At 43.3% G+C, this 51,348-nt stretch overlaps 1 protein-coding gene across 2 annotated transcripts; it reads left to right on the top strand.

Moving 5' to 3' along the window:
* Positions 1 to 706: 706 nt before the first annotated feature.
* Positions 707 to 51,047, top strand: LOC144592593 (copine-3-like). 2 transcript variants are annotated; one of them, XM_078397242.1, is made up of 16 exons: positions 707 to 963; positions 15,518 to 15,654; positions 16,673 to 16,852; positions 18,110 to 18,184; positions 21,755 to 21,826; positions 21,966 to 22,049; positions 23,859 to 23,948; positions 28,801 to 28,899; positions 32,029 to 32,115; positions 32,392 to 32,451; positions 34,153 to 34,286; positions 39,615 to 39,669; positions 39,761 to 39,812; positions 44,641 to 44,774; positions 46,750 to 46,986; positions 48,640 to 51,047. In XM_078397242.1, the coding sequence occupies exons 2-16, from the start codon at positions 15,526 to 15,528 to the stop codon at positions 48,754 to 48,756; spliced, it is 1,605 nt and encodes a 534-aa protein (XP_078253368.1). In that variant the 5' UTR covers positions 707 to 963; positions 15,518 to 15,525; the 3' UTR covers positions 48,757 to 51,047. The 2 variants fall into 2 exon arrangements, with proteins under 2 accessions (XP_078253368.1, XP_078253367.1); XM_078397241.1 differs by lacking the exon at positions 707 to 963 and having other exon boundaries at positions 15,505 to 15,654.
* Positions 51,048 to 51,348: the final 301 nt, after the last annotated feature.

Raw genomic sequence — 51,348 nt, 5'->3', positions numbered from 1 at the left:
TCCATGGTTGCTGCCTGTCCCGCTGAGTTACTCCAGTTTTTGTGTCTATCTATCTTCGGTTTAAACCAGCATCTGCAGTTCCTTCTTACACAAAAGCTTGTCACTGTACCTCGGTACACATGACAATCAACTAAACTAAACTGGCAATGATGAGGAAGGATGAGAGGGGATCTTATCGAAACGTATAAGATTATTAAGGGGTTGGACACGTTAGAGGCAGGAAACATGTTCCCAATGTTGGGGGAGTCCAGAACAAGGGGCCAATAAGGGGTAGGCCATTTAGAACTGAGACGAGGAAAAACTTTTTCAGTCAGAGAGTTGTGAATCTGTGGAATTCTCTGCCTCAGAGGGCAGTGGAGGCCAATTCTCTGAATGCATTCAAGAGAGAGCTTGATAGAGCTCTTAAGGATAGTGGAGTCAGGGGGTATGGGGAGAAGGCAGGAACGGGGTACTGATTGAGAATGATCAGCCATGATCACATTGAATGGCGGTGCTGGCTCGAAGGGCTGAATGTCCTCCTCCTGCACCTATTGCCTGTTGTCTATAACGTCCTGCAGAGATGCTGCCGGGCCGTGAGGCTGAGTTACTCCAGCAACTTTGAATGTTATACTTTCACAAGTAGCTAGACGGTGCCGCCCTGTCTAGGCAGCCACATGCGCAGAGTGTGCAGCGGGCTGGACTCTGGAGTACGAGTGTGGCCGGCCCCTGGAACTCACTTCCAGTCGATCTCCTTCCAGTCTCTGCTTGACAGTCGCTTGGGATTAGCAGTAACCCCTTTCAGCGGAGACACCCTCCTGCCTTGTGGAGCCTTAATCGGCGCTGCGAGTCATTATTGTCCACACACACACACACCATTGTTTTGTTCTTCTCTCTACTCTGTGTGTGGCGTTTGCCAGAAAAGAAGCCCTTGCCCGGACCGAGAAGGAGGGAGTTATTTCGGGGTCTCTGTGAGCGACTCGTCAGGTAATTTACAACAAGGGCTTGTGGGGGGAGCGCAGCGTGGTTCGTTAGTTAGTTAATGAGTGAGTGAGTGAGTGTGGAGCCTGCGCTGTGGAGTTGAGTTTGCACTGTCAGTGTGGAAACTTTCTGGGCGTTGGCTGGGTGATGGTCCCGGGACAGTGAGTCTGGGGGGGGGGGGGGGGGTTGGGACTGGGGGCTGGTACTGGGGGCTGGTACTGGGGGTTGGTACTGGGGGCTGGTGTTGGGGGCTGGTGTTGGGGTTGGTGTGGGGGCTGGTGCTGGGCTGAGCTTGGGCTGGTGCGAGGCGAGGGTTAGAACTGGGGCTTGGCTGAGCTGGGCTAGCCTGGTGTTGGGCTGATACTTGGCTTGGCTTGGCTCGGCTGAGCTGGGCTAGCCTGGTGTTGGGTTGATACTTGGCTCGGCTGAGCTGGGCTAGCCTGGTGTTGGGCTGATACTTGGCTGGTGTTTCCGGGCTTGGCTTGGCTGGGCTGGTGGTGCTGGGCTGGTGGTGCTGGGCTGGTGTTGGGTGGGCTGTGATAGAGAGTGAGGGTATCTCGGACGGCTCGGGGAGTTCAACACACAACAGGCGATCATTGTGGCCACGTCAACACGGGTGGAGATGCCCCGGGGGGTTTCAGTGGCCGTGTATCTGACCCCCCCCCCCCCCCCCCCAACCTCTCTTTCCACCCCCCCAACCTCTCTTTCCACCCCCCCAACCTCTCTTTCCACCCCCCCAACCTCTCTTTCCACCCCCCCAACTTCTCTTTCCACCCCCCCCCAACTTCTCTTTCCACCCCCCAACCTCTCTTTCCACCCCCCCCAACCTCTCTTTCCACCCCCCCCAACCTCTCTTTCCACCCCCCCAACCTCTCTTTCCACACCCCCCCCCAACCTCTCTTCCCAGCTTTCTTTCCCCCCTCCTCCTTACTGCAATCAGTCTGAAGAACGGTCCTTCCCACCTATCTTTTCCAACTTCTCTCTCCCTCCCTCCACTACCTCCCTCTACTACAATCAGTATTAAGAATCCCCCCCCCACACCTTTCTTTTCCAGCTTAATTTCCCCCCTCCCTCTCTTCCACTACTACAATATGAAGGTACCTCTCTTTTCCAGTATTCTCTCCCCCCCCAACTACTACAATCAGTATGAAGGACCCCAACCTTCCTAACTTTCTCCCTCCCTCCACCACCACAATCAGTTTGAAGAAGGTTCCCCCATATCTATTTTCCAGCTTTCTCCCCACACTAGGACAAACAGTCCGAAGAAGAGTCCCCCATCTCTCTTGTCCAGCGTGCTCCCCCCTCCTTCCCACTATTACAATCAGTCTGAAAAAGGGGTCCCGTCCGCATTCCTTCCACACATGCTGTCCAACCTGCCGAGTTACTCCAGCACTTAGTGTTTTACTGCATATGTTGTTCTTTGTGTCCCCATTACATCCCCCTCGTAACCTGTTGCTCACGTCTCAAAAGTAGTCCAGGGTTTTGACGTTAGACATAAACGGAAACTTCACAGTAACTGAACGGTAATAGCACTTTGCTCCCCCCTCCTCTCCCCCCCCCCTCCTCTCCCCCCCCCTCCCTCCTCTCCCCCCCCTCCCTCCTCTCCCCCCCCTCCTCTCCCCCCCCCTCCTCTCCCCCCCCTCCTCTCCCCCCCCTCCTCTCCCCCCCCTCCTCTTCCCCCCCCCTCCTCTTCCCCCCCCCTCCTCTTCCCCCCCCCTCCTCTTCCCCCCCCCCTCCTCTTCCCCCCCCTCCTCTCCCCCCCCCCTCTCCCCCCCCTCCTCTCCCCCTCCTCTCCCCCCCCCTCCTCTCCCCCCCCTCCTCTCCCCCCCCTCCTCTCCCCCCCCCTCCTCTCCCCCCCCCTCCTCTCCCCCCCCTCCTCTCCCCCCCCCCTCCTCTCCCCCCCCCTCCTCTCCCCCCCCCTCCTCTCCCCCCCCTCCTCTCCCCCCCCCTCCTCTCCCCCCCCCTCCTCTCCCCCCCCCTCCTCTCCCCCCCCCTCTCCCCCCCCTCCTCTCTCCCCCCCCTCCTCTCTCCCCCCCCTCCTCTCTCCCCCCCCTCCTCTCTCCCCCCCCTCCTCTCCCCCCCCTCCTCTCCCCCCCTCCTCTCCCCCCCCCTCCTCTCCCCCCCCCTCCTCTCCCCCCCCTCCTCTCCCCCCCCCTCCTCTCCCCCCCTCCTCTCCCCCCCCTCCTCTCCCCCCCCCCTCCTCTCCCCCCCCTCCTCTCCCCCCCCCCCTCCTCTCCCCCCCCCCTCCTCTCCCCCCCCCTCCTCTCCCCCCCCCTCCTCTCCCCCCCCCTCCTCTCCCCCCCCCTCCTCTCCCCCCCCCTCCTCTCCCCTCCCCCCCCCCTCCCCCTCCCTCTCCTCCCCTCCCCCCCCCCTCCTCTCCCCTCCCCCCCCCTCCCCCTCCTCTCCCTCCTCTCCCCTCCCCAAAAGAAAACAGAGGAGGCACAATGAACACATGTTTTGGTGATGTGAGTAAATGGGGCAGTGTGCCACTGGAAATGCCTCAATTTATTCCAGACTATGCTGACTGCAAACATTATACCGGACTGGGTGGGGATGAGAAATGTATGAGAAATCCAATAATCCACTTAGCGACCACTTTGTCATGTCACTTGAGAATTGAATGCATCTTTTATTAATGCACTTGCCAACTGAGTGTGCATTAAAATGTAGTATTCATGAATGTATTTAGTATTTGAGTGTTCTTACCATCAGGATGTTTGTAGCTGCTGATTTGTAGAGCCTATTCAAGCCTAATTTATAGTAATATAAGGTAGCGATGGTGAAAAACGACTATTGGAGGTTACTTGTTAGTTCCGTGTGACTGAATATTTTTTGGTCCTATATTTATTTCTCTCTCTATTTAATTTTAATGCGTTATTTCCATTGTTATTGTGGTCCAAACCTGTTTGTGAAGTTTCCATTATTTGCCATCTTGATTTCGTTTTTACTTTGTTTCATTTTTTATTTAAGTTGTAGACTGCATTGATTTTTTTTGTTTTTGTCCATCCAGTTTATATTTTCCCAGTCTAGGCCCAGAACTTCTTTCAGAAATGAAAGATGTATTGAGGTAAACAAGATTGGCCATTCAGTGTGTGTGTGTATAAGACATTAAATGCTTGGATAGGTACATGGATAGGAAGGAACATAGAACAATATACAATCTGAAGAAAGGTCTCGACCCGTAACATCACCCATTCCTTCTCTCCAGAGAAGCTGCCTATCCCACTGAGTTATTCCAGCATTTCGTGTCTACCGTAGAACAGTACAGCACAGGAACAAGCCCTTCGGCCCACCATGTCTGTGCTGAACAAGATGCCAGATTCACCTGTTCAGTACCACCCCGAGTATACTCGGGTCATAGCCACTGGTGAAAAAAAACTTGGCAGTGAACAGGTTTGACTAATCTCCTCTGCCTGCACTAAGTCCATATCCCTCAATTCCCTCTGCATTCTACAAGTAAGCTAGTTCTGAATAATTGTGGATTCCTTGCATCTTAATATAAATTTTGATAGTGCATCTTAAACGTTTACAGAACTTTCCGAGGGATATAGGTTCAATGTGACCAAATGGCACTAGCTTAGATGGGGCATCTTGGTCAGCAAGGAAGAGCTGGGTCGAAGGGTCTGTTTCCATGCCCTATGACGCTGCACGTTCCCTCGTAACTCCCTGGTCCACTCGTCCCTTCCTACCCAAACCATCCCCTCCCCAGGCACTTTCCCCTGCAAACGCAGGAGATGCAACACCTGTCCCTTTACCTTCCCCCTCGACTCCATCCAAGGACCCAAACAGTCCTTCTAGGTGAGACAGAGGTTCACCTGCACCTCCTCCAACCTCATCTATTGTATCTGCTGTTCCAGATGTCAACTTCTCTACATCGGCGAGACCAAACGCAGGCTCGGCGATCGTTTCACTCAACACCTTCGTTCAGTCCGCCTTAACCAACCTGATCTACCGGTGGCTGAGCACTTCAACTCCCCCTCCCACTCCCAGTCTGACCTTTCTGTCATGGGCCTCCTCCAGTGTCATAGTGAGGCCCAGATTGGAGGAACAGCACCTCATATTTCGCTTGAGCAGCCTTACAGCCTAGCGGTATGAACATTGACTTCTCTAACTTTAGATAGTTCCTCTGTCCCTCCCTTCCCCTCCCCTTCCCAGTTCTCCCACTGTCTTCCTGTCTCCACCTACATCCTATCTTTTTCCCGCCCCCCCCCCGACATCAGTCTGAAGAAGAGTCTCGACCCGAAACGTCACCTGTTCCTTCTCTCCAGAGATGCTGCCTGACCTGCTGAGTTACTCCAGCATTTTGTGATACCTTTGATTTGTACCAGCATCTGCAGTTATTTTCCTACACGACTATGACTCTGTATGTTGTCCTGACTACTACAGTGGAGCTATGTGGAAGATGTATGTCTCCTTTTGATTAGTGTTTGAAGCATGTTGTTGCTTTATCAACAAAAGTGTTTCAAATGTATAACGTGGTAGACAGAGGATCTGTCCATCAATGCATTCCTCCCTACCCTAACCCTTTTTCTTGAGGGTAGTGGTGATCTTCACTTACTTATCAATGGAAATAGTCGTGCAATTTAGTTGCCAGATGCTACATAATAACAATTAAAAAATCCGGATATGGCCAATCGCATTACTGACGAGTAAGTTAGTCAACCTGCATGTGATTTTCATAATCGTACACGTGTACTTTAGGTAAAGTAGTTAGATGAAAGGACAAAACTTTTGATTATTGTGAGTGTTTGACTTTGGCCGCTGAATGGTGGTGAACACATGATGAGCAAAACCTAAAGAAGTGATGTAGTTATACTTGTGTTAACCAGCATTGCAATGTGGCTGAAACTGTCTCAACACTTGTCGTTTTTTCCACAGGCATTGAGTGGTTTTATTGTCCCTCCTTTGGCCAACTTACATCTCATAAGTTCATAAGTGATGGGAGCAGAATTAGGCCATTCGGCCCATTAAGTCTAATCTGCCATTCAATCATGGCTGATCTACCTTTCCCTCTCATCCCCATTCTACTGCCTTCTGCCCATAACCCGACACCCATATTAATCAAGAATCTATCAATTTCCATCTTAAAAATATCCATTGACTCTGGTTTGGCCTCTGCCAGATTGTTGCCCTAGGAAGGAACAAGGTTCTGTATGGGACTCGATGGCTGGGGTTGACCAGCAAAGGAAAGGGAGCTAAAGGTGTAATCAAAATGAATTACCTGAGCATAGTGCATATCTAATTATTTGTCCCAAATACAGGCCTATATGGTTTATGGCAGAAACGCAAACTGGCCCAGTTTTTTAAATCACATGGTTTTTCTCCGGGTGCTCTGGTTTCCTCCCACATTCCAAAGATGTGCAGGTTTGTAGGTTAATTGGTTTCCATAAATTGTCCCTAGTGCGTAGGATGAAACTAGTGTATGGGTGATTGTGGTTGGCGTGGACTTGATGAGCCTGTTTCCATGCTGTATCTCTAGGCTAAAGCATTTACTGTTTCCTGGTTACTCTTACTGTAGCATCTAATTCAAGGAATATTCATAAGATGCAGTAACAAATTCAAAGTTTACTTCTGGACTATTTTCTAAATTTTAACGTTGTCATCAGCATTGTTCCTTTCTCCTGGGTATTTTCAAAAATCTTGTCTTTGACTGGATTTTTTACTTAAGGCTTTAAGGACTTCTGTGCCATCCAACAGTATAAAACTCCCAACAAACAATCTAAATACTAAAACTCTCGTTTGTTTGTTTGTTTGTTTGTTCCTGAGCTACAGCCAAAATGGTGCACGATAGCGCAACAATTTTAGGCCCACTTTACTCACCGTCGTCCCTTTAGTGCTAATGGAAGAAGTTTCATTGACATCGGTGTTATATTTTAAAAGTTATTCACATTTTAAAGTTTAAATCTATCTCCGAGGGAGGGAGGGGGGGAGGAGGAAGGGAGGGAGGGGGGGGGGAGGAGGGAAGATAAGGGGGTGGGGTAGAGGGGAAGGAGGGAGGGGGAGGGGAGGGGGGACAGGAGAGGGTGCTGCACTAATGCAGGAGAGTTTTGGGCCCATCGGGTCCACTTGGTCTAGTTTTAATTAGAAAGTGAAAAGCAAAAATTTTATAGATAAAAAAATTGAAAGCAAATGTAGAAATGAAAGTGGAGGTAAAACATTTGGTACTTCAGATCAAAAATCCTTTCTCATATAATGATGTTTTCAGTTTTTATTAGCACTTGCCAATGGGGATTCGGCACAAGTAAATGCAGTGGTTTTGTTTTGGGACAATGCAAGAAGTGTTATTCTGAATTTTAATTAGATTGGGCGGTAAAGGCCTGATAATATTTATATCTTAGGTCTTTAGTGAATCAGAGAGGATTAAATATTTTAGCTGCCTATATCCATTTCTGTTATCTGGTGCAGCACTGCCAATAGAAATTGATTGGTTTTTGTACAGTAAAATGATGCCTGGTACTGTGAGACATGTTTGAGTTTCTTCTGCTCATATATATCCCATGGATATTATGTCAGATCTTTAGGTTGTGGACGACTTTCCAATGCAGATGGCTCCCACTGGCAAGGTGGTGCAGCAGTAGAGTTGATACCTTTCAGCGCCAGAGACCCAGGTTCGATCCTGACAACGGGTGCTGTCTGTACGGAGTTTGTACCTTCTCCCCGTGACCACGTGGGTTTTCCCCGGTGCTCTGGTTTCCTCCCACACTCCAATAGAGCACAGGTTTGTAAGTTAATTGGCTTTGGTAAAGATTGTAAATTTTCCCTAGTGTGTAGGATGGTGCTAATGTAGACAATAGACAATAGGTGCAGGAGTAGGCCATTCGGCCCTTCGAGCCAGCACCACCATTCAATGTGATCATGGCTGATCATTCTCAATCAGTACCCCGTCAATCAGTATGCCTTCTCCCCATATCCCCTGACGATCCCCTGAGTGTAAGGCGATCGTTGGTTGGCGTGGACTCGGTGGGCTGAAGGGCCTTTATCCGCCTTGTAAGCCAGTCAGGTGATGCAATTATGAAAGGTATTATGGCAGAAAAATTCAAGCTAATCAGAATCATCTCAATGTGTAGAGGTGAATAATGATTGGCCACTTTATGAAACGTTTTTGAGGAAGTGACCTGTGCTGCGGAAAATAGAAGATGAACAGTTTACTAGTCTGAGACCATGTTCTCCAGAGATGCTGCCTGACCTACTGAGTTACTCCAGCACTTTGCATTTTCTTTTGTGAACCAGCATCTGCAGTTCCTTGTTTCTACGTAGACATTTCACTGATCTGTTGTAGCTGGCAGCTGTGGGTTGTACAGATTAGGCCATTGTTTTGAATGGGTTTACTCTGTCCTTAAAATGAAAGATGATGAATACATGAAACAGAACAGAGCCAGTGAATGGTTACTTTTGTTTACTTCACTCATTTGGAACCTTAGAAATCTCATGATGCACGATGATTAATTTTCATTATTTCTATTCTATGTAGAGCCTACTCTAAATCCATTAGGGCGGCACAGTGGCGCAGCGGTGGAGTTACTGCGTTACAGTCCTTACAGCGTCAGAGCCATGGGTTCAATCCCGACTATGGGTGCTGTCTGCACGGAGTTTAGATTTAGATTTAGAGATACAGCGCAGAAACAGGCCCTTCGGCCAACCGGGTCCGCGCCGCCCAGCGATACCCACACACTAACTATCCTACACCCACTAGGGACAATTTTTAAATTTATTTTTTAACATTTGCCCAGCCAATTAACCTACAAACCTGCACATCTTTGGAGTGTGGGAGGAAACCGAAGATCTCGGAGAAAACCCACGCAGGTTACGGGGAGAATGTACAAACTCCGTACAGACGGCGCCCGTAGACAGGATCGAACCCGAGTCTCCGGCGCTGCATTCGCTCTAAGGCAGCAACTCTACCGCTGCGCCACCGTGCCGCCCGGTGTATGTTCTTCCCGTGACCTGCGTGGGTTTTCTCCGAGATCTTCGGTTTCCTCCCACATTCCAAAGACGTACAGATTTAGAGGTAAATTGGCTTGGTAAAATGTGAAGAAAAATTGTCCCTAGTGTGTGTAGGCTAGTGTTAATATATGGGGATCGCTGCTCTTGTGAATTTGCACCCGTGAAAGAGAGGTCAAATTCTCACTATCCTCAACATTTTAACCCATTAGATTGACAAAATGCTGGCATAACTCAGCAGGCCAGGCAGCGTCTGAGGAGAAAAATTGCCCATTCTTTCTCTCCAGAGATGCTGCCTGACCCGCTGAGTTACTCTAGCATTTTGTGTCTCTCTTTGTTGTAAATCAGCATCTGCAGTTGCTTCCCACGCATTTGAAATCATTAACTTTGAAAGATTTCCCCAGATTCTAATACTCACCTACACAATTTCCCTGCTACTATCCATACCTGAAGACGCAATCTACTTGCTACTGTCCATCCCTATAGTTTTGTTTTTAAATGAATCCATTTGCCATTCTCTCCATGACATGTTCACCATTTGCAATGGGTTGCTTATTCATAACGACACAGAAGGAGTCCCTTTGACCTGTTGTGTCCATGCCATCTTGTCTCACGTGAGAGTTATCTATAGGTTCCCAGAACAGCAGCGGCAATGTAGAGCAAAATATAAATAAGATATTTGGAATTTCATTTATCAAGGTAATACGATAGTCATTGGGTCCCGACCTGAAATGTCACCCAGAGATGCTGCCTGACCTGCTGAGTTACTCCAGCACTTTGCGTCTTTTTGTCTGTCTTTTTTTATGCCAGCATCTGCAGTTTCTTTCTACACAGAAACAGCCCTGTTACGCTGATTCCACACCAACCATCAAGTACTTATTTAATTCTCAAGTTAACATGTTTTGTTACAGACTGAGATGAGAAGTTGTCTTAGAGAATAAGGAAATGACAGAGAAATTAAACATATTGTCTGTTTTCATGAAGACAAAGATCTTGTGGACATGGATCTAGAGTCAATGAGGTGAAAAGCAATTAATGGTAAATTCAATATATTTTTGATTAATGAATTGACAAGGCACACTGATCTGCAACCCAAGGTATTGAAAGAGGTGGCTTTGGAGAGTGGAGTCAATGGTTGTCATCTTCCAAATTTCCATAGGTCATTGGATGGTTCCTGTACATTGGAAGGTGGTAAATGTAACCCCACCATTTAAGAATGGACAGAAAGAGAAACACGGAAACTGAAGGCCAGTTAATCTCGTGTCAGTAGGAGGAACAGTTCCTGAATCTATTATTAAGCGAGTGTTTACACAGAACATGGGAAAGAATAGTAGTATTGGGAACTGCCATTATTTATCAAAGGAAAATAATGTTTGATAATTCTGTTGTTTTTAGTTTATAACTATCAAGATAAAAGGGAACCAGTGGAAAAGGTACCGTTTTTTCAGAACGTGGTTATGCTTGTATTATTTCCTGTATTGTTATCTAATTGTGCATCCTTCAAGCACTTCTGAAGTGCAACCATCTATCTGATTGACTAAAATGATTGTCCAATATTAAGTGAGGATAAGCCAAGGCTTCCTTATTTTTAATACTTTCAGGGTCAGAATTATCTTTGGCTTCAAGTTCCATAATCAATCACTGGCTGATCAGTTGCATCTAATATTGTCAATTAATATCTGAAGAAGGGTCTCGACCTGAAACGTCACCCATTCCTTCTCTCCAGAGATGCTGCCTGTCTGCTGACTTACTCCAGCATTTTGTCATAGTTATAGAGTGATACAGCGTGGAAACAGGCCCTTTGGCCTACACCAGCCAACATGTCCCAGCTACACAGGACGGCACGGTAGCGCAGCGGTAAAGTTGCTGCCTTACAGTGCTTGCAGCGCCAGAGACCCGGGTTCGATCCTGACTACAGGTGCTGTCTGTACAGAGTTTGTACGTTCTCCCCGTGACCGCGTAAGATCTTTGGTTTCCTCCCACACTCCAAAGACGTAGAGGTATGTAGGTTAATTGGCTTGGTGTATGTGAAAATTATCCCTAGTCTGTGTAGATAGCATTAATACGCGGGCTGATCGCTGGTATGCGCTGACTGGGTGGGCCAAAGGGCCTGTTTCTGTGCTGTATCTTTAAACTAATCTACACTAGTCCCACCTGCCTGCGTTTGGCCCATATCCCTCCAAACCTGTCCTTTCTGTGTACCTGTCTAACTGCTTCTTAAACGTCCCTGCCTCAACCTCCTCCTCCGGCAGCTTGTTCCATACATCCACCACCCTTTGTGCAAAAAAAGTTACCCCTCAGATTCCTATTAAATCTTTTCCCCTTCACCTTAAACCTATGTTCTGTTTTGTGTCTATCTTCGGTGTAAACTGGCATCTGCAGTTCCTTCCTGTACCTAATATTGTGCCGACTTTGTTCAAATCTACCTTCACCATCACTTAAGATCCTTTACTGCTTAAAAGTTCAATCATGTGTATATTATCCAATTAATATTTTGTGGTTTGAGAGGCAGCATTTTTAATTAAATATTCATAAAAAGCAAAAATGGCAGAGTAAAAATTGTTTGTTCATTAACCTGTTTCTCTTCGCTAGAAAAACGAAATAATTATTTGTGAAGGAAATTTACTTGGTGTGGAAATTTGCTTGCAATCATTTGTCACTGATTAAAAGGTACAACATTAGGTTAGTCTGATCTTGAAGGTCTGTGATTTCAGATAAAAAACAAAGAATTGTAATTGTTCCCCAGTCACTATATTAGAAAAAGCAGTGCTATTTTTACTTTGCTGGTTACATTGCACCACATGTTAGCAAATGTGTAGTTATTTGAGACGGAGGGTTCAGATCTTGATGTTATCGCGTGACACATTTTATCACACTGGAATGTGGCGCGCAGTAATGTTATCTGATCACCTCTTGTGTAAATTAACATCATCCTATTGTAACATGGATTGTATTGTAAACAAACAGAAGGTCCACCTGTGTAAAACGAGAAAGCATTCTAGACGTGAGAACCAAAGATGAAAATGCAGTGTCGGTGTTAATCCATTGGGTGGCTAAGCACAATACAATTATATGAAATTATATAATGAATTAAGATTTAAAAAAAAAAATCAATTGAGATAGATGTGAGAAAGAAATGCTGGCTGCACAGAAATAGTTCATTATGCAATTTAATACCATTATTCTTGGAATGAACAGTACAGGTCTCCACAGCCTTTAACAAGTTCCAGTGTCAGATTTGAAGTGTGTTAAAATCTGATGTATCCAGTTTACTGTTTTTTTAAAAAGTGTACAGATATACACAGTAGGTGACTCAAATGAGTTGAAACTGGTTGTTTCCTGTGCTGGTGAGGAGGATGAAGGTAACTAAGGGTCACTCACAAAATATCTATGATTGTCTTGCTCTTCTAAAGATAGGCAGACCAGTTCACGGTCTGGGTCATCATCCAACAGTACTTGTAGATCAAGAAACATCCAGCACAAGAACTGGCCCTTCGGCCCACCATGTCTGTGCCGAACATGATGCCAAGCGAAACCAGCCTCATCTACCTGCAAATGATCCATACCCCTCCATTCCCTGCATATTCATGCATCTATCTAAAAGCCTCATATTGCCAATATTGTATCTGCCTCCACCACCACTCCTTGCAGCACATTCTAGGCACCCAACCTCCCTCTGCATTAAAAAAAAAACTTGTCCTCTACATCTCCTTTAAACTTTGCGCTTTCATCTTGTAGCTATGCCCTCTAGTCTTTGGCATTTACATCCTGGTAACTAACCATCCAGCTTATCTATGCATCTCATAATTTTATACACTTCTATCAGGTCTCCCCTCAGTGTCCGAAGCTCCAGAGCAAACAGTCCCAGTCTGAGCAACCTCTCCTTGTAGCTCGTTATAACCCGCGGGGTTACTCCAGCATTTTGTGTCTCTCCGTATAGTTGATATCCTCTAATCCAGGAAGCATTCTGGGAAAGCTCTTCTGCCCCCTCTCCAAAGCATCCATACACTTCCTGTAAGGAGAAACCGTTGTGGAGGGGACCACCGTGTGTGTGTGTGTGGGGCGGAGGGGGGGTGTAGAACAATGGACACTGGGGACCTGGCGTGGGGGGACCACCGTGTGGGGGGGGGGGGAGAGAACAAAGCAGGAACTTTCGCGGGGGGGATTTGTAACCTTGTAAGCGCCCTTTATAGGTGACTATTTGCATACCTCGGTATGGTATGTCGGTATGGTATGCAAGCAAAGAATTTCACTGTGACTTCTCACATGTGACAATAAAGTATTATATTTGCTTCTAATGGGCAACCAGAATTTCACGCAGTATTCCAAGTAAGGCCTAACCAAAGTCCTATAAAGCTGCAACATGACTTCCTGACCCTTATACTCAGTGCCTTCTCAATGTAGGCGAGCATAGCGCATGCCATCTTTAATGCTTAAAAGTTCTTGTATTGCCTCTTTCAGGGAGCTATGGACTTGGAACCCAAAATTCCCCTCTATGTGGTAATTTTATAGATAATTAATTTGCTGAACCGAAAGAGGGGATGATATTCTTGTTTGTTGATGACATTGGCGTGTGTCTGATGACATAAATTTCTCCCTCACTGTTTGATGTACAAATGATTGAAAATAAACAGTACGGGAAAGGACTCCCCGCCACCTTATCCATCCCCAGAAAACATGATTGTACAGCAAACAGTCTACATGCAGTCACAACATGTTGCTGCTTATTTGACCAGAATTTTCTAATGGAAAAAAAATCATTCTGGAGGGTTTTTCTTTTTAAAAAAAAAACAACTGGCATTTTAGATTTGTGAGACACTCTTTTGCTTCTACTTATTTCTGTCACTTTCTCACTAAGTTTTTTTTTAAATGAGAATATTTGTGTCATTGCTGGAGTTATTTAATCAGCTGCACCTTTCTGGTGACTTAACTACACATTTCAGATGAGAGTATAATCATTTTTTCACCTGGCATCCGTTTATTTGATGTCAAATCCGTGGCTGATAATTGCTTTTTCTTCTTTCTCCCTAATCCTGTTCCAGTGTGGTTGGCGGTAGGTAAATGGAGCGAACTGCCATCGGAGGTACTTGAGACGGGCACTTTAATGTCATTTAAAAGACACTTGGGCAGGTACAAGGATAGGAAAGGTTTAGAGGGATATGGGCCGAACCCAGGCAGGTGGGACTAGTGTAGATGGGACTAGTGTAGATGGGACATGTTGGCCGGTGTGGGCATGTTGGGTCAAAGAAAAGGGTATTTAAAGATCAAGTTTGTAAATCGGATGCAAAACCAACCCTAACCCTGATCATTGAGCAACAGAGGGCATTTTGCCCACTGCCTAATAAATAGTAACCTAACCATTCATTACCCTGAATGGCACCTTGATTCTCTCTTATGCAGTCTGTTGGCATTGGGGATAATTTCCACTATGTTTTTGAAGGTTCTGAAGTGACTGATGAGTCTGGTGTGGGAACAGCAGACTTCACTGTAAGTGGGTGTGTAGTCAGTAAGTTGATGTGCTCCACCTGCTGTTTATACTGGGCTTCTTTAAACCCCTGATGTGTGCACTCTGGGACTCTCAGTGCCAACCTGAAAGCTCTTTCTCTCTACCTCGAGCACCTGTGTGCCATGGACACATAGGAGTCCGTCAGAGTCAGAGAGCCATACGGAAACAGGCCTTTCGGGCCTACTTGCCCAGGCCGACCAAGATCCCCCATCCACGCTAATCTCACCTTGCCGAGTTTGGCCCACATCAGTCTAAACCTTTCCTATGCATATACCTGTCCAATGGATGGACTGGTACATTTTCTGTTCGCAAGGTGGTTTTCTCTCTGTTCACCTGTAATATTTTCCTGTGACAGAACTCAGAACAGAGCATCTACTTTTGAAGTGTGGTGGCTGGCATGTGAATAATGTTGCCCAACCAATGGACCTGGCAGAGTGAAATTAGAATCGCAATGCTGGGGAATTGTGACATTAGTTTAATTATCCTAAAACTGAATTCGGAGGATGTTTCGGAGACTGTGTAAACATCATTTTTCTGGGCCTTGAATCCGTAGCTGTAGGTAGTCCACACCTCAGAAGCATGTAGAAGGACAGAGGTCGCTGCTACCTGATGGAGCATTGGTTTTGCATCTGGCTTACAGACTTGATCTTGAAACACACTTTTCTTCAGATGGGAAAATTTGGTGAAGATGAACTGAAAATAGCTGCCTACCTTCATTGAAAGATAGCTTCTTGGATATAAGAAGTGGTCTCTTTCTCATAGAAATGAACATTTTATTGTTCTGAGACTCTGGCTGTTAATCTTGATCCAAAAAAGTGTTGGAAGTTCTCAAAGTCAAAGTCTCAAAGTTGTTTTAATGACAACCTTCAGTTCCCTTTCGATCGACACAAAATGCTGGAGTAACTCAGCGGATCAAGGCAGCATCTCTGGAGAAAAGGTGTAGGTGATGTTTCAGGTGGGAACCCTTGTTCCGACAGAATTCCCTTTAGGTTTAGTTCCCTTTAGGTTTGATGGAAATTATCATGTTCTATATGTGGCCATTTACCTTTTAATGAATTTTAATAAAGCTTATAATATGTATTTGTAGTCTACCATCACGTATGTTTTTTGCAGGTTTGCAGATGGCAGACTGTGTGAGCAAGGTTGAACTAAGTATCTCCTGTGAAAATCTACTGGATAAAGATGTCTTCTCTAAATCAGATCCACTCTGTGCACTCCTTCTAAATACTGGTGGAAACCAATGGGTTGAGGTAAGGAATATGGCTGAACATCTTTCTCGGTGAAAGGGAACTATTAGCATTCATCCCAATAAAAAAAGATGTTTATATGGATTGCTAACTGCATAAAAATGACGTGGTCTTAGCTTTAAACTGCTGCCAATTCATTTTGTAGTACAATGGAATAAAATGGTAGATCTCATGGAGATTGATTATTTGCTTCAGGTTGGAAATGAAAATATATTGAAATGTGCATGAAATATGAAAACTACTGCTGTATCTCGAGATTTAGTCGAGTTACTTCCTGCTTATCTCTGGAGGTTAATAGTTTTAAACAGCTGCATTCTATAACTGAGGCTGACATAGATTCAAGATCCTGCTGTAATATCTCACCTTTGAACCTGGCTGAGATTTGACACATTTACTTGACTGTCGTACAGAACATAGAACAGCATAAGACAATAGACAATAGGTGCAGGAGGAGGCCATTCGGCCCTTCGAGCTAGCACTGCCATTCAATGTGATCATGGCTGATCATTCTCAATCAGTACCCCGTTCCTGCCTTCTCCCCAACAGGCCATTTGGCACACAATGTCCGGGCCGAACCTAATGCCGTTAAACTAATCTCCTCTGCCTGCACTTGATCCATGTCCTTCCATTCCCTGCATATCCACATGCCTATCTGAAAGCCTCTTCAATACCATTATCGTATCTGCCCCTACTGCCACCCGTGGCAGTGCGTTACAGGCACCCACCCACCCACCCACCCCTCTCTGTGTGTGAAAAAAAATTATCCAGCACATCTTTAATCATTGTCCCTCCTTAAAAATTTACCCTCTGGTCTTTGACATTTCCACTGTGGGGGAAGAAAGTTTTGAGTTACTTAGGGTTGCTTTGGTGTATTTTTGTTTTAAATAAGTCTAAAGTCGTTTAGAATTTCTGCTTTTTTTTCACTCTGTTGGATTTCAGACCCTTTGTTCTGAATGTGTACGGTAAGTAGTGATCAAATACTTTGTTGCATTGGAAGTTCGTTGACTTTATTCTTTCTTAGATTGGCCGCACAGAAATGGTTAAGAACTGCCTTGATCCAAAATTTTCGAAGAAATTTCTGTTAGATTATTACTTTGAACAAGTCCAGAAGCTGAAATTTGGAGTCTATGATATTGATAATGAAACGTTTGATCTGGGTGATGATGACTTCCTCGGGGAAATTGAATGTACTCTGGGCCAGGTAAATACAATTATTATTATTATTTTTTTCCATAAACTACTGACTAACCAAGTGGATTAAATTACGTTGGACCAGAAACCAAAATTCTGGTTCTCCCTCCTCAGATGCAGCCTGACCTGCTAAGTGTTTCTGGCATTCTCTCTTTTTATTTCAGGTTTCCAGCATCTGAAGTTTGCTTTTATTAATTTTCATTTGTAGCCATGCTACAATTATGTACGAGCTTTACATGAGAACATGAAAATTGCTTTTGTAATGAAGTTTCAAGATGTGCTAATGTTTTGGGGATTTTTACTGCTTATTGAAAGTGGCAGAGCTGCTATTGTGTTATTGTTCCAATGTGCTCTTCATGAAGAGTTTCGTTCTATTTATCCTCGCATGTTAATGTAATCAAGTTAGAGCCTCAAAAGACTTTGAAAATAACATAAGTCAGAAGTTTGAACATATGGTGTGGAATATGTGACATTTTTAGAGGAATGATTATAAAGTATTTGGTAACCTGAACTGATGCCCCAAAAATAATATGATTCTGCTTTTGACATCTTCAAGGTCAATGACCTTTGAAATTATCATGAAATTTGAATTTCAAAATATTCATTTGCAGTCGGTAGCACTAAATACACTGTTCTGGGACCATGTATCTGCCTCTTATGTTGAAACTGAATTTTTTAGATTATATATGATGCGTTGAAACTACTACAGAGGAGCATCTAGAGTCTTGCTTTGGCTGAATTTCAAGTAAATCCATGCGCAGGTAGAAACAAGGAACTGTTGATGCTGGTTTACAAGAAAAGATACAAAGTGCTGGAGTAACTCGGTGGGTCAGGCCAGCATCCCAGCAATACATGTGCATATCTGAGGAAAATCCACTTTTGAGGAATATTGGATCATATGTTAGTTTAGTTTAGAGATACAGCGCCGAAACAGGCCCTTCAGACCACTGAGTCCGTACCTACCAGCGATTCCTGCACATTAACACTGTCCTACACACCTTAGGGGCAATTTTATAAATTTACTGAAGAAAATTAACCTACAAACTTGTACATCTTTAGAGTGTGGGGGGAAACCCGAACTCTCGGAGAAAACCTACGCAGGTCATGGGGAGAACGTACAAACTCTGTATAGGCAGCTTCCGTAGTGGGGGTCGAACCAGGCTCCCTGGCGCTGTAAGGCAGTAACTCTACCGCTGCGCCACCGTTGATTTGCTTGGATTATATGCTTTAATCAATGCATTAATACAAATTTGAAATCTTTTGACAGATTGTTTCCGGCAAGAAATTGACCAAACCCCTTGTGTTGCACAATGGAAAGCCGGCAGGGAAAGGTACAATCACGGTAAGTCCAAAGTCTTTTAGATGCTGGAGACTGGTGGGCAAATGAACCCCAAAATTAATGATGCTCTGCTGTACTGCTGGTGTTCTTCATTCAAATCGGCCTGAATGCAGGTTCCTTGGAAAGTTTCAGGGTCAGGTTGCTTATTATATTTGAGAAGATATCCACGTTGTTTCACGACACTTGAACAGTGTGCAATCTTATTAATTTAGTTTTTATTTGTTAACAAAATTTGTATGTTAATGAAAAATGCAGGTAGTTCTGCCATAACATGATTGTTATGTTCGTAAGAAACCTCACTTTCTTGAAAGTCAAGTTATAAAACAATTGCATCGATGGGGAAAAGAGGGTTAGCGGCTAAAGAGTTTTAGACTCGCAGTAACAAGCTTTTTTGTTCCCTGCAGGATTTTCAAAGATAAAGGTCTTTTAATGGCTATATGTTTATTTGTATTTCTGCAAGCTAAAAATGCTGAAGGCTGCCTGTTATATAGATTATTTTTGCTCAAGTGTGAAGAGAAGCAATTGCCAATCTTAATGGCCACCTGCGGTGAAATTGACAGACTGTTCTTAAGAGGCAATGGCGTCTGATTACTGTAGGGAGGTTACATGCAAACTGTTTTTTCATCCTCAAGACTGTTCTTTTTTCCCCCCATGGCTTTTTTGTTTTGCATGTCAATTTCAAAGTAATTTTTAAATTGTTCCCTGGCACCTTGGCCACTCCCTCTTCACCCCTCTCCCATCAGACAAATGGTATAGAAGTGTGGAAACGCACACCTCCAGATTCATGGACTGTTTCTTCCCAGTTTTATTGGGCAACTGAATCACCATACCACAACCAGAGAGCAGTGCTGAACTATTATCTACCTCTTTGGTGACCCTTGGATTATCCTTGATCGGAATTGCTGGTGTTACCTTGCACTAAACGTTATTTCCTTATGCATCTATACACTGCAAATGGCTTGATTGTTATCATGTGTTGGCTTTCTGCTGACTGGTTAGCACGCAACGAAGCTTTTCACTGCGCCTCGGTACATGTGACAATAAATGAAACTGACTGATTGTAATTGTGTTTTAACCGATTCGGCCCACATAATACAAATAGTGTTCCCTAATTCATCAATCGTGTTATATCATATCATATCATATCATATATATACAGCCGGAAACAGGCCTTTTCGGCCCTCCAAGTCCGTGCCGCCCAGCGATCCCCGTACATTAACACTATCCTACACCCACTAGGGACAATTTTTACATTTACCCGGCCAATTAACCTACATACCTGTACGTCTTTGGAGTGTGGGAGGAAACCGAAGATCTCGGAGAAAACCCACGCAGGTCACGGGGAGAACGTACAAACTCCTTACAGTGCAGCACCCGTAGTCAGGATCGAACCTGAGTCTCCGGCGCTGCATTCGCTGTAAAGCAGCAACTCTACCGCTGCGCTACCGTGCCGCCCAATTCATGTTATGGAAACACGCATTCTGGCAGAGCAACCTATAAAAGGTAATTCAAGTGAGGAGAACTCAAGATTTTGGACAGCGTTGTGCTTACAATATTAAATCTGAGGAAGAGTGTAATGTCCTGCAGAAGGATCAGCATTATTAATTATATGATTTTCAGAACTATTTGTCTCTGAAGTCCACAATATATTTTTACCACATGTCACGTCCAGGAAATGTGGAGGGAACAGCAATCACCACCGTAGAGTCATAGAATGATACATTGTGTAAACAGGCCCTTCGACCCAACTTGCCCACACCGGCCAACATGTCCCAGCTACATTAGTCCCATTAGCCTGTATTTGGTCCATCGTCCTCCAAACCTGCCCTATCCATGGCCTTTGAACCGGGCATCATTAATTTTGGGGTTCATTTGCCCACCAGTCTCCATGACTGTAGCTGGCCTTTTTTTAATCTTGCTCAAGCCATCAATGTCTTCAAATGTGAGGTTCCATGAAGCACTTCAGTGTGGCTGCTTAAAGAAATGCATCATCCTCGTGTACAATCTGTGATCGTAACCTATAAGTTCACAGCAGACTCGTTCTCCATGCAGGCTGTGGCCAAGCCCATTATTGGACCAATGTTTAGAGATGCAGCGCAGAAACAGGCCCTTCGACCCACCGAGTCCGTGCCGACCAGCGATCCCCACACACTAACACTATCCCACACATGCTAGGGACAATTTTCCCAAGCCAATTAGGCTGTACGTCTTTGGAATGTGGAAGCTCCCGGAGAAAACTCATGCAGGTCACGAGGAGAGCGTACAAACCCTGTGCAGACAGCACCCATAGTCCGGGTCTCTGGCGCTGTAAGGCAGCAACTCTATCGTTGTGTCACCGTGCTGCTCAAGCTCTTCTTAATCTTTTTCTTCTTTTATTGAAGAGCTTTTAATTTCCTTCAGGTTTCCTGCTGATCTGTGGCTAATCTATTGGACACTTATAAACTAACTTAAGTCATCAAGTATAAACACATCTCGTTCATGTGTGCTTTTGAAAGCGGAGCAAGTTATTGTCTACTTGTTCGCTGAAGCACTTAACAGAAAATGGACCGCGTGCTTAACATACTAAAAAACTAATGACCTCCACCAATCTGCTCCAGTCAATAAAGGTCCATGGCAAAACACTTTAAAATGTGGAACACTTTACATATCTCAAGAGACATCACTCAACAAAGGCAGGCATCAGTAATTAAATTCACCATGTGCATCTTGCCCGAGATCCATCAAGGCAAGAGAATATCAGGTGGATAGGAAATCATTCAATGATGTGTCGGAAGGAATTGCAGATGCTGGTTTACACTGAAGATGGACCCAAAATGTTGGAGTCAAGTCAAGTCAATTTTATTTGTATATAGCACATTTAAAAACAACCCACATTGACCAAAGTGCTGTACATCAGTTCACGTACTAAGAATGAACATACAATGGCACACAAACATAACAGCACATACATAAACAGTTCACAAGTGTACTCAGTGGGTCAGGCAGCATCTCTGGAGATAAGGAGCAGGTGATGCTTCGGGTCGAGACCCTTATTATGATAACACAGTGTGGAAATAGGCCCTTGAGCCCACCTAGTTTTTACCCTACACCCTTGGGACAATTTTGAGAAACCAATTGACCTACGACCCCGCATGTCTTTGGGTTGTGGGAGAAAACTGGAGCAACCCACGTGGTCACAGGGAGAAGGTACAATCTCTGTACAGACAGCACCCATTGTCAGGATCAAACATGGGTCTCTGGTGCTGTAAGGCAGCAACTCTACCGCTGCGCCACCATGCCACTCATAAGAGGGACATTACGCAGACAGAAATGTATACACGTATTTAGGAAGAGCTGAATAGACGTGATTTTGTTTGGGAGCTCGGAGAGCAATATGAGGGTCATACCTGTATTTGTCTCCTATGTAATCAATTAAAGGGCAGCATAGATGATTGCCTACTAGTAGATTTCCCAAATTCACTCGTATGCGGTCCCCCTGGCGCCAAAGGGTGAATAATGGATTTTTTCTGAAGCAGGTAGATTGAAAGATAAACGTAACGTTTTAGTAAATGTTCTTGTCTTTGCCCACTGTAGATTTTTGCAGAAGAAGTAAACGATAATCGAGTGGTTAACTTTGAAGTTCAAGCTCGCAAGCTAGATAAAAAGGTAATATTCACCCTTTAAATTATATTAGATCATTTTAAATGTTAGGTAATGTTGGACTATTCAAAGTATATAATTTACAGTGTTAATTTTTAAATCCGGAAATAAAATGCTACATTTTGCTTTTATTTTGTGGTTCTAGGATTTTTGGGGGAAATCTGATCCTTATCTGGAGTTTTGTAAGCAGTCTCCCGATGGGAAATGGCAAATGGTACATAGGACTGAGGTGAGAGCTGTTTCCTGAAGGACTTCATGACTGTAGATATTCCATGGCAATATTTATGCTCCCTCCACTTTACGGAATGATTCTATATAAATCTATTGTAGGTGGGTGTGTTTTCTTAAAACACTTCTTCCTGATCAATTTATTAGTGTTGAAAGTTGAGGTTTATATCAAAGTACGGTTTTCTAATGTCTGGACTAAATTGGGTCATTGTTATATCAGGTAAACATAAACACCAAATATTTGGAAACAAAAAACTGCAGATGCTGGCTAAAAGGACACAAAGTGCTAGAATAACATCGGCAATATCCCTGGAGAACACCTCCTCTGAAGAACCGAAAAGTCATCTATAGTGCGTTCAGAAAGTATTAAGGCCCCTTCACTTTTTCCACATTTTGTTACGTTACAGCCTTATTTTAAAGTGGATTAAATTCTTTTTTTTATCATCAATCTACACACAATACCCCATAATAAAAAAGCGAAAACAGGTGTTTAGAAATTTTTGCAAAGTAATTAAAAAGAAATAACTGAAATTTCACATTTACATAAGTATTCGGACCCTTTACTCAGTACTTTGTTGAGGCACCTTTGGAAGCGATTACAGCCTCAAGTCTTCTTGGGTGTGACGCTACAAGCTTGGCACACCTGTATTTGGGTAATTTCTCCCATTCTTCTCTGCAGATCCTCTCAAGCTCTGTCAGGTGGGATGGGGAGTGTCGATGCACAGTTATTTTCAGGTCTCTCCAGAGATGTTCAATCGGGTTCAAGTCTGGGCCTTGGCTGGGCCACTCAAGGACATTCACAGACTTGTCACGAAGCCACTCCTGCGTTGTCTTGGCTGTGTGCTTAGGGTCGTTGTCCTGTTGGAAGGTGAACCCATGCCCCAGTCTGAGGTTAGGGTTCTGAGATTCTGGACTACCTCACCAACCGACCACAGTATGTGAGGACAAAGGACCTGGTCTCGGAAAGGGTGGTCTGCAGCACAGGGGTTCCGCAGGAGTGCTAGCTCCATTTTTGTTCACCCTGGACACTGGATATTCATACCCACAGATGGGTAGCATCAGTCATAGACATCTCTGCCTGGAGATGCATCCAGTGGAGCCTTATAGTGGTATCATGAGACTAAGGGAGATATTGAGTCAATGATGATGTTAGGAGGAGTAACCAATGGCTTGTATATCGATTTTTAACGACTGCTTTGAGGGGAAATCATGCAAGTGGAACCTAATCTTCTGAAGAGATTGATGTTGATGTGGAATGAACGGAGTGTGGAGAAACGGGATCCATGATTCAGAGAACATAAATCCTTCAAAGAATGTTAAGCTTGAAGTGGTTATACAGATAGGATGTATGGGTGTAGGTGGATGAACATTTGAACAAGAGGCAATGGGGCCTGTGACTAAAGATGGATGAATGTTTGAAATAGAAAATGGCAGTAAAGCTTTGGAAAATATGTAATTTATGGAGGTAAGCAGACGGACCAAGAGAGCATCATAGGGTATTTTTGTCTACCTAGTAAATATAGAGTTTGTAAACTAAAACATTTTATTATTTGAATTGGCCATTTGTAAAACCGTCCTTTTGAGTAAAGAAATAAAATAATCCTTCAATGTTTATTCTGTAAATTTAATGGAGTATAAATATTGCTATCAATCCCCATTGAGAATTTTCTGGGGCTAAACGAAAACTGTATAACCATAAAGTTATCCCTCATGCTTTCTAGTTGGGTAATTAAATATTGGAGAAAAGATACAATACAAATATTTTTTTGTGATCTACAGTGGAATTAACTTTTGTTTTTGTAATTTGCAGGTGGTGAAAAAAAATTTAAATCCCACTTGGAAACCGTATAAAATTCCCTTGCAGACACTGTGTAACAGTGATTTGAGGAAGCCAATCAAGGTATTTTTCACTTTTACCTACCAATGCAAGTATGCTTTTGAAAGATTAACTTGAACTTTATTCGCTTCACTGAACAGTATAACGGTACTTTAGACTTTAGGAATACAGCGCAGAAACAGGCCCTTCGGCCTACCGAGTCCACGCCGAACAGCGATCACTTCTTACACTAGCGATATCCTACATACTTGGGACAATTTACTCTTTTTTTTTACCGCAGTCAATTAACCTACAAACCGGCACGTCTTTGGAGTGTGGGAGGAAACCGGAGCACTCAGATAAAATCTACACAGTCACAGGGAGAACGGACAAACTCTGTACAGACAGCACCCGTTGTCAGGATTGAACCCAGGTTCTCTAAGGCACTGTAAGGCAGCAACTCTGCCGCTGCACCACTGCACCGCCCCTGATACTTTGCATCTTAGTTTAACATTTATTCTTTTGTTTTGTGATCCATGATTAGTACGGGTGTCCGGGGTTATGGGGAGAAGGCAGGAGAATGGGGTTAAGAGGGAAATATAGACCAGACATGATTGAATGGCGTAGATGAAGGGCCGAATGGCCTAATTCTGCTCTTATCACTGATGAACTTATGCTTTGCTAACAAGGTTAGCATTTATTGTCTGAACTGAATGGTTTGCTAGATGATGTTAGATGGCACATAAGAGTCAACCACTTTGGGCCAGACCAGATTAAGCATTCATTCTGCAAGGCATGAGTGAACGAAATAGGTTTTTATAGTATTCGAGGTTGTTAAAAGTCATATAGTACAGAAGCAGGCCCTTCGGCCCAACTCGTCCATGCTGACCAAGTTGCCCCACCTAAGATAGTCCCACCTGCCTGCATTTGGCCCATATCCCTCTAAACATTTCCTAACAATGTACCTGTCTCTGCTTTTTAAATGCTGTTATAGTACCTGTTACTTATTGAAACATTGGATCGGCATCAGTGGCCAATAATTGACTGGACTTGAGCAAATGTGTACAAGCATACAAGTGTGACGTGTAAGATCTACGACCGTTTTAACTCTTTCTTTCACAGGTTCTTATTCCCTTCCTGTTACACAAGTGACTTGATAGCCTAAGAAATATAAACTTTTTTATTTTTGCTCTTTAAAGGTAAACAGCCATACCTGAAATGTCACCCTTCCTTTTCTCCAGAGATGTTGCCTGCCCTGTTGAGTTCCTTCTGCATTTTGTGTCTATCTTCGGTGTAAACCAGCATCTACAGTTCCTTCCGACACATAGCATGTGCATGTTGGCAATTAACTTGATAAGTCTTGAAACCTTTTGGCAACAAACCTTTCGGCACAGTGGCACAGCTGGTACAGCTGCTGCCTCATAACACCAGTGACCTGGGTTCAATCCTGACCTCGGGTGCTGTCTGCAGGGAATTTGCATGTACTCTCTGTGACCTCGTGGGTTTTCTCCAGGTGCTCCGGTTTCCTCCCACATCCCAAAGATGTGCGGGTTTGCAGGTTAATTGGGCATTATAAATTCCCGCTACTGTGTAGGGAGTGGACGTGAAAGTGGGATAAGTTAGAACTGGTGTGAACAGGTGATCGATTATTCGGGTGGACACGGTGGACCAAAGAGCCTGATTCCGTGCTGTATCTTTCAATCAATCATTCTCAACGTCACCCATTCTCTCCCTGTGATGCTGCCTGACCCGCTGAGGTACTCCAGCATTTTGTGTCTACCATTCTCATCTGGGGGTTGGGGTTCGCACCTGTCCATCTGTGAGAGATGATGGTGCAGGAAGGAACATAGACACAAATGCTGGAGCAACTCAGCAGGACAGGCAGCATCTCTGGAGCGAAGGAATGAGTGACGTTTCGAGTTGAACCCCTCCTTCAGACTGCAGATGCTGGTTTAAACCGTATACTCAAAGCTGGAGTTACTCAACGGGTCAGACAGCAACTCTGGAGGAAAGGAAGAGCTGTCGCATTGAGACCCTTCGCGAGAGATGTTGGTGCGGCTTAGACGTTGCCCTCGAAGACAGACACAAAATGCTGGAGTAACTCAGCGGGTCAGGCAGCATCTCTGGAGAAACGGAATGGGTGACGTTTCGGGTCGAGGGGAGACCCTTCTTCAGACTGATTTTGACGTTGTCCTGCTTGGAGAGGGGAATGTTTCATCTGTGGTTGCAATTCTTGCCGTAGCTGTCTAGATCTGTCCTTGACAGACGGACCCACAGTTTCCACAGGTGACGTTGCCTTTGGCCATTGAATTGGGGAGCGTGCTGCTGTTGCCATTGACCATTGTGTGGCATTGTCACTTGGCTACCAGGGTCTTGCACCACATACTGTTATGGTGCTTCATACCCCAGGAGGCCCTTTATCCACCTCCCCCGGTCCTCAGCAGCCACTACCCAGTTCCCATTCTCATTTAATGCTGCCTTTATTAATCAACGTGTTACTTGTGTTCACAAGTACCATATAATATTGAATTTATTTACTCCAGCTAACTGGTTGAAAATATCATCCATTGGAATATAATCTCTGCAGTGAGACTTGAGCTGTGTTGTTTGTGACAAGCGTCTATTCCTGACGGTTGGTTTAGTCAATGCACACACATCTTGCATAGCAGATTGTAGGAATACATTGCGCAGCATCTTTTTAAGCTTACATTGAAATTTTGTCCAAATCCCAGCCGGCAGAGAGCTTTTTAAAGTGCTCTTTAAAGCAATCTTCTCTTGATCTGAAGTAAAAGCCTAAAGTATTGAAGTGCCAGCAAATAAGGTAGCAATCTTGGAGGGAGATGCAGTTAATCTTTCAAGTCAGTGATCTCTAAATCATCAGGAAGCTTCCACTAAAGTGTTATTAACCGGAAATATCTTAACTCTGTATCTCTTTCCAAGAACCGCCAAACTTGCTATGTGTATCATAATTTAGTGTTTTTGGATTTGAGTTAACCAGAAACAAAGGCATTATTGTCACGAGAGAGCAAAGTGCCATGCCAACATAAGCCCTTTGTTAAATTGGCAGTTACATTGGCCAGTACTTTCTCCGAGATCTGTTTCCTCCCACACTCCAAAGACGTACAGTGCCCTTCATAATGTTTGGGATTAAGACCCATCATTTATTTATTTGCTTCTGTACTCCGCAATTTGCGATTTTCAACCCACTGAAAACAATCACGTGTAGTTAAAGTGCACATTGTCAGATTTTATTAAAGGCCATTTTTATACATTTTGGTTTCACCATGTGGAAATTACAGCTGTGTTTATACATAGTCCCCCCCCATTTCAGGCCACCATAATGTTTGGGACACACGGCTTCACAGGCATTTGTAATTGCTCAGGTGTGTTTAATTGCCTCTTTTAATGCAGGTATAAGAGAGCTCTCAGTATCTAGTCTTTCCATCACCTTTGGAAACTTTTATTCCTGTTTATCAACATGAGGACCAAAGTTGTGCCAATGAAAGTCAAAGAAGCCATTATGAGACTGAGAAACAAGAATAAAACTGTTAGAGACATCAGCTAAACAGGCTTCCAAAATCAACTGTTTGGAACATCATTAAGAAGAAAGAGAGCACTGGTGAGCTTACTAATCGCAAAGGGACTGGCAGGCCAAGGAAGACCTCCAAGGCTGATGACAGAATAATTCTCTCTAATAAAGAAAAATCCCCAAACATCTGGCCGACAGATCAGAAACACTCTTCAGGAGTCAGGTGTGGATTTGTCAATGACCTCTGTCCGCTGAAGACTTCATGAACAGAAATACAGAGGCTACACTGCAAGATGCAAACCACTGGTTAGCCGCAAAAATAGGATGGCCAGGTTACAGTGTGAAAAGAAGTACTTAAAAGGGCAACCACAATTCTGGAAAAAGATCCTGTGAATAGATGAGATGAAGATTAACTTATATCAGAGTGATGGCAAGAGCAAAGTATGGAGGAGCGAAGAAACTGCCCAAGATCCAAAGCATGCCACCTCATCTGTGAAACACGGTGGTGGGGGTGTTATGGCCTGGGCATGTATGGCTGCTGAAGGTACTGGCTCACTTATTTTCATTGATGATACAACTGCTGATGGTAGTAGCATAATGAATTCTGAAGCGTATAGACACATCCTATCTGCTCGTTCAAATAAATGCCTCAAAACCCGTTGTCCGACGGTTCATTCTACAGCAAGACAATGATCCCAAACATACTGCTAAAGCACCAAAGGAGTTTTTCAAAGCTAAAAAAATGGTCAATTCTTGAGTGGCCAAATCGATCACCCGATCTGAACCCAATTGATCATGCTTGTTTTGTATGCTGAAGAGAAAACTGAAGGGGACTAGCCCCCAAAACAAGCATAAGCTAAAGATGGCTGCAATTCAGGCCTGGCAGAGCATCACCAGAGAAGACACCCAGCAACTGGTGATGTCCATGAATCGCAGACTTCAAGCAGCCATTGCACGCAAAGGATACGCAACAAAATACTAAACATGACTACTTTCATTTACATGACATTGCTGTGTCCCAAACATTATGGTGCCCTGAAATGGGGGGACTATGTATAAACACTGCTGTAATTTCTACATGGTGAAACCAAAATGTATAAAAATGGCCTTTATTAACATCTGACAATGTACACTTTAACCACATGTGATTTTTTATCGATAGCATATCTCAAATTGTGGAGTAGAGAGGCAAATAAATAAATGACAGGTCTTTGTCCCAAACATCATGGAGGGCACTGTACAAGTCCGTAGGTTAATGAGCTTGGTATAAATGTAAAATTGTCACTAGTGTGTGTAGGGTAGTGTTAATGTGTGGGGATCGGTGTGCCGAAGGGCCTGTTTCTGCGCTGAAACTAAACTAAGCTGAACTTATGCACTTCAATTTACTCATCAAAGATTTCCTTTCAGGTAACCTGCTACGACTATGACAACGATGGATCACACGATCTGATAGGGACGTTCGAGACCAATATGGAGACGTTGCAAGTAGCATCACATATTTCACCAGTGAGTTATTATCTAATAATACAGAAGAATTATGCTGTTTTACTTTACTCTTTGTAAAAAGAGGAAAATAAATCTATAATGTTTTCTTTTGGAATACCCAAGTTTTTAAGTTCATATGTTTTAGGAGCAGAATTCGGCCATTCGGACCATCAAGTCTACTACGCCATTCAATCATGCCTGTTCTATGATTCTCTCTCAACCTTTTCCCCACAACATCTGACAACCTTACTGATGTATTGTACACTTTCATTGATCTCCGTCCCCTTTGATCTCTCGTTGTCACACCTTACCCTTCCATATCTCTGTCTCCCTCTCCCTTGACACAGTCTGAAGAAGGGTCTCGACCCGAAATGTCACCCATTCCCTCAATCCAGAGATCCGGCCTGTCCCGCCGAGTTACTCCAGCATTTTGTGTCTATCCTTACTAAATACAGTTTCTCTTTATTTCTTAAATGCTCCACTTTGCATGCCTATGTATTTAGGCTGCAACCAATGCGATTTCACAATAACATACTAATAGCAACACCGTTATTTAAAAATGATCAGCAATTGGTCCTGCATGTGCATTCATTTGATAGATATTCTTATGGCTTAAATAAAGATAAATAAACTTTCCAGGGAGTATTGGTATAAATTCCCATGAATGAATAGATGGGGTTATTGATGCATCTTCTGATGAAACTATGATATAAATAAGATACAAACAAAGAGCAGCCCTGAACTATTATCAGACTATCTTTGATCGGACTTTCCTGGCTTTACCTTGCACCAAACGTTATTCTCTTCTATATGTGTACGCTGTGAGTAGCTCGATTGTAATCATGTATTGTCTTTCTGCTGACTGGTTAGCACGCGACAAAAGCTTTTCACTGTACCTCTGTACATGTGACAATAAACTAAACTGACTTGCTGGAAACTCTAGACTCCAGTGTGATCCACAGTTTATCAATGTCATTTTTAATGTTTTGATAATTTTTTTTCAATGTTATTCCAGAATGAATTTGATTTTTTTTTTAAATCCTTAAATTATTTTGCCTGTCACAAAAATAATTTTAAAGTAAGATACTTGGGGTTTAGAATTGCTGAAATTGGCTGTGCACAATTGTGCTTTGTTTAGTTTTGAGATACAGCGTGAAAACAGGCCCTTCCCCGTACACTAGCACACACAGTAGGGACAATTTTGAACTTTTACCGAAACCAATTAACCTACAAACCTGCTTGTCTTTGGACTGTAGGAGGAAACCGGAGCTCCCGGGCAAAACCCACGCAGGTAACAGGGAGAACGTACAAACTCCATACAGCCAGCATCCGTAGTCAGGATCGAACCTGATCTCTAGCGCTGTAAGGCAGCAACTCTACTGCTGCGCCACTGTGCCGCACATTCTGTTGGAAGGAGAATATTGCACAGAAACAAAGCCCAATCCTGCTCTAAGAATTTTTACACATTTATTTAATCAAAATGTAAAATTTCCTGGCACTTTTTTCCCCTCAGTATTTGTTCCCTTGTAAATAGCCAAGAGAGAGAGAGTCAGTCTGATTAAAGCACTCTGTAACAGGCTACAGCTGTGACTGGACTTTACCCTCAGTAACAACTGAGAATGAACTTCTGCCTGATTTACTTTCGACCACGGCAATCTGCACGTGATCATGTCCTGCTGTTCCTCAGGACCTTTGAAGCACTTAAAAGTGGAATAACTCCAAATAATCTGCAGGGAAAAAACACTCTCAATGCTAATTAGATTCCTTTCATTTTTAGTTGTAGAATAGGTTTCGAAGTTCATATTAAATTAGTCTAGTGTAAGTGACGTGGGATTTAAAAAAATTCATTGATCTTTTATTTTGTTTGCTTATTATGTTAGTGGGCAAAATTAGAGCACATGGTATTGGGGGTAGGGTACTGACATGGATAGAAAATTGGTTGACAGACAGAAAGCAAAGAGTGGGGATAAATGGGTCCCTTTCGGAATGGCAGGCAGTGACCAGTGGGATACCGCAAGGTTCGGTGCTGGGACCCCAGCTATTTACGATATACATTAATGACTTGGATGAAGGGATTAAAAGTACCATTAGCAAATTTGCAGATGATAGTAAGCTGGGGGGTAGTGTGCATTGTGAGGAAGATGCAATAAGGCTGCAGGGTGACTTGGACAGGTTGTGTGAGTGGGTGGATACATGGCAGATGCAGTTTAATGTAGATAAGTGTGAGGTTATTCACTTTGGAAGTAAGAATAGAAAGGCAGATTATTATCTGAATGGTGTCAAGTTAGGAAGAGGGGATGTTCAACGAGATCTGGGTGTCCTAGTGCATCAGTCACTGAAAGGAAGCATGCAGGTACAGCAGGCAGTGAAGAAAGCCAATGGAATGTTGGCCTTCATAACAAGAGGAATTGAGTATAGGAGCAAAGAGGTCCTTCTACAGTTGTACCGGGCCCTGGTGAGACCGCACCTGGAGTACTGTGTGCAGTTTTGGTCTCCAAATTTGAGGAAGGATATTCTTGCTATTGAGGGCGTGCAGCGTAGGTTCACTAGGTTAATTCCCGGAATGGCGGGACTGTCGTATGTTGAAAGGCTGGAGCAATTAGGCTTGTATACACTGGAATTTAGAAGGATGAGGGGGGATCTTATTGAAACATATAAGATAATTAGGGGATTGGACACATTAGAGGCAGGAAACATGTTCCCAATGTTGGGGGAGTCCAGAACAAGGGGCCACAGTTTAAGAATAAGGGGTAGGCCATTTAGAACGGAGATGAGGAAGAACTTTTTCAGTCAGAGTGGTGAAGGTGTGGAATTCTCTGCCTCAGAAGGCAGTGGAGGCCAGTTCGTTGGATGCTTTCAAGAGAGAGCTGGATAGAGCTCTTAAGGATAGCGGAGTGAGGGGGTATGGGGAGAAGGCAGGAACGGGGTACTGATTGAGAGTGATCAGCCATGATCGCATTGAATGGCGGTGCTGGCTCGAAGGGCTGAATGGCCTACTCCTGCACCTATTGTCTATTGTCTATGTTATCTATTAAGTGCTGTGTTTACAAATCTTGTGCGAGTAAGAATTTCATTGTTCCGTTTCGGTGCATATGACAATTAAACACATGACGATGTATACATTTCTCTTGGTGTTTTTTATTCACACAGGCTGAATTTGAGTGTATTAATCCAAAGAAAAAACAGAAAAAGAGGAATTACAAAAACTCAGGAATAGTAAGCTTCAAATTGTGTCAGGTGGGTGTCATTGTAGGGCCGTTACTCCAGGACTCTAAATTAGTGTTTTTCATTTTACTGCATTTTTGCGATAATACCCAATTTGTCAAAGGGAGCACTTAATAATTTCCATTATTATTTTTTAAAATTATGATAGTTAATTGCATAAAACAGTTAAATGCCTTGAATTATATTACTCACAAGATAAGAAACTAATTGATGCTTTGTTATAAATCAATGAATTACAGGCATTTTTGACATGTGCAAACGTTAACATTTTAATTATTAAATTTGCAGATTGTGAAAGAATATTCTTTCCTGGATTACATCATGGGTGGCTGTCAGATGAACTTCATTGTAAGTTTGACCACTGGGTGGCGCCGCAGTGGCTGCTTCGCCACAGTCTGTCTTGTCCTTTTCTTCTTTGTTCTTGGTATATGTTAAATGTATGTTTTAGTGTTCTTTACTTTGTTATATATGTGGGGGGGGGGGGGGGAAACTTTTTTTAATCTCTTACTTCAACGGAGATGCAAAGTTTTTTTGTTTTTTTCTCTCCCCCCCCCCCTCCCCCCTCCCCCCTCCCCCCAATATCGTATCCATGTCTGCACTGCGGCCTAACATCATGGAGTTGGCAGTCCCTTTTCCAGGGATTGACCTCGGAGCTCCAACCGCGGGAGCCTGCGGGCTTAACATCGTGGAGCTGGCGGTCCCTTGATTAGGGACCGACTTCGGGAGCTGCAGGCCGCTCCTAATCCTTGATTAGAATGGGTGTCAAGGGTTATGGGGAGAAGGCAGAAAAATGGGATTAGGAGGCAGAGATCAGCCACGATTGAATGGCGGAGTAGACTCGATGGGCCGAATGGCCTAATTCTACTCCTAGAACTTGTGAACGTACTGAGGTACAGTGAAAAGCTTTTGTAAATGTGAGTTTTGCACTTGATCTTTTTGCACTACATTGGTCTCACTCCCCAGAGGTCGCATTCATCCTGCGATCCAATCAAATTATACTATACATGAGGAAAAAGCAGACAGAAGCCAAAGAATAATCGGACAGCTCCATGTTTTTTTTGCATTGGCTGGGAATTGAACCCGGGTCTCCTACGTAGTAGGCTAGAATTCTACACCAGAACCACCAATGCTGCAATATTATCTCGGTAACTTCTGAAATCTGCCCTATTGCACTTCTGGCCTTCATCCCTGATTGAGTCATAGAGTAATACAGCATAGAAACAGGCCCTTTGGCCCAAATTGCCCACCCCGACCAACATGTGCCATCCACACTAGTCCCACCTGCCTGCGTTTGGCCCTCTAAACCTATCCTATCCATGTGCCTGTCTAAATACTTCCATCCTTTGTGTGAAAAAGTTACCTCTCCGGTTCCTTTTAAATCTTTCCCCTCTCAACTTGAAGCTATGTCCTCTGGTTCTCGATTCCCCTACTCTGGGCAAAAGACTCTGCACGTTTACCCGATCTATTTCTCTCATGATTTTGTACACCTCTATAAGATAACCCCTCATCCTGCGCTCCAAGGAATAATGTCTTAAATAGATGACAAAGAGTTCTACCCTTGATGGATGTACTGCAGATGAGAAGTCCTTAAAATCGGAATTTCCTTAAGTGTCACTACCCCCCTCTTTGAAACGTGTCCGTGTCCTGAGATATCTTTATCATCCTCGATATTTTCTTTTGGTTATTCTCCTTTGAAGACCTTGGGATGCTTTACTGTTAAAGAAGCCACATTACCAAGAGCTGCTGTTTTGTGTTTGCCCTGTGCTTTGCTGCCCCTCCTATGCCAAGCTTTAAAAACAGCGATGATATGAAAAGTTAGCTGTTGATCACATAACCAAAATGTTTTTATTAACTCAACTACTTGCAGAGTCAGGGAGTGATTCGGCATGGAAACGGGCCCTTCCAAAATCGGTATTTGGCAGAGATCAGCCACGATTGAATGGCGGAGTAGATTTGATGGGTCGAATGACCAACTTGTGAATTTGAATGATATTTGTGTTGCCCTTTTTGCTTTTTAATTTCGAGCATATGCTTTCTTCTTCTTTGCAGGTCGGCATTGATTTCACAGGCTCAAACGGAGACCCTCGTAAACCTGACTCCCTACATTACATTAGTCCGAATGGATTTAATGAATACCTGATGGCAATCTGGTCTGTTGGAATGATCATTCAAGACTATGATACGTAATACATTCCTGTTTGTTTATTTTATCAGTCAGGCTTGGTTGTGTTATGTGATGCCATTCTTTGCTTGTTTGGATTATACACATACCTTTGCCTAGAAGGGGAAGAAATGACCTGACTTGCAGACTACTTTTTTTAATGCAACCACAGGGTTAGAAAGTGTAGGATCAGACTGAGACTGTTTAGTCTCCCTCTGGAAAGGAACTTCCATGCTGCTCCACAGCATTTCAGAGCTGCATTTGAATACAATTACTTGCTTCGATGTTGATGCGCTGAATTGGAAGTCAATTGTAAATGATGCGAAAATAGTTTTGTTCATTTTATTTATTGTCATAGATTTAAGAAGTATTTTACACACTGGACATTATGTCTGGTGTTTGCTTCTATTAATGTAAGTGCAGCTAGCTGTTATCATATCATATCATATATATACAGCCGGAAACAGGCCTTTTCGGCCCACCAAGTCCGTGCCGCCCAGCGATCCCCGTACATTAACACCATCCTACACCCACTAGGGACAATTTTTACATTTACCCAGCCAATTAACCTACATACCTGTACGTCTTTGGAGTGTGGGAGGAAACCGAAGATCTCGGAGAAAACCCACGCAGGTCACGGGGAGAACGTTACAAACTCCTTACAGTGCAGCACCCGTAGTCAGGATCGAACCTGAGTCTCCGGCGCTGCATTCGCTGTAAAGCAGCAACTCTACCGCTGCGCTACCGTGCCGCCCAGCTGTTCTTTCAGGTGAAAATGTTTGTGGCACAACCCATTTGGATGGCACAGTGGCGCAGCGGTAGAGTTGCTGCCTTACAGCGCCAGAGACCCGGGTTCGATCCTGACTACGGATGCTGTCTGTACAGAGTTTGTACATTCTCCATGTGAGCACGTGGATTTCCTCCGGGTGCTCCGGTTTCTTCCCACACTCTAAAAACGTACAAGTTTGTAGGTTAATTGGCTTTGGCTGGTTGTAAAATTGGCCCTCGTGTGTAGGATAGTGCTAGTGTACGGGGATCGCGGATCGGCACGGACTTTAAAGTCCAAAGTAAGTGCAAGAAAAGTTAAAAAAAAAAAAAAAATTCTGAGCAGAAATCCTTCTCTAATTATACTCGACTGTAGTTAGAATAACGTTGAGGCTTGGGGCAGATTTGGCACGATCGTAGTGAATGGTGAGGCAGACTTGAAAGGTTGAGTTATGTACTCCAGCTTTTGTTTCTTGTACTTTTGTGTGTTGCTGATTTGTTTCCCTACTAAAATGCCCAGATGCTAGCACACAATAAACCACTGGGTGCAGTTAACAGGAATACAAACAGAAAGTTAGATACAACGTGCTGGAGTAACTCAGTGTCTCACACACCACCTCTGGAGGAAAAGGATGGGTGATGTTTCAGGTCGGGAACCTTCTTCAGACCAGAAACGTCACCTCACCTTTTCCTCCAGAGATGCTACCTGACCCGCTGAGTTACTCTAGCATTTTGTGTCTATCTTTGGTTTAAACCAGCATCTGCAGTTCGACAGGAATTCAAACAGGCTTCTTCCAGTGAAACAACAGGAAATCATGGTAGTGCATTATTATGGAACAGAGGGCTAAGGTTCCAAATAGGGCTGATATTGCAACAAACAGTTTTATTTTAAAGAGTTATTACATATATACTTTTGAGTAAGAGTAACTCTCAACACTTTTTACTCCTTTTGATATTTTTACTTCCTGGTATTATTTTTCCTCTCAAAGATTTAATAGGAACCTGAGGGGTAACTTTCTTACGCAAAGGGTGGTAGGTGTATGGAACGAGCTGCCAGAGGAGGTAGTTGAGGCTGGTACTATCGCAACGTTTAAGAAACATTTAGATAGGTACATGGATAGGACTGGTTGAGAGCGATATGGGCCAAAGGCATGCAGGTGGGACGAGTGTAGAAGAGACATGTTGGTCGGTGTGGCCAAGTTGGGCTGAAGGGCCTGTTTCCACGCTGTAAGACTGAAGGGCCTGTTTCCACGCTGTAACAGTTAAGATAATTACAGAGCATAATCTCTATTTGCAGCTTTTCTAAACTTGTGGAGAGCATAGTGATTGAGAGGCTATTGCACAAGACTTGGTCACCAATTTGTCTTCAGTGAAAAGGAATTGGATTTCTGTGCTCCATATTTCATGAAGCTCTGATACATCTCAGAGAAATTGTCATAAATAAGTTATTTTATTGTATACTTTGAAGCCTAAAGTGACAAGTGTGAATATGTTGTTTATTCTTTTTATCTTAAGTGCTTTTTGCTTTCCTTTTAAATCTCTATTAATTATCCATTGTATCTTCAGTGACGATGATTTAATAAGACATTTAAATGTGGCATGAAAAGTAATTAGGAACCTGCATGAAGAAAATGTGATGATATTTATGTATCTCTTAATTTTGAGGCATTTTGCTGCACGTTTCTATAAAATATCCATGATTCACTTGTTAAATGTTGACATTTGGGATGGGATGTTTAAAAGGATTTGTTAAAGTTATGTAAGAGTTTAAAATCCTATCAATTGAATGCAGTCCTTGTCAATGCATAATTTTCCCTGCTTAAGCACATGGACGAAGAAGGGCGGCACAGTGGCGCAGCGATAGAGTTGCTGCCTTGCAGCGCCGAAGACCCTGGTTCAATCCCGACTACGGGTGATGTCTGTACGGAGTTTGTACGTCCTCCCCGTGGGTTTTCTCCGAGATCTTCGGATTCCTCCCACACTCCAAAGACGTACAGGTTTGTAGGTTAATTGGCTTGGTAAATGTAAAAATTGTCCCTAGTGGGTGTAGGATAGTGTTAATATGTAGAGATCGCTGGTCGGCGTGGACCCGGTGGGCCTGTTTCCACGCTGTATCTCTGAACCAAACTAAAACGAAACTTATATTTAGTAGATGAGATGATCCATCCTTGTTCAAAAAATCTCCTTAACAATGTAGGAATAGTCCAACTTCTCCTGCATCCAAAGTGAAATCAGTGCAGATGCCAAATCAGGAGTCTAATAGACTGCCCTCTGGTGGTGTATCTGCGTTTATTTGCCTTCCTACTATGTGCCTGGTTGCTGTTGTTCTCTGCAGCTTGATCACATACCAAAAATTAAATTCCTAAAAACAAAGAGAATAAACAAATATTTAAACTGTGTTAAACAGTAGTAGGATACTATATAATTTCCTCTTTTAATTTCTCATGGAAACTGAGATTAAGAGCTCAGAATAAACATACCATTGATTTAAAACAGGATCGCCAAGTCTGAAGAAGGGTCCCGACCCAAAATGTCACGCTGCCCATATCCTTCCGAGATGCTGCTCGACCCGCTGAGTTACTGCAGAGACCTTGTGTTCTACCCCAGATACCAGCATCTACAGTTCCTTATGTTTCACACGTAATCTTCAGTGGAAATTATTTTGACAGAACTACTTCCACTGATGAATGTTCCAGAGTTTGTTTAGAATTCATGTTTATCTTGCCATCTTTGATGTTTACTTGCAATTCAAAGTAAAACTGCTTACCACTGCTTCTGTGGCCATGTTCTATGAAACCACTGTAGACCCTCCATTTTGTGAAGTCGCTTTTAGAATTGGTCACTGCACAGTAATTTGGTTCGACTAATTTTTAAAAGGAAATAATTTTTGCCATTTAAATCTACATGATTATGTCTGTTCTAATAATATTTGCCTTGGCCACTAATGTCATCTTTTATTACAGATAGCAATCAATAAGTTTATTGAGATGATGAATGAATGAGAGGTTGTCTTTATTGTTTATCATCTTAACATCTCTTCCATATTGTTTAGTTTAGTTTAGAGATACCGCGCCGAAACAGGTTCTTCGGCCCATCAAGACCGCGCCGACCAGTGATCCCCACACGTTAAAACTAATCTACACACACCAGTGTAGGAATATAACTGCAGATGAAGGTAGACACAAAAAGCTGGAGTAACTCAGCGGGTCAGGCAGCAACTCAGGAGAGAAGGAATGAGGTGACATTTCGGTTCAAGACCCTTCTTCAGACAGACACACACCAGTGACAATTTTACAAAAATACCACTCCAATTAACCTACAAACATGTACAAATGGGTTTGTAGGTTAATTGGCATGGTATAATTGTAAAATGATATATTTGGAGTGTGGGAGAAAACAAGATCCCGAAGAAAACCCACACAGGTCACGGGAAGAATGTACAAACTCCATACAGACATGACCCGTAGTCAGGATCGAACCCGGGTCTCTGGCGCTGCAAGGCAACAACTCTACCACTGCGCAGACTGCGCAGACCGGCGGCACGGTAGCGCAGCGGTAGAGTTGCTGCTTTACAGCGAATGCAGCGCCGGAGACACAGGTTCGATCCTGACTACGGGTGCTGCACTGTAAGGAGTTTGTACGTTCTCCCCGTGACCTGCGTGGGTTTTCTCCGAGATCTTCGGTTTCCTCCCACACTCCAAAGACGTACAGGTATGTAGGTTAATTGGCTGGGTAAATGTAAAAATTGTCCCTAGTGGGTGTAGGATAGTGTTAATGTACGGGGATCACTGGGCGGCATGGACTTGGAGGGCCGAAAAGGCCTGTTTCCGGCTGTAGATATATGATATGATATATGTTGCCCTCGGATTATTGTCTTTAATAATCTTATGAACTCATTCTCCTACTATATAGCCCATCTCAATTGAAAGCCTTTCAGGACTGACTTAATGCATTCCATAAATTTGGAGACTCGGAAGTGTTTGACTTCCGATGGATCCTTCCTTTTGTGGATTTTGCCAAAGGGTAGCTCTGTCCATGAGCTCATGTGCAGAACTATTCAACAGTGAGAACATTTTGGTCTAAGGTTTTTATGTACGAGTTTCTGTCTGATTGTGGAGATTAAATATTTTGAGGTATATCCGTTGCAAAACAATGACATCTTAGAATCTTACGACATTTGCGGGATGGCACAGTGGTAGATTTGCTGCCTTACAGAGCCAGAGACCTGGGTTTGATCCTGACTACGGGTGCTGTCTGTACTGAGTTTGTACGTTCTCCCCATAACTTGCGTGGGTTTTCTTGGAGATCTTCGGTTTCCTCCCACACTCCAATGACATACAGGTTTGTAGGTTAATTGGCTTGGTATAAATGTAAATTGTCCCTAGTGTGCGAAGGATAGTGTTAATGTGTGGGGGGCGGGGCGCTGATTGGTGCGGACTCAGTGTGTCGAAAGGCCTGTATCCGCGCTGTATCTCTAAACTAGAGATCTTTATTGTGCAGAATACTTGTTGAAACTCACTGCCATTTGACATCTTGGCTTTCTTTATTCATTTGTATGTTTTTGATTATGATTATTTTAATACAGAGACAAATTGTTCCCAGCATTTGGATTTGGTGCACAGATACCCCCTAACTGGCAGGTAATTGTGGAATGATTAATGACAGAAATGAAAAATTTGATACTGTGTTTGGTTTAAAATTCATACCTTTTCTATGGCCATTTACCTCTAGGTATCACATGAATTTCCGCTCAATTTTAACCCGGCAAATCCATTCTGTGCAGGTAGGCCATTTCCTTTGTCTTTTATACCTTTTAAGACTGCAATCTGTAATCGATAAAAGGACACAAAGTGTTGGAGTAACTCCAGCAGTTCAGCTAGCATCCCTGGAGAACATGGATAGGTGATGTTTTGTGTCAGGAACCTTCTTCAGACTGATTGTGGAGGGGTGGGGTGGTGGTGGGGGTTGATAGGCAAATGGTTGGAACAAAGGCCAGACATAAGAAAGGAAGGTTTCGTTTGGAGATACAGCGTGGAAACAGGTCCGTCGGCCCACTGGGTCCACACCGACCTGCGATCCCCGTACACTAACACTATCCTATGCACACTAGGGACAATTTACACATACACCAAGCCAATTAACCTATATACCTGTCTGTATGTCTTTGAAGGTGTGAGACAGGTTTGATGAATTGCAGATTGTGAAGTCAGAGGGCGAAAAATAACATGGGGGGGGGGGGGGGGGGTGGTGGAGGAGAGAATCGATTTGGATGAAGGAATTAAATGTAACATCTCCAAGTTTGTGGATGACTTGAAGCTGGATGGCAGTGTGAGCTGTGAGTAGGATGCTGTGAGGCTGCAGGGTGACTTGGACAGGTTGGGTGAGTGGGTAGATGCATGGCAGATGCAGTATAATGTGGATAAATGTGAGGTTATCCACTTTGATGGCAAGAACAAGAAGGCAGATTATTATCTGAATGGTGTCAGATTAGGAAAAGGGGAGGTGCAACGAGACCTGGGTGCCCTTGTATCATCAGTCACTGAAAGTAAGCATGCAGGTACAGCAGGCAGTGAAGAAAGCTGATTGCATTTTGGCCTTCATTGCGAGAGAATTTGAGTTTAGGAGCAAGGAGGTCCTACAGCACTTGTACAGGGCCCTGGTGAGACCGCACCTTGGGTATTGTGTGCAGTTTTGGTCTCCTAATTTGAGGAAGGACGTTCTTGTTAATGACGGAGTGCAGTGTAGGTTCAAGTTAATTGCCGGATGGTGGGACTGACATATGATGAAAAAATGAATCGACTGGGTTATATTCACTGGAATTTAGAAGGATGAGAGGGGATCTTACAGAAACATATAAAATTCTTAAGGGATTGGACAGGCTAGATGCAGGAAAAATATTCCCCATGTTGGGGGGAGTCCAGAACCAGAGGTCACAGTTTAAGAATAAGGGGTAGGCCATTTAGGACTGAGATGAGGAAAACTTTTTCAGCCAGAGAGTTGTGAATTTGTGGAATTCTCTGCCACAGAAGGCAGTGGGGGCCAATTCACTGGATGTACTCAAGAGAGAGTTAGATTTAGCTCTTAGAGCTAACGGAATCAAGGGATATGGGTAGAAAGTAGGAACAGGGTACTGATTCTGGATGATCAGCCATGGTGTTCATTCAATATGATTATTGAATGGCGGTGCTGGCTCGAAGGGCCGAATGGCCTACTGCACCTATTTTCTGTGTTTCTAAATAGCTGGGAGTCCAGGTTGGGCACGGGGGATGTGAGAGGTTATGTAAAAATTGGAGAATTCAATCTTCACACTCGAGCACTTTGTGTCCTTTTACGTATTAACCTGGCATCTGCAGTTACTTGTTTCTACATCTGTAATCAATACTTACTGCCAATACTTACTGCCGTAAGTAATCTTTCACAATAGTGCTAAACATTATTTGGTTATAAAGGTTGGAACAACTTAAAGTGCTGTAAATGCATTCCTAATTGCTCTGTCTGAACAAAGTGTGTTTAATTACAATAGACAAAAGGATGAACATTTCAAAAAAATCATTGATGGAACTTGTTTCCATGTTGCATTCCACGGCTTTTAAAATTAAAATATTTCTTAATGAAATAAGAGTTATGTGTTGCAAGGATAACCTAATTTAAAAGCTGAAATATTGTGCTTAATGGATTAGCACATCATTGTGCAAAATGATAATAGTTCCATTTAGTGCTAACATTTGGTGATTATCTATTCAAAGCATTAATACCAAGGCACTACATTTCAGCCTTGAGCAGTATTCTTTAAGGACATGCCAACAATATATCAATCTCTTTTTAATCTAAGAAATCAAAGTAGGAGTGGGTCATTTGCTCTCCCCTCAGTCCTGCTCTGCCATTCAGTAAGATCATGGCTATTCTTTCACCTCAGGACCACTTTCCCATACTAACCCCATACGCTTAATATATCAAAAAATCTACCCATCGTTATCTTGAATGTACTCCGCGATTAACCCTCTAGAGCACCTCCCAAAAAAAAAAGATTCCTGGCCGTCTCAGTCCTGACTGACCACCCACTTAACTTGAGACTGACCTTGGCACCCGACATCATGAAGAGGGGACACATCAATCCCACTGCAACCCTGTCAAATCCTGCAAGAATTGTGCATGTTCCAATTAGTTCAATTTTCGTCTAAATTCAGACCTCGACTGCTTAATCCCCACTCGTACAACAAAACTCATCATCCCAAGAACCGATGCACTCCATCAATTACGGGCGGCACGGTGGCGCAGCGGTAGAGTTGCTGCCTTACAGCGAATGCAGCGCCGGAGATTCAGGTTCGATCCTGACTACGGGCGCCGTCTGTACGGAGTTTGTACGTTCTCCCCGTGACCTGCGTGGGTTTTCTCCGAGATCTTCGGTTTCCTCCCACACTCCAAAGACGTACAGGTATGTAGGTTAATTGGCTGGGTAAAATGTAAAAAATGTCCCTAGTGTGTGTAGGATAGTGTTAATGTGCGGGGATCGCTGGGCGGCGCGGACTCGGTGGGCCGAAGGGCCTGTTTCCGCGCTGTATCTCTAAATCTAAATCTAAATTGTAACTGGGTAGAGAAACCAGACCTGCAGAGACATAGTCATCCAGCACAGAAACAGACCCTGTGGCCCAACTTGAACCATGCCATCCAAGATGCCCTATCTACATGTCCAACCTGCCTGTACCCGTCCAAACGTCTTTTAAATGTTATAGTACCTGCCTCAACTATCTCCTCTGGTAGCTCGTTCCATATACTTACCACCCTCTGTCTGAAAAGGTTGCTCCTCGGGTTTCTATTAAATCTTTCACCTCTCACCTTAAACCTATGTCCTCTTTATTCCTCTACGCTGGGTAAAATACTCATTTACCCGATCTATTCCCCTCATGATACATAACATGTGCATGGTATTTGAGATGACCTCTAGATAATTGGAGCAGGATCTTACAACTCCTTATAATCAAACATACAATTTGCCTTCCTAATTGCATGCCGAGCAAATTGTCAATCCCTCCTCATCTGCTGCTGGACCTGCTGAGTGCCTCTAGCACTGTATTTTCTGTTCACAAATCAGTGATTTGTGTATGAAAGCACCATGGTCTGCATGAACAGCAACCTCTTTCAAACTCCCATCAGTTAAAACAAAATCTCTGCCTCTTGATTTATTCAACCAAAGTGCAAACCTAATGGCTTTTTATATTACGTTCCATCTGCAAAATCTTTGTCTCACCTGTTTAGTTTAGAGATACAGTGTGGAAACCGGCCCATCGTAGTCCGGATCGAACCCGGGTCTCTGGCACTGTAAGGCGGCAACTCTACCGCTGTGCCACCCATGTGCCTGTTTGTACTCTAATTTGCCATACAGCGTCCTCTTTACATCACACACCCACCTAGTTTTATTGACAAACTTAGATATATTACATTCGTTCCACTTCTCCAAAACCTTGCTTTCAGAACCCATCCTTGTTTCACTAAACCACCCATACATAGCCTTTGAAACTGGAAGTGGTCCATTTTGTTCCTTCACTTTGTTTTGTCTGTTAAATCTCAATCGAGACCACTATTTCACGCTCTGTAATTTAGTTTCCTCTTTTTGTCACCTGTAGTCTTCACTTGAAGGCCATGTGGAAGTGCAAATAATACCACAACAAGTGGTTCACACATAATCTACTCTACTAGTTCAAACTTCAGTCGAGTTGGTAAACATGACTTCCCTTTCATAAATTCATGTCCACCAGGCTTTGGTTAAAAAGGCTTTTGGCACATTGGCCCTCATCAGTCAGGGTATTGAGTATAGAAGTTGGGAGGTCATGTTGCAGTTGTATAAGACCTTGGTGTGGCCGTCTTTAGATTATTATGACATGAAACTACATCTTATCTTGGTCCCGGCACCCTCCCCTGACATCAGTCTGAAGAAGGGTCTCAAACCGAAACGTCACCCATTCCTTCTCTCCTGAGATGCTGCCTGACCTGCTGAGTTACTCCAGCATTTTGTGATACTTTGGATTATTGTGTTCAGTTCTCGACACCATGTTGTAGGAAATATGTTAAATGGAAAGGGTGCAGAGAAGATTTGCAAGATATTTCCAGGACTCGAGGGTCTGAGCTATAGGGAGAGGTTGACTCACATTCCTTCCCACTTTTCAGGAAGATTTCTTGTCATATTCTATTAAGGCATACACAAAACTGTATGACTCGCTATGACTCTTAAGTCGGACTCAAATACAATAACGTGCTCTGAAGAAGGGTCTCGACCCGAAAAGTCACCCATTCCTTCTCTCCAGAGATGCTGCCTGTCCCGCGCTGAGTTACTCCAGCATTTTGTGTGTACCTTCGATTTAAACCAGCATCTGAAGTTCTTTCCCACACAGTGCTTTGGGACTTTGGTGAGATTATCAAAGGAGCTTTATGTTGAAAATGTATCTATCTTCTACTGCTATCCCGACGACACATATGTGTAACATTAAAAATGGGAATGCATTTTGAGCACCTGCTGCATCTGCAGTTCTGCAAAATGGGTGAAGTTGTTGTGAAACGTGAAATGAGAACGGTGGTATATTCTCTGTCTCCCATGAAGTTTGGTTTGTCAATAGGAGTGCAAGGGATTGTTGAAGCCTACCAGAACTGTCTGCCTCGGGTGAAGTTGCATGGTCCAACAAACTTCTCTCCCATAATAAACCACGTGGCAAGGTTTGCAGCTGCAGCAGCCCAACAGCCAACAGCGTCAGTGAGTATTTCCCTGTCTATGTTTGGGGATCCTCTCCTTTAATGAAGGACAAAACTTAAAAGCTGTAAAGGCATTAATTTCTTTTTTTTTAAATTCCGATGAAATTTAACTTTTTGAGAATTGAGATTTTATTTACAGGTCCATCACCGATTTCTTTTCCCCCCGGCACCCTTGGTTCCAGAGCCTTTCTGGATTATCCATTTTGCTGGACCGACAGAGGTTTTGGGGGAGCCGGGACACCGGCTTACAAAGTCAGCCTCTGATGTCGGCTAGGGGAAGGATCTGCTGGCTCCAGCTGGGCCGGAGTTCCAGAGCCATGGCCACAGAGGGCAAATTTGACTCGTCAATCGGCACAGAAGTCCCGTTGAGGTTGAGATCGGCGGTCTCACCCCGTCTAGTCACCACATTTTCAGGGGGTACTTCTGGGGGGGGGGGGGGGGAGGTAGATTGTCCAGATTAAAGAGGGGTTGGAGAACCTATTGCTGGAAAGTCGGTGGTGGACCTGTAGTATGAGCATTCTTGCAGCACAAAAGGAGGCCATTCAATAGACAATAGGTGCAGGAGGGGGCCATTCGGCCCTTCGAGCCAGCACCGCCATTCAATGTGATCATGGCTGATCATTCTCAATCAGTACCCCGTTCCTGCCTTCTCCCCATACCCCCTGACTCCGCTATCCTTAAGAGCTCTATCCAGCTCTCTCTTGAATGCTTTCAGAGAATATCCAGCTCTCTCTTGAATGCTTTCAGAGAATTGGCCTCCACTGCCTTCTGAGGCAGAGAATTCCACAGATTCACAACTCTCTGACTGAAAAAGTTTTTCCTCATCTCAGTTCTAAATGGCCTACCCCTTATTCTTAAACTGTGGCCCCTTGTTCTGGACTCCCCCAACATTGGGAACATGTTTCCTGCCTCTAACGTGTCCAACCCCTTAATAATCTTATACGTTTCGATAAGATCTCCTCTCATTCACGGCAGAGAGCTTTTGTTAGCTCTGAGAAAACTATCCATTTAGAGTTTGGAGATGCAACATGGAAACAGACTCTTTGGCCCACCAAGTCAACACCGACCATTCGCACTAGTTCTATATTTCCCCTTTTACTCACCCACACCCTGCACACTTAGGGTGATTTACAGAGACTCTGCACGTGTTTGGGATATGGAAATAAACCGGAGCACCCAGAGGTAACCCACCTGGTCGCAGGGAGAGCGTGCATGTTCCACTCAGATAACAGCCAAGGTCAAGATCAAACGCGGATCGCTGGCACTATGAGGCAACTGCACCACTGTGCTTACCCCCAACCTTAGTCCCATTGTTAACCTTTGTCCTTTTACCCTTTTAAATTTGTGTGAAATAATTCTCAAGTTCTAATTTCTCTTATCCTTGACATAATTTCAGGAAACTTTACCTATCCTATCTGGTCCTTGAAGCGATTTCTTGGATAGTGTGCTTAAAGCTGGAAACATTGTGGTAGCAATTTTTTCCCCAAAGGTCCCGAGCATATGTTACATCCATATTGTTTTGTTAGTTTAGTTTAGTTTGTCACCTGTACAGAGGTACACTGAAAAGCTTTTGTTGCGTGATAACCAGTCAGCGGAAAGACAATGCATGATTACAATTGAGCCATCCATAGTGTGCAGGTAGTATCTTGAAACTCTTGAAACTGTTATTTGATTATAAATGTGTTTTAATAGTCATTATCCCAATGTGGTATTCTCAGTGTATACAGATCAGTACACTGCACACATCTAGTATCAGTGTACAGACTTTATCTCCATTACTTATGATTTAACCACAATTATAACTCGTAATGGAAGCCATCAGCTTTATGAATCAAAACCATCTTGAAGTGTGTGAAATTTGTGAAGCTTCAGCATACAGGTTAAATTACAACCCTATTAAATGTAGTTACTGCAGCTGATTAATTTGTGCAAACTAAATTGCACTTGGTGAGATGATTTTGTTTTTTTCCGAATAGCAATACTTCATCCTGCTGATCATCACAGACGGAGTGATAACAGATCTGGATGATACACGACAGGCCATTGTTAATGCTGCCAAGTTGCCAATGTCCATCATCATTGTTGGTGTTGGTGGAGCAGATTTCAGTGCCATGGAGTTTCTGGATGGCGATGAATGTGTTCTAAAGTCACCAACTGGAGAGACCGCCATCCGAGATATTGTTCAGTTTGTGCCTTTCAGAAAGTTCCATAATGTAAGTTTTATATGATCTCACTACTTTCAAATAAGAGGTGGACGTAGTGTTCCATTGTCAAGGTTGGATTTGGGTTAGAAAACACTTGTAAGATCATAATTAAGTTCATGAGTGATAGGAGCAGAATGAGGCCATTCAGACCACCAAGTCTACTAAATCTATTCAATCATGTCTGATCTATCTCTCCATCTAAACCCCATTCTCCCGCCTTCTCCCCATAACCTCTGACACATGTACTAATCAAGAATCTATCTATCTCTGCCTTAAAAATATCCACTGACTCACAGCCTTCTGTGGCAAAGAATTCCACAGATTTACCACCTTCTGACTAAAGAGATTCCTCCTCATCTCCTTCAAAAAAGAATGTCCTTTAATTCTGAGGCTATGACCTCTAGTCCTTGACTCTCCCACTTGTGGAAACATCCTCTCCACGTCCACTCTATGCCTCTCATTGTCCCGTACGTTTCAATGAGGTCCGCCATCATTCTTCTGAACTCCAGCGAGTACAGGTCCAGTGCCTCCAATGCTTATCATATGTTAACCTACTTTTTCCTGGGATCATTCTTGTAAATTCTTGTACTTGCAGATGTGGTAGAAATTTAGATCAGATCAACTATTTTTAAGTCTGAGTTAGTAGCTTGAAGTTAACCAAATATATGAAAGGATATTGGAAATTACAAAATGCTGAGTTAAGTGACATTATAATGGTAGGAAAGGTAGGTGAGGTAAATTTTAGACAGGAAAAAAAGCTGGAGTAACTCAGTGAATGAAGTCATGGCAGCATCTCTGGAGAAAAGGAATAGGTGACGTTTCAGGTCGAGACCCTCCTTCAGACTGAGTCAATGGAAAGGGGAACAAAATATATAGACAGTGCTTGGGAGAAATGAATAGAAGAAATGCAAAAAGCAACGATAATCAAGGAAATGTGTGACACCCAGTAGGCCATTGTTGGATGTGGGATAGGTGATAACGAGTAAACAAACAAGGGGAACTCAACAGTACCTCAGTTAAAATAGCACCCCGACTAGGGTGGGGGAGGGACAGAGAGAGGGGGTGCAAGGGTTACTTGAAGTGAGAGAAATCAATATACAAACTGTTACGTTGTAAACTGCCCAAGAAAAATATGAGATGCTGTTCCTCCATTTTATGTTTGGCATCACTCTGACAATGGAGAGGCCCAGGACAGAAAGGTAAGAATGGGACGGGGAGTTAAATGGGGAGTTGGCAACCGGGAGATTTTAAGTTCAATTTTAGTTCATGCAACTTTTCAAGAACTATTGTAATTTTAATTTTATTCTCTAAATGAGTAACTTTGCAGTAATTATTGTAATTTTATTTTATTTCCTGATTGAGTGATTTTTCAAGAACGATTGTAATTTTATTTTTCTTCTCTGAATGAATGAATAAGGCTAACCTATCCCTGAAGACTAATGACTCATGATAACTGATGACGAAAGATTAATGTTTTAGACATTTACACCTGGATAATTGTACTGCGCGGGATGTATTTCAATGCTTTATCTTTGCCCATATAATTCTGGTTTGACTGGGATTGATTTGTTTTTAGATTATTAGAATTATTAATTTGTACTTTAGGCTAAATTTTAACTAGCCTATATGACTTAAACCGGATTGATGTTTCTGTCTCTGTAGGCCACAAAGGAAGCTCTTGCACAAAGTGTACTGGCCGAACTGCCTCAGCAAGTGGTTTGCTTCTTCAATTCACGCAAGCTACGTCCTCCAAATGAGCCCGACCCTGAAGCCCTCTAAATTCATAGCTAAATGATTATAATGCACGATGCCACAAAAGATAGTTTTCACTAAAGTAACATCAGAAATGCATGTGTTAACATTCAATGTATTTATGTTACATCTGTCTGTATTTTTTCAAAGTTTTAGAATTATTTTAAATAGTTTGTTGCATTATAAATATTTTATATTCAAGTTAAAAAGTGACCTTTTTTTAACAAATGGATGGTCAAATCATTGTATCATAATCATTTACTATCTGTAAAATTGTTCATTTGCCACGGATACCATTTTTAGAAATGCTTAAGGAAGCAATCTTTTGTTAACCTCTTAATATATTCTACAGATTTTATACTGTTGTTATAATTCAGCTTTTGAATTTTAGGATTATATGCCTGTATCTGGCACCAATGTAAACAATTTTAATTGCTTAATTATGGATTTGAGAATGATTTACATATCTAACAGTGCATGAGTATAATGTACTAAGTGTAATTTAGGAAAGAGTAATTTGAGCATTAACATTTTGAAAACTTTGTGATTATACTGTAGGCTATATTATCCAATCCAAGATGTTCTATGTATAATGCAATTTTTAAACTGATTATGTACTAATTAGAAGATTTAGTTTTGACCATATTGATTGACTTTATGCATTATTTATTGTTCCTAATTTTATCATTTAGGTTTTGTCTGTGTTGTTAAAGTAAATGCTGGATAACTACTGAATTTCAAAGAAACCATCAAACAGATTTTTTAAAAAGCGCAATGATACTTGACGATCAAGCCTGCTAATTTAATAGCACAGCAAGAGAGAGTCATTAAATTACATGTCCCTGAACCCAGAAAATTAACAGTTTTTAGAGTGGGAATTTGAAAAAGACTGGGACCCAAGGATGCTTTGAAGTCTAAGAGTTTTGTTCTAGCCCATGGTTACAGAGTGAAAGCCCGCCTAATGCGATAATATTTTATTGTGATACTGGTGATATCATAGAGTCTTCAATAAAGGGGTGGCGCAGTGGTAGAGTTGCCGCCTTACGGCGCCAGAGACCCGGGTTCGATCCTTACCACGGGTGTTGTCTGTACGGAGTTTGTACGCTCACCCTGTGACCTGTGTGGGTTTTCACCGGGTGCTCCGGTTTCCTCCCACACTCCAAAGACGTACAGGTTTGTCAGTTAATTGGCTTGGTAAAATTGCAAATTGTCCCCTTCGTGTGTCGAATAGTGCTCGTGCACGGGGATCGCTGGTCGGCGTGGACGGTGGATTGAAGGCCCTATTTCCACGCTGTATCTCTAAACTAAACTAAAGGTAATACTTATAGAATTGCTGATGGCCAGAGTCGATATTGTTTTAATATTACGGCATCTGGAAATACAATTGGTTTGACGGAGGCTTCAAGTACTTGAAATTGCAACTCACCGTCTGTTGCTCTTCTGTCTGGAGGGAGACCATTATCGTTTTTTGTTACTAGATGCCAACATAATTGGTGCCAATTTCCAGCATTTGGAATTTTTATTTCAAGAATTGTGATTTTTAAACATGAATTTTGCTCATTCATTATTTCACCTGAAGCTCCCATTTAGGGTGGGGCAGCTGGGGGAGCTGCTGCCTCAGTGCGTGAGAGCCGGGTTCGATCTTAAGCTCCAGTGCTGTCTGCTTGGAGTTTGCGCATTCTCCCTGTGACTGCGTGCGTGCTCCGGTTTCTACCCACATCCCAAAAAGACGTGCGAGTTTGTACGTTAATCTGGAATGGATGAGATAGGGGGATAACATAGAACTAGTGTGATTGAGGGTCAATGTTGACAGTGGGCCGAAGGACATGTTTCCACAATGTATATGTCAATGATTCCATAAGGGCGGCACAGTAGCGCAGCGGTAGAGTTGCTGCTTTACAGCAGATGCAGCGCCGGAGACTCAGGTTCGATCCTGACTACGGGTGCTGCACTGTAAGGAGTTTGTACGTTCTCCCCGTGACCTGCGTGGGTTTTCTCCGAGATCTTCGGTTTCCTCCCACACTCCAAAGACGTACAGGTATGTAGGTTAATTGGCTGGGTAAATGTAAAAATTGTCCCTAGTGGGTGTAGGATAGTGTTAATGTACGGGGATCACTGGGCGGCACGGACTTGGAGGGCCGAAAAGGCCTGTTTCCGGCTGTATTTATATGATATGATGATATGATTGTCAGAATTGCTGGAGTTTATTCTTGTCATCTCATACTGCCTCTACTTGAAACACTCCAATATATCATGTGCATTGTTTTATAGGAAAGATTATAATTTAGTCATTTCTTCTTGACCTGAGACATTAAGAATTGTTAAACAATTTATTAATCTATCTTCAATAAACTTATCCTGTTCATTCAGTATCAAGTCACTCTCCAATTTTGTTCCTTCTATCTGTAAGGTGTATTAATATGGCACAGTGATGCAGCAGGTAGAGCTGCTGTCTCAGTGCCCGAGACCCAGGTTCAATCCTGAGCTCAGATGCTGTCCGTGTGGAGTTTGCATGTTCTCCCTGTGACCATGTGGGTTTCCTCCCACATCCCAAAGGTGTGTGGATTTGTGGGTTGGTCTGTCTCTGTCAATTGCTCCTGGATGAGAAAGTGGAATAAC

Source organism: Rhinoraja longicauda, chromosome 4, assembly GCF_053455715.1.
Source record: "Rhinoraja longicauda isolate Sanriku21f chromosome 4, sRhiLon1.1, whole genome shotgun sequence".
Classification (NCBI taxonomy): domain Eukaryota; kingdom Metazoa; phylum Chordata; class Chondrichthyes; order Rajiformes; family Arhynchobatidae; genus Rhinoraja; species Rhinoraja longicauda.
This window is presented reverse-complemented; position numbering and strand designations above follow the sequence as displayed.

What these genes read in the sequence shown, in the direction of transcription:
- LOC144592593 (XM_078397241.1), top strand. Translation starts at nt 15,505, where the DNA reads ATGTTTTTTGCAGGTTTGCAGATGGCAGACTGTGTGAGCAAGGTTGAA. An exon ending in GTGGAAACCAATGGGTTGAG is followed by an intron (nt 15,655 to 16,672) that starts GTAAGGAATATG and finishes ATTCTTTCTTAG; the next exon opens with ATTGGCCGCACAGAAATGGT. An exon ending in GCTGTCAGATGAACTTCATT is followed by an intron (nt 32,452 to 34,152) that starts GTAAGTTTGACC and finishes TCTTCTTTGCAG; the next exon opens with GTCGGCATTGATTTCACAGG.